This window comes from Strongylocentrotus purpuratus, unplaced genomic scaffold, assembly GCF_000002235.5.
Source record: "Strongylocentrotus purpuratus isolate Spur 01 unplaced genomic scaffold, Spur_5.0 spur5_scaffold_7, whole genome shotgun sequence".
NCBI lineage: Eukaryota > Metazoa > Echinodermata > Echinoidea > Camarodonta > Strongylocentrotidae > Strongylocentrotus > Strongylocentrotus purpuratus.
This window is the reverse complement of record NW_022145613.1, coordinates 24,133,522-24,194,469: the sequence shown is the minus strand read 5'-3', so window position 1 is coordinate 24,194,469 and position 60,948 is coordinate 24,133,522. Positions and strand designations below refer to the sequence as shown.

At 40.2% G+C, this 60,948-nt stretch overlaps 3 protein-coding genes and 2 long non-coding RNA genes across 5 annotated transcripts; 2 read left to right on the top strand and 3 right to left on the bottom strand.

The window, feature by feature from the left end:
- Positions 1-2,337: 2,337 nt before the first annotated feature.
- LOC105437909 lies at positions 2,338-26,050 on the bottom strand. The gene is made up of 5 exons (XM_011665056.2): positions 25,782-26,050; positions 6,007-6,150; positions 5,360-5,495; positions 4,088-4,179; positions 2,338-3,431 (listed from the first exon to the last, which is right to left on the bottom strand). Exons 1-5 carry the CDS (start codon positions 25,899-25,901, stop codon positions 2,376-2,378), a joined length of 1,548 nt encoding a protein of 515 aa, XP_011663358.1. The 5' UTR covers positions 25,902-26,050; the 3' UTR covers positions 2,338-2,375.
- Positions 18,475-20,993, bottom strand: LOC115920063. The gene is made up of 2 exons (XM_030975015.1): positions 18,957-20,993; positions 18,475-18,902 (listed from the first exon to the last, which is right to left on the bottom strand). Exon 1 carries the CDS (start codon positions 20,606-20,608, stop codon positions 18,965-18,967), a length of 1,644 nt encoding a protein of 547 aa, XP_030830875.1. The 5' UTR covers positions 20,609-20,993; the 3' UTR covers positions 18,475-18,902; positions 18,957-18,964.
- A 2,567-nt stretch (positions 26,051-28,617) lies between the features above and the next one.
- Positions 28,618-32,732, top strand: LOC100889425 (cAMP-responsive element-binding protein-like 2). The gene is made up of 3 exons (XM_003729319.3): positions 28,618-28,819; positions 31,578-31,805; positions 32,438-32,732. The coding sequence occupies exons 1-3, from the start codon at positions 28,766-28,768 to the stop codon at positions 32,627-32,629; spliced, it is 474 nt and encodes a 157-aa protein (XP_003729367.2). The 5' UTR covers positions 28,618-28,765; the 3' UTR covers positions 32,630-32,732.
- A 12,010-nt stretch (positions 32,733-44,742) lies between these two features.
- On the top strand, positions 44,743-48,819 carry LOC115919717. Its single transcript, XR_004061971.1, has 3 exons — positions 44,743-45,132; positions 47,351-47,459; positions 48,398-48,819. It is a non-coding gene; the product is annotated as an uncharacterized LOC115919717 (long non-coding RNA).
- Positions 48,820-53,999: 5,180 nt separating this feature from the next.
- Positions 54,000-58,654, bottom strand: LOC115919977. The gene is made up of 4 exons (XR_004062098.1): positions 58,569-58,654; positions 56,300-56,409; positions 55,769-55,899; positions 54,000-54,046 (listed from the first exon to the last, which is right to left on the bottom strand). It is a non-coding gene; the product is annotated as an uncharacterized LOC115919977 (long non-coding RNA).
- Between the last annotated feature and the right edge of the window lie 2,294 nt (positions 58,655-60,948).

Sequence of the window (60,948 nt, the reverse complement as noted above, 5' to 3'; positions counted from 1 at the left end):
CATTCCCTAGGCTTAATACTGGAACTAACCAGTTAAGAGGAAACCTACTATCACATTGCATATATGTTAAAGAAAATAAGTTAGCTGTGGGCTAACTATTTTAACATGATCTGTTCAGACTCTTTACATTTTCAGAAAGAATTTTCAGGGGTTAAGATATTCCTTTTGATTGAATGGTCCTTCTTGTGGAGTACCACATGTTAATAGTGAGGGAAGGTTTTCACCTTCATGTACATAGTGTACATTCTCCTGCCCGCAAGAGGAATGATTATTGATGAATATTTAAGAACATAATATTCTATTTGAGGATAATGTAAGAACTATATTTTCAGTATTTGGCAAATGCAGTTGCTGCGCATTGTAACTGATATGACCTACATCTCTTATTTCACCATTTCAAAACAAATCATCAACCAAGATAGTTGGGCTAATTAACCACAGCCTGTGTTAGTTGTATTGTGTTAGGCTTTAAATCTCTACTCATCATTATAAAAAACTAAGTGTTCAAGGAATAATCCGTAATTCTCTGACACATGCCAGCGGTGATCTAAAGTGAACGGATCATTTCTTCAACGGACTTTGCACGTTGTACGCGATTGCAAGTTTGCATCATATTCCTGATGGCAGTGGCACCAGACATGCAGGTACTGTACAAAACCTGTATGTATCTTCAAGTTTCCAATATAACATCTATCAAAGAGTTACAGATTTTAACAACTTCAACATTGAAAAGTATTTTTCCATTCTAATTGGTCACATTCCATTCCATTCCAAGATCAAAATTTGATTTTCCACGATATTACGTGCCCACAGGTTCTAAGGTCACATATACTCCTGATTACTTATAAATATTGCAGGGATTAGACTGCAGTTTTACACACATAACACACTGTCACATTTTTCTCATAAAAAGACATTTCGTATGCAGCTCATACACTTACATAGCAAAAAACAAAGAATCACAGAACACCACAAAATCATCATTTCACACTTGTGCTACTACTGTAGGCAAAAAATAGTAATTTGCCTTTAACAGTTGTCAATGGCGGGCAAGTCCTAAGTACTCTATCATAAATTTACCTGATAGAAAAAATTATCTGATATGTTTGTGGTTGTAATATATGTACAGCGCCATGAGCTTCAGAGCCTGGTGGATACCGGCACTATATAAATATCCATATTAATATTTATTATTAAGTACGGTATCAATTTGATAGCCTTACTAAAACCGGCATTAGAAGAAATATGAAAAACAATAATGTTTTTTATGTTAAAAATTCCAATATACTAAGCAACAAGACCAAATACTTTGGACTTGCCCTGGTAGCAAATGAAACATCAAAGAATGATTGCACAGCCAGACAAACATGATGTTCATGTCTCAGTTTCCACACACACATGACCAACTCAGGAATTTGGGAAGGGGTCTAGGGCCCCTTTAGTGAATTTGAGCATTATCACATATCTTTAAGCTCAGTAAACCACACAAGATACCTGTTCCCTGTACACTTGACTTGCATGAACCTGGCAAGGTACTTGTCTTGGAAGTTCTTCTGGTATTTGTCTTGGAAGTTCTTCAGGTGCATGTCTCAGAAGTTCTTCTGGTGCGTGTCTTTGAAGTTCTTCTGGTGCATCTCTTAGAAGTTTGTTCTGGTGAATGTCTTGGAAGTTCTTCTGGTACTTGTCTTGAAAGTTCTTCTGGTGCATGTTTATGTCTTGCTCTGCAGGGTTTCCTCAGGGCTGCCAATTCGGTCGACATGAATCATGCATCACAGGGCTCACCGACTGATGACTGTTCATTGCTATCAAGTATCAACCACAAGAAAATGTGTTCATTCATCTTGACATGTTGAAGGTGCATTTTGCTAGAGAAGAATTTGAAGATGGAGGTCATAGTCTGAGAACAAGTCAAGTGCAAATATTTTCTGGATGTGCAAGAACTGAACTGCAAGATGAACTAGTCTCTACTACATGTATATGAGGCCTTCCACAAACAAGAGTTATACAGTATACCACAAATACTGATCAGTTGGTTGTGTCCATTATGTTGAAGCACCGTTGTCCTTTACCACACACTCAGTGTAGTCCTTCGTCAAGAACTACACACAAAATTGTCCATTCATTTTAGCAGATTAATGTGCATTTTGTTACAGCAGAATTTGAAGATGTTGATAAAGTCAAATCCAGAGATTTTCTGGAGCTTATAGATCTGCTCTATGCTGCCAGGATATAGTGAGGATGAAGAGATGAAACTAGTCTCTAGAGGAAAGACTCCCTTCACAAGCAAGAAATTGTTGGTACGGCATGTACCAAAATTACTGCATCACTTGGTTATGTCCATTATGCTGAAGAAAGCACCAAAGCCCTGTTGTCCATTACCAAACATCAAAGTCATCTGGCAGATCTTCTAAATCTTCATCAGCTAATTGAAAAGATTGCCTCGAGAGCATGTGCCTCTGGTCAACGTTGTGGGATATCCCTGCTTCTCTAGCTGAAAGATGAAGCGCGGAATCAGTATTGGTTTGACGTACTTGGGGAACAAGGGGTTTTCTGGATTCACTGGAAGATTTAATTGAATTCTGGATATTGTTAAACATATGACTCTGAGGTCTTCTTGCAATGGGATGACCAACAGGAGGACCGAACCAACCTTTTTCCTCCATTTTCTTATTTTGATGAGAATCTGGATACTTATGAATGTTGTCATTCATGGTACTCAGTCTTAAATTTCTGCTCTCAAGGGGCTGATTTTCATGCAGGTCACCCAAGTGGTTTGTGCCTATACCACTCAATCTCCTGTTACTGATCGACAAATTTGGTTCACTGACATGCTCTTGGGTTGAAAACTCTTCAAATGCGTCACCATTTACATCCTCACAACTTTTCCTTTCAAAACAAATGTCAACGTCAAGTGTTGCCTCTTCTCCAAAGTCATCTCCATCATCATTATCGGAATCAGGTTCTGCAAACACAGCCCACTTGCTGTTTGAAGATACACTTGCTGCAGAGGACTTTTTTGTTTTTTGTTTCTCATTCACTTTGGCAGACTCATAATGTGAAGCAGATGTAATAGTCATATCCTCGCAGTGCTGCTTGTTATCCTTCTTACTGATGTTCAGAGAGACATTAGCACCAGCATTTTGTTGCATACAGAGAGGTCCACGTGCAGTCTCACTAGACTTGGTGGTCACTTGATCAGGAATAAATGTTTCACCATGCTGTTGGGTAATAGAGTCCCTCTCCGGGTTGATCAAGTTTGTTGGTCTGATGTTTGGAGGATAGATATCCTGGTTCCTTTGTCTCACATTGTTCAAAGAGAAGTGTCTGTCCCAGCTGGGCATCTTTACTGTTTCATGAGAAGAGCATCCAGGGTACGGGCCATTCTCCTGGTGGTTAGCCTCTGGCAGTGTTTCCCGATCAGTATTTCTGTCCTGGAAGACAACACATGAAATGGCAGACATTAAATTCCTGTTAGTTTACAAACGAGGTAGTATTTATGACAGTATCATGAAAATAGAAAGAGAAACAAATTTCCTTACCATTTCCAACAAAATGAGTGTCATTAAATTTGTATAAAAAATTATTACCAATAAACATTTAGTCAATGGCCAAACAAATAAATGTTTTTTGTAAATGAAGATCTCTCTTCTTCCATCACGCAAAGCCACGCTTAGTAATTGACATACAGCAAACAAGTGAACATTAGTTATCAGCCTCGTACATAACCATCACAAGGCATGATACAAGGTAATTTATGGAATAAACCTGATTCAACCTACATGTATATATATATATATGCATTTAGGCAAAGAAATTAATATCAAACTTCCCCCACTTTGGCTGGCAGAGTGCACTATGATTATTACGCCATTCTTAATCAAATTGAGCCTTGAGGCAGGGTCACAGGTGCCACTACAGAACATTCGTTAGGAGGGCAGATTGAAAACAATACAATGATATGTGTAGTTTTACAGAGGCCACAAATATGGTGCAGAATGGCATAGCTTGTCCAACTTCAGAGTAGAAAATAGAATGAACACTTCCAGTAGATTTTTAGACTCACAGTACACAACAAGTCTTTCATTACCTGTCTGATGCGCTTGCTCAAGTGACCCGTGTTGAAGCTGTTTCGACTCTTCTTCCTCTTGAATTGGGAGGGTCTTTCAGTAGTTACCAGTTCTGCAAAAGGAAGAGTGAACATATAAAATACAATTCATTGTCCTTGATGCATGCATCTACTTTGGGTGTTACTTCCAAAAACAAGCATCTCATTCACTTTCCTGTTGATTTCTTAACACTTACATGGAAAACCAATTTAGATGGCAACACTACTTCAAATTACCGGTACATTAGGTACTGAAAATCAATTTGTAGATTCATCGACACCTGCACAGTGCGCTCACAGAACAAAGAAATATGATAGAGGTTAACTACAATTTTACATGCAATAAACCCCCTTTTTGGGACAATTTTTTCACAAAGACCAGTAATACAGTCACTACAATTATGTCACCACGCACCACAAAATCACATTGAAGTCACACTGTAACATTGCCCACATTCCAGACATCCATGTACCCACTGTCTGTAAATATGCTTCTATAGAAACAGACTAATGACATTCTGATAGGGGTCTATTCCAACCCATCACTCTACAGGTCTTCTGTAAATACACACTCAAAAAAGGATTTACATCAATGACTTGAACCAACTGTACTCTTATCTCCAATTCATGCTGGAGAATGTATTTAGGCCTGTAAGTTGGGACTTTGATCGGATCGGCAGATCGGAGCGACACCCTCGCACCTTTGATCTGTATTGATTTTTGGGGGGGGCTATCAAATGCTTAAAAAAACATGCATAGCTGGGATTATTTTGTCATTTAGAGCTGTTGTAGACCATGTTTGTTGATATTTAGTGCCTTTCATGACTTTGAAATTGATAATTCTTGTCTAAGAATAGAGGCAAACCATGCAAGCCGCCATCTTGGATTTTAATGACAATGGACAAAAAATGCATGCCAACATTATAATCCAAGATGGCAGCTCGCATGGTTTGCCTCTTCTCTTAGACAATATGATTAATTTCAAGTCATGAAATGGCTCTAAATATCAACAAACATGATCTACAACAACTCCTAATGACAAAATAATCCCAGCTATGCATGCTTTTTTTAGCATTTGATAGCCAAAAACTTGAAAAATTTTGGCTTAAAAAAAAAACGCCGATTACAAATTATTATCCGATTTCACCTGATCGGCCAACAATCCGAAGATCGGTTACAGGGTTAAATGTGTTAAGTCTTAAACAAAATAAGTTGTCTTATCTTGGACATGCACTGACTTAAATATGGACAAACCTGATGGAATTGCAAGTCCTTGGCATCCATCCTCTTCTGAGATGTTGGATTCATCAGGTTCTTCCTCACAGAATCTGTTCCACTTGGATGATGATGATTTTGGGCACTCATCAATGTCTGGTGTGTTTTCATTCGTCTAATAATAAAGCCAAGGACATAAGAATCAAAATCTGTTTGCCTTTAAGAAGAAAAAAAATTGAGGGGGGGGCGTGTAGCCATTGAATTTATTTCAAAAGAAAGTGTACAACAGGGGGCTTTATCATTTATTTGCAAACATGTTCAATTAAGGAATGCTTCTCACTCTAGTCAGGGCTTAAATTAATCCAAGGCCACCAAGGCCATGGTCGTGGATGCCCTTTTGATTGGCCTCAATGCCCCTCTCATTGGCCTTGGAGATTTTTTGTGCCCTTTCCAATTCTTCCTATTTGTGCTGTAATATAGGAATGTGTCCTACAGAAAAATGGCCTTGCCCTAAAAATATTGAAATTTAAGGCCTGGGATGTACTGGAAGCCTTTTGGTGTTAAGCCCTGTAAATGACACCAGACATGAAAGAAATCTTCCTCATCCATTTTAATAAACACATTCATTGAAGAAAATAAATGGTTTGTATTTGTGCACACAGGTAATGACATCTAGGGGTAAATACCTGCAATATTTCTATTTCTTCACCCGGGTGGCCAGAGAAGGTGGGCTGACAATTAGTGGTGTCTTCATCCGCCATCTGGCCTGCAGTCATGTTGAGAGACTGCACCAGCAACCTGCATTCCTTGCCGGATCCTCTTCCATAAACCTGCAATGAGAAAGACAATAATATATTTACACACACACACACACTTGTATGTAAAACATATCAAGCTTGGACGTGTTACTACTCCCCCAATCTCATTTTGTAGACAGATCTGGTTGTTGACCACACAATCCACCTGCATCATCGGCATTGGTGCCAATCTTGATAAAAACATTATACATTATACATACAGTATACATTATAACATGCACATAATGTAGGCCCTATAGGTCTGTTGATACCAATTTCACTTGATGTTACATGTAAGTGAGCTATTTTGCCATATCAATTTGCCTTTGGTGCGGTAATGTATTTTCCAGTTCCATACATGAAATACAACCCAACTCCTTCCCCCACCCCCTTTGTGATCAGGTACTGTACATGCACAATGATTGGATATAATATAAAATTTACCAGGAAAGGGAAGGGGAGGACTTTCATTCAACAGCACAAATTAAAGGATTGTTCACAAATGCTGCAGTTTAACACAGAAGTTTTGTAAAGCCAGTTTAAGCATTGGCCTACTGCTTATAAGCATTGGCCTACTGCTTATAAGTATCGGCTTGCATACTGAGTTTTAAGACTGCGTTTAAATTTTTTATATCAATCTTATAACCCAGAGATAAGTGAGTACGCATGGACTTCTAGGACCTTTGTTGTACGTGTACACACCTACTGTTTTCATCCACAATTGCCATTAACTTACTCGTAGTTAGTACCACCAAAAAAACACTGCAGTTTACTGTCCCACATGTGTGAACAAACTTCTAGATAAAAAACAGGACTCTTACAGACCAAAAAAAGTACAGATAACACTTGGTGCTGGCCTAGTGATGGCTGCTTAGTAATGCTACATGTAATTTATCATCCATCAATTTGTGCCAAGTCTGCTGATGCTTCTTTCTGAATTATCAGCATCAATTCAATCTATTGTTACGAATTTAGATATGTCCGTATCATGTGCTCAGTTCATATTATTTCGCTATAATATTATTGCTTGCTGTGCAAGTCAAACTTGTCCTTCGGTAGATTTACGACGTTGTTTTTCGTCGAGTAATTCTTGCAGTTCGATTGCGTAAGCCCAGGGCCACGCTCGTCTAGAGAATCTGTCCTCGTCTTACGTAACGGCAAGGACAGATACTCAGTCGCGTGCGGCCTCCGACTGACCCCGAGCGGAGGCCAGACTTTGTCCTCAGTTTGAGGACAGACTCTGCCCTTTAGCTCGAGGTCGGGTTGTGTCCTTGCTGCTACAAAACAGCTCCCTATATAAAGCCAGGGATTCTAAAATCTCGAGAGTTCGGACTTCAGACTTCTAGCTTAGACAGAGTTCGGACTGACTTCTTGAGACTTCTCCTCGTACTCCTTTCTGCCGTTTTTCGTAATTCACTGAACCTGACTGTATACCAAGTTGTCATTATTTGAAGTAATAAACATCGAATGGAACTGAAACTCACGAATACTCAATTTCTTCTGTTGAATTTATATTGCATACACGCATGAGCTCGAGTGAGAAAGATATTGAGCGAGAACTGAACGAGAGCAGTCTGAATTAAACACTTGTAATCAAATTTCGTTACACTGGCGGCAGCGGTGGGATTTTGGACTTCAACACGGACATCGATTTGATGATAGCTGGCGAGCATTGACTTTGCAAAGTTACATTGAACAGCATGGCTACCATGAGGAAGAAACTGAGAATCAGAACTCGCATCTTCAAGTATAAGAATTACGTCTCTTTACCGGTATGCTGATAAATGGTGTCGACTACCGACTATACAAGCAGGCGGTGTGACGTGGTGGCTATGGAATGATTGAGCGTGATTGGTTTCTTCGTGGTCGCGACTTCGACTTCGTGTGGATGCAGTCTGCCTCGCTGGTCAATGTTCCTGTGATCATGGCGAACGTCAACTTGTTCTGGGCCTCCGTGACGACGTCGTTGGGTTTGTTATCCCAGCCATGGAGAGTCACTCTCAGGAGAATTTGACGGGGAGTAGCTGAGCATATACAAAGTTCGTCACCGATGTCGGGATTGTTAGTAGTGTAACCGGAGCTGCAAAAGTGCAAGATGACGAGTCGACGATTTCAAAGGGAAGCCGAGTGCCTTTTATTTTTTTTGACGGTTGCTGCATTGGGTGCCAGCCTCAGAAGGGGAGCACAGCAATGGCAACAAGAGGACGCAGTGCATGGCCATTTATTTAGTAGCAATAGTTTCGTATGTGTAGGGCCAATTTATTTTTCGAGAGCATCGGTGCGGGAAACGGAGGCAGAGAGTCATCATTTGGAAAGCGTTAGAGATCTCGACATCGTATTAGTTTTGTTGGCGAATTGTTGTGTATACGTCGGAAAGAATTGTATTTTCAGTAGTGAAAATCATATCTACTAAGTAGCCATACTTACCTATACCATTAATGCTATTCCCTTACTTTACCCGCTATTTACCGGCAAAGGTTTTCTCCTTAGAGAAAAACACAAAAAAGAGTCTGTAAACACAGACTAAGTCTTTTTGTGACGTCATACTCCGTCGGAGTCAGTGCAGGAAACCCCGACCGTCAGTAGTATATAAGGCCCCGCGCCAATAACACTTCCTCTTTCCAAGGCGCCTGTTACGCCATCATCTAACTCAAGGGGAAGGAGGGCGGGTTTGGTATAGGTAAGTATGGCTACTTAGTAGATATGATTTTCACTACTGAAAATACAAATCTACGGCAGACTACGCCATACTTACCTATACCATTAATGCTAGATTACCACATGTTAACTATGGGAGGAAGGGAACACAGATAGATGATGGACCAAAACATAAATAAGTCATCGTGTGAATTCCTTACCCAATTTAAGATCTTGAGCAAGACAGCACTGCCCTTGCAAACTCAGTCTCAGTCTGAAGTACATCGGACAGGTAGCATGCCGTAAAGGTGTTTGAACTTGACCAGTATGCAGCGTTGAGTATGTCCTCCATGGAGGCACCGTTGAAGAGGGCCCATGAGGCAGCAAGGCCCCTTGTGTCATGTGCTCGAATTCTGTCAGAAAAGAGGGCAACCTGGCCCGCTGATTTGATAGCCGACACAATCCAACGAGAGATGGTATCACGAGAGACAGCTTTATGTGGTGGTAGACAACTAACGAAAAGTTGCTCTGATGACCGTAAGTTCTGTGTCCTGTTTATGTACCACTTTAGAGCTCTAACTGGACACCACAGTTTATCTTCAGCGATGGAGGAGAGGGACTGTATGGAAGGAAGAACAATCTCCAGGGGCTGGGATGACTCACGTTGGTTTTTGGCTAAGAAGCGTGCATGTGGGAGGAGCCTTACTTTGTTCTTCTCCCAGCGTATGTGACCTGAGCTGGTGGTAAGTGCATGGACAGAACTGCGACGTTGACCAGAAGCTGTTGTCAGGAGAAAAACTGTCTTGATCGTAAGGTCTTTAAGAGAAGCTTTGTGTAGGGGCTCATATGGGGCCCTACTAAGAGTTTGGAGTACCTTGGGGAGACTCCAGGCAGGAGACAACGTCTTCTTACTGGGTCTAGTAAGAAAAAATGATTTCATTAACCTTGTCAGCATGATAGATGAGGATACAGATTCGCCGTTCGAAAACCCTTTGTGAATAACAGCTATGGCTGACCTATAGCCACGAATAGTGTTAAGTGAAAGACCCTTGTCATAAAGAGAGATAAGGAATTCAGCTAGTTCACCTAAAGATACTTTGGGTGGATCAATCTCTGATTCCCGGCACCATCTGATGTAGTGCAGAAGTCTTGAATCATAGGTGGATCTAGTTGACTCTCGGAGGCACTGTGCTGTAAGATCGGCAGCCCTTTCAGAAAGTCCCGCCGCAAGTGCTGTTGCCCTGTAATTGGCCAGAGTGTTAGTTTCAGTCTCGAAGGGTTCGGGTAGTACTGTGTTGTCCCCGGTTGTCTCAGTATGTCCTTTCTGTCTGGTAGGATTACTGGGTAATCGTTCAGAAGGTTCACCAGAGTTGGAAACCATGGTCGACGGGGCCACCATGGGGCGATTAGGAGGGTGGTGGCATTCTCCTCCCGGACTTTGGTCAGTACCCTTGTGATGATTGCAAAGGGAGGAAAAGCGTAGCTGAGAACGTTGTTCCACGGGATCGAGAACGCATCTGTTGCCAGGGCCTTGGGGTCCCTGTGTTTTGTGCAATATGTTTGTAATTGTCTGTTCAGTTCCGAAGCAAATAGGTCGACAGACGGCTGGCCAAATCGATTGAAGATGTGTCTCGTTATCACGGGGTGGAGCATCCATTCCGTCGGTAGATATCTCCCCCGTGATATGAAATCGGCAATGTAGTTGTCCTTGCCCGGTATGTACGATGCCCGGATGAAGATTGCCTGGTTGATGCACCACTGAAGGATTTCCAATGTTAGGAAGCACAGGGTTCTTGATCTGGTTCCCCCCTGATGGTTGATAAAAGCCACTACAGTCTTGTTGTCTGACTTTATGAGGATTGACTTCCCCTCGATCTCTGTCTGAAAATGTAGGAGGGCCCGTTGGACAGCTACCATTTCCAATTTGTTGATGTGCCAATTTCTTTCCAGAGGGTTCCATGCCCCCCCGGTTTGGTCGAGATCTAGCACTGCTCCCCAACCTTGTTTCGATGAATCCGTTAGGATCGTGAGGGTTGGAGGGGGGAATTGAAAAGGTTTCCCTGCCGTTAGATTGGGGAGGTGCAGCCACCACTGAATTGCTGCTCGAGTCCTGGAATTGTTGGGAACCATTGTCTTGTTTGCCTGTGACGTTGGGCATAGGTATTTTTGTAGGTGGATTTGGAGAATTCTCATGTGTTGTCTGCATCGAGGTACCACATCCACTAGGCTTGCCAGTAAACCCAAGAAGACCTGCCAGTATTTGACCGAGGACTTTGGGGCATGGAGTAGGTTGGAAGCCGTCTCTTGCACCTTTAGGATTCTGTGAGGTGTTGGCGTTGCTTTTTGACTTTGGATATCTATGGATGCCCCCAGAAAAACTGGGTTCCGGGTTGGGGTTAGTTTTGATTTCTCTCTGTTTATGATAAACCCCAGACTGGTGACGAGATCGATTGTGGTCTGAACCTGTCTGTTTAGTGACTGTTGTGAGAGGCCTAGAAGCAGCCAGTCGTCGAGATAGCAGAATATTTTTATCCCTCTCTCTCGTAGTGCGGCTGCGACTGCTCTTACTATGAGAGTGAAGGTGCGAGGGGATGAGCGAAGTCCGAATGGGAGGGCTTGATAGACATATGTTCTTTCCCCTATCGCGAAGCCGAGCAGATTCTGTGACCAGGGGGCTACAGGGACGTGTAGGTAGGCATCCGACAGGTCTATAGTTGCTGCCCACTCGTTGCATTGGATTAGAGGCAAGATTTTGGAGAGACTTTCCATCTTGAACTGTTGATTTGGAACAAAGTGATTTAGTCTCTTTAGGTTGAGGATCATTCTGTATTTTCCAGATTTTTTGGTGACGAGGAATACTGGGGATAAGATGAGACCGTTGCGGGAATTTATGGGACGTATGGCCTTTTTTTGTTCTAGAGTTTGCACTTCTTTTAGCAGAGCTCTGCTGTGTGCGTTGTTCTCGGGGAGGGGGTGATCTGTCGCAACCAGAAAAGGGATTTTCGGTATACTGGGTCTATCTGAATGGTATAACCTTGGTGGATCGTTCTGAGCACAAACTTGTCGGTGGTGATCTGTCGCCAATTTTGTATGAAAGTTTTTAATCTCCCCCCTACTGGTAGGGGATATTGGGGGACCCGCAACGGTCGTGCCAGATAGTCAGAATTGTTGACCCCCCCGGCCGGAGTGGCGCTTGAATTTTTGCTGAAATTTCGATTGTCCTCGAAAGGATGATTGTCCTCGAAAGGGCTTGTTGTCTCCCCATTTCTTTTGTGGCGTTTTGCTCTCAGCTGAAAATCGGGGTGACTGGCCCTGGGTGGATGGCTCCCGGTATCTGGGAGTGTGGTGTCTATCGTTGTGTGAGTGTCGATAGGTTGAGCTCGATGGGGCAGATAACTTGTACACCGTCTTGTCTGCTGTATTTGATGCAGTGATTGAGGATTCCAGGATCTCCTGGAACTTTCCTCCGAAGAGATCTTCACCTTTCACAGGGAGTTTTTGGAGGAGAGCTGCAGCATTTTTCTCTATTTGGAGATGTTCAAGGACAAGCGATCTCCGAAGGCGAGTAACGAGGATGCTTGTTCTAGTCGCCTGTTCAAATTGGAGTTCTGCAATCTGCAGTAGCAGGTCTGAGATAAGCTTACGATCTTCAGGTGAGATATTGAGCTTGTCTGCCTCACGTTGGGCAGTGAGTAAATAAGTTTGATAGGCAGCGAGCCTCATTGAGCCCCGAGCTGCTGAGTCAACCGCGTGTAACTGTGATTCCATCATGTTAAATTTGGGGGAGCGGAGGGGGTTACGCCTCGACGTTGATCTTTTTGCCCTGGCGTCCCCCACTCGGGTAGCAGCGTCTGGTACGGACGGGGCCTTGAAAAAGGCCTTATATTCAGTTTCCCCGAAGGGAAACTTGCGACTTACCTCCTTCCGCAGGGGTTTCAGTCTGGTCCCTCTATCACTCAGGCTGTTCATGCATGATATGAAGGGGGCATCAAGCTTAATGGCACACGATGATGCTTGTTTGTCACCACTTAGATGAGAGTCCAAACAGAAAATTGGTTTAGGAACATTTTGCTGTTGTTCTGCTTGTTCTGCCTTCAGCTGGGGGCAGTATTTAGTGATAATTTCCGCTGGTTGAAGCGGCTTGATATTAACATCATCTGCGTCCTTAGGGGGAGATTCATGAACACTTTCACCCAACAGAGAGGCAGAGTCACTGGCAATGTCATTGTCTGGAACAGAAAAAGTAGTTCGCTTTCTGCTAATGCCAGTAGTATAATCCATGTCAGAGAGTGTCGAGGAAGAGGCAGAGTCCGTCCATTTTCTCTTCCTGGAACCAGCCATAGGTCGATGATAACTTAGTTCAGAGTTAGACTCATCATCGAGTTGAATAGAGGCGGCATATCGTGCTAAGCCAGGTCGAAAAGAACGAGGAGGGGTAGGGCTAGCCTCCCGACTGCGACGTGAGCTTCCCTCTCGTTGTCTTGGCCGCGAACGCCCGGCTGAGTCCCCGGCGGCTACCGGTGGGTCGTCGTGTGAAGAATCGCCCGGCCCGTCGGGCTGGGTTGCCGTCGCCGGTGCGGTGGGTCCTGATTTTGGTACCGAGAAATTCCCAACAATGGGTTGATTTCCGGACTGAAAAGCCGCCTGAAGAGTCTGAAAAAACCAGTTCGCGGCTGCAGATGGATCCATGGACATGATTGGTTGTTTGGGCAATCCTGTTTGTGTATTTCTTTCGGATATATCGACGGATTGCTCATGTAATTCTCCCTCCGTTATTTCGTTTACCGGAAAAAAGTTTGATTGAGTTGGAGTGACAACCTCGTCCCCACTGGGGCTCATAACCTCCGTCCCCAGTGGTAGTCCACTGCTCATTTCATTTTCTTCCGTGGGAGTAGTAACATTTTCCACTCTACTCTCACTCCCCTGGTTTTGTTTAGATATTGATCCCGTGGTAGCACCCGTGTTCTTGGGATTCGATTTTCGTTTCATTGCCTCCGTCCCACGTGGCAGCCCACTAGGTATTTGGGGAGATTTTTCTTTCGTGGGAGGGTTGTTTGGTTTCCCCCGATCAGAGATCGGCTCATGGGATGTAATCGTGGATACCCCCGGGGTAGCACCCGCGTTTTTGGGGTTAGATTTTCGTGTAGTTACCTCCGTCCTCCGTGGTGGTTTTTCTTTCGTGGGAGGAGGGTTTTGTTTCCCCCGATCAACGATCGGCTCATGGGATAAAGTCTTGGACACCCCCGGGGTAGCACCCGCGTGTTTGGGGTTCGACTTGTCTGTTTGTTTCTTGGTTTTCGAAATTGTCTTTTTCGATTTTGATGGTGTTTTGTTCCCCTTTTCATTAGCTGGGATGTCCGATAAGGACCCATCCTTAGCGGTGTTTGTTGACATCGTTTTTATTTGTGAAGAGTTGAAGTCTCGAAGAGCCGGTGAAAGATTGCGAGCGCGCCTGATAACATTGGGTTGTACTATCAACAGGCGCCGGCAAAGGAAAAAGGAAGTGTTATTGGCGCGGGGCCTTATATACTACTGACGGTCGGGGTTTCCTGCACTGACTCCGACGGAGTATGACGTCACAAAAAGACTTAGTCTGTGTTTACAGACTCTTTTTTGTGTTTTTCTCTAAGGAGAAAACCTTTGCCGGTAAATAGCGGGTAAAGTAAGGGAATAGCATTAATGGTATAGGTAAGTATGGCGTAGTCTGCCGTAGATTGGGAAATCATTATATCAGTTTGGAAATCACGGGACAACCTCGAAGATATCGGAGCAACGTCAATCATTCATGTCCATGATATTGCGCCATGTAGAAGTGGAGGACCCGCCGTAGATACTTGATTGTCAATTTGTCATGTGTTGGGAATAATGCGAAGTCGACATGCTGAGTCAATGCTGTTACGTGATCCTTATGGAATATCCTGAAAATATTCTTATTTCTGATTGAGTTATCTGAATTCAGTATAGAGGCGAGTGTACACAGCCCCGAGCTCTTTGGAAGCAGAATTATCATTAAAAATTTCTCGAATATAATGGAATATCAATGTGAAGCGAGGATTCCTACAAAGAGTCACACCCGCTTAAACTTAAATCAGCAGGACAAGTCATCGGTCCTCGTCGACAGATCTGGACATTTATTCTAACATTTCAAGATAAACTGGGACTATTTGATCATAGATCGAGGAGACTTTGATAGAGAACTCTGTTGTCCGACTGAAGACTGCACGATTCTTTTACTGAATTTTGTTTCATTGTTGAAACTGTTGCTTTGAATCTATTTTGTACATGTTATCAATTGTATATTGCATTTGCATTCTATTACCTCTCCTTATTTCTAGCCCTCGGCAACAATATGCCTCCCTTTATACCTCTCGATCCTTATAATTATCTTTCTTGTCTTGCTCCTCTCTCCATCTATTTCCCTATTGCTATGTCTTCTCTATTTTTCTGTTACATATTTCTATGATGTGATTGAGATGTTTTAAACTTTTAATCGATTTTTGTGCATATAGTTGAACCTCAATTCGTTAGCGGCCGCGTAGCCGTTTTCTTGGGAACGTATTTTTGTGTGTTAAGTTAAGCACCTCTCGTTCACTGATATCCTGTTCGGCCTGTCTTGATACCCGAAGCCGTCATATTGCTGCTAGAGGCGTGGTGTTGCGTAATCACAATGATCGCGTTTTTTTCGGATCGCGTGCGGCATTTCTGCTGACCAAGACTGGAAAAAGAAAAAAAAAAGAAATCGGACACGTGGCCGCTGGATTTGCTTCGCTACGAAATTTGGTACTGTTGAAGCGGCTTTCATTCTGCTGTTTCAGCAAGTCTTGACTAGCAAAAGATGTCAGTGTACGAGGCGGTTAATTGTCAATAATTTTACAGCATTTCAGTAGCTAGCTTTTGTTTTTGATATTTGTTGTCTTAAATATCATATATCTTTTTGCAACCTGAACGATTATGTAAATAGTTAAGTCTGCTTTGACGTTGTTTGTTTAAACATTATATTAGTTCTCCTCAACTTTTCGAAAGTTCCTTGCGTTGTATTATAGTAGCTTGTAAGGAATACTTTTAATGTCATACGTAGATTTTCGTTTTACTTTAGGAGGTCGTGACTTCATGACCCCGAATTATATGTCAAACTCACCAGAACTTTTGAAAACTAAGTTACGCTGTACCAAGCAATTAAGGCTGTACTGGTTTCTAACACAATGTTACGTATGGGTAGACAATGCCGTTTTGAGACTTACACATGTCGTATGTCAAAGAGCTAAGGCCACTTCTGCAACGTCATTTTATTTTAACCAAGTTTTCAAATTCAGACTTGATGTTTACTATCCCTCATTCGCTTCATTTACTTGATATGTCAGTTGTTTTTTTTAAAAATTCATTATGTATATTATGGTACAATCTTTTGGTTTAACATGACTGTAATTCTATTCTTTTTATCGGTCACTGAGGACAGTGACTTTTTAAGGAGAGGGGGAATAGTGTTACGAATTTAGATATGTCCGTATCATGTGCTCAGTTCATATTATTTCGCTATAATATTATTGCTTGCTGTGCAAGTCAAACTTGTCCTTCGGTAGATTTACGACGTTGTTTTTCGTCCTCGAGTAATTCTTGCAGTTCGATTGCGTAAGCCCAGGGCCACGCTCGTCTAGAGAATCTGTCCTCGTCTTACGTAACGGCAAGGACAGATACTCAGTCGCGTGCGGCCTCCGACTGACCCCGAGCGGAGGCCAGACTTTGTCCTCAGTTTGAGGACAGACTCTGCCCTTTAGCTCGAGGTCGGGTTGTGTCCTTGCTGCTACAAAACAGCTCCCTATATAAAGCCAGGGATTCTAAAATCTCGAGAGTTCGGACTTCAGACTTCTAGCTTAGACAGAGTTCGGACTTCAGACTTCTAGCTTAGACAGAGTTCGGACTGACTTCTTGAGACTTCTCCTCGTACTCCTTTCTGCCGTTTTTCGTAATTCACTGAACCTGACTGTATACCAAGTTGTCATTATTTGAAGTAATAAACATCGAATGGAACTGAAACTCACGAATACTCAATTTCTTCTGTTGAATTTATATTGCATACACGCATGAGCTCGAGTGAGAGAGATATTGAGCGAGAACTGAACGAGAGCAGTCTGATGTAGTGACGGAGCGGAATATAACTTACTGGGCCTAAATCTTAACTATAATTACATGAAAGACTATAATAAGGATTTATCCTACCATAGGCTGTATACTATACTGCTTGAAGTCTGTCTCAAGAAGCGCTTGAAGTGTTGCTCGTTGAGTGGAGCTCCACCGTCGCTAGTAGTAGTAGACCGAAGAGACAGAAGAGACGGGCAATCAACAGTGTTTGTCGCGTGCAGTCTCAGGTTCAATCTAACGTTCCCAGTGATAAGCACGCCCGCGGAAACTACCGCGGGTGTCGCCTAATGCGGGACTTACGCGCATATGCCGCCAGAGCCGTAGTGGCTCAGGCTGAATCACTACATTATTCCCCACTTAATGAGTTTGAAGCCTACTTCTAACTAAAACTAAACTAAAACTAACTTAAAACTACTCCCGTACCGCAGTGCGGGGTCACGCCGTTCCCGCTGGTGGATGGGTCAAGGACCCTCCTTGCCAGCACCAGTGAAGTCTTGGTCTTTCCAGGGGGCGGGCGCCTTTATCATACCTTACAACGTACTGTATTCCAAACTTTGGTACGGGAAATATTATTTAAAGTACAGGTAAAATGCACTGTAAAATGTAAAATGCACTGTATTCCACAATTTGGTATATTTAAGTACTAAATAGGATTCAAGTCCCGGAAATGTCCCAGGGATCAAGAACAGAAAGAAACAGAAATATACCAGTTAACCCTTACCGTGCCGGTGTCACGTGTAAATGACAAAGAATAGCAGTCCTGGCACGGGCGTAAGGGATTAACCGGGGCATTACAGGCATAAAGAAACAGAAATATACCAGTTAACCCTTACCGTGCCGGTTATACATATTACATAATGACAAATTGCAAAACGTCCTGGCACAGGCATAAGGGATTAACCGGGGCATTACATTAAATTCCCAAGGTGACCGAGCATGAAAGTGTGAGTGATCAACATAAACGATGAATGGCAATAAGTGTGCAGAAAAGGGGAAGAGCCCAATGGCTCCCCATTCCCCAAGTGCAGTTTGGATGGTATAATGTCCAGAAACTGGGCAATCACACATGAGAGCCAAACGGCTCCCTACAGGCAGTCCAAACGGTGCATACAAGAAGTATTAGAATGATAAAAGCAGATCACTGAAATCAGATGGAAAATGATATAGAAGGTGAAAACACTTCAACAAAATAAGATTACATTTTCTGGGCCACTCGGCACCCGGGGGCACAATAGCCACTACCGGCAAGTTCCTGATATCATTCAGGGCACCCAGGCCCACAACACCATCAAGCAAATCCAAAAGGCTCTTATTGATCCAGAGGAATTACTCCAAAGGAATTACTCCCCCAAAACATGATCATATTCTGACTTATTATTGGAACCACGTAGTGTCACTTGGGAGATATCAAAAGCCGGCCGTTTTATGGCCTCGAACACACATGGGTGCTCTGTCTCCCTGTGAAAAGAATGTTTCCTAGTCAGCTCTTAAAGCGGAGCAGCTAATTCAGCATAGATAACTCTGCTAACCGAAGCAGAAACTTAAAATTAAACAGTGTAAACAAAAGTGAACTAAAATATATATATTTAAGACAAACATGTTATTTCCCAGGAACAGGAACCGGCACCATGTCCTCGCGGACGAGCTGTTGTGAATGGCTTTGATAATGAACCATAATATATATACTTAACATGTTATTTCCCCCGATCAAACACGATCCGAGGAATCCAAAATGGGAGCCTGTGGGTGGGCTGGAAAAGGGAAAGGTCCTTACTCTGGAGCCCTGGACTCCCAACAACCTTACATCCTACCCGCTTCCCACTAGAAGGAGGCACCACGGCCGTCCTAGCGACTACCTGGACAAAGGGACCGACCGAAGAGTCAGGCGGGTCACTAACATTATTTACCTTGACAAAGGGACCGACCGAAGAGTCAGGCGGGTCACTAACATTAACTACCTTGTCCAAGGGACCGACCGAAGAGTCAGGCGGGTCACTAACATTAACTACCTTGTCCAAGGGACCGACCGAAGAGTCCGGCGGGTCACTAACTACATTAACTACCCCAGTATTTACCGATTGTAGGCCTCTCGGTTTCCAGATCGGAGATCGGCCTCGCTCTCCGATCCCTCCAGGTTTTCCGGAACACCAGTAGCCACGGGAGATAGAGGGCGGGCATTGGAAAGCATAGAAAACTCCAAAGACTTAACAGTCTTCAGTATTTCTTCTAGCATACAATCGGTATTGTACGCATGCGTCTTAAGACTGGCGACTTCCTCTTTTAAATAGCCAATGTCATTCCTGGCCTGAACTTCAAAAGGCGTTGTGACCTTCCCCCGGTCCTCCACGGGAGCCGGACGGGGAACATCTTGACCTTTGGAAACTGTTGGGGAACGATTTAGGGGATGGGGTTGCCTATGATGATAAATTACCGTATCATACCTGTCCACCTCCTGATCGTACATGCAAGTCTGCTGCACCTGCTGCCGAGAAGCCGAATACGTACGGCGAGCCTCGCTCCCATAAACAACACGTTGGGTATGTTGCGCCCACCTGATGGCTTCCAGGGCCTCCTCGACGGACTTCGGGCGCGTATTGAGAGCTGTTAAACCCGCCGCCTTATCCGTACAACCCTGGCATAACTGCAATACCATTTGAGTGCTGTCACCCCGTTGGTCCCACCCAAAAGCTTCAAAGGACAAAGCTTGGAGCCGATCGGACCACCCAAGAAGAGACTCCTCCGGGAGTTGGCGAGCCGTTCGAAATTCGGCTATGGCCTCCTCCGGAAATCGGGTAGCCCCAAACCGACGCCCCATCGCTGTTAACATATGGTAATAAGAATTAGTGCCCATATCCCTAAGGTTCGAAAAACAATCTGAGGCCGACCCCTCCAAACACCAGCCTAGCGCATCCAAACACTCGCTTGGACTCCACTGACACGATACAGCATAACTGGTGAACTTCCTGAGAAAGGAATGCCAACTTGTTCGCCCATCGTAATTAAGTGACCTCGGCAGACGGGGGGGCCAATCCCGGCGCCCCTGCGACCGGTACTCTCCCTGACCCCCAGGTGAGGATTCCCTGGGAGGATACTGAATGTCAGGTCGGGATTCCCCAGAAGGGGGATATACATAATCCCTACGTGGGGGTTCCCTGGAAGGCGGACCACAATTACTAGAAGGGGATTCTCTAGACGGGGGATAATAATAATCCCTACGGGGGGGTTCCCTGGAAGATGGACCATGATTATTAGGAGGGAAATCCCTAGGAGAGGGATAATCCCTACGTGGGGGTTCCCTGGAGGGTACACTGCTATCATCCCTAAGCCGATAGTCGGCGGAGGGCCTGGCTGGGGAGGGCGCAGACCCGGATATAGGCCCAGCTGGGCCTTCACCCGAAAATGGGGGGTACACTGTATGCCCATAAGGAACGGGACCCGGACTCTGGACAGACTGGGTTTGTGCAGTCAAGGTTTGCCCAGTCCCCTCCCCCACCCCCTGTGCCTGCTCAGCCTGATCCACCCGATAAGGCTCAAAATCAAATAAATGTACCAGCTCCTTGGCTTCATGGAGACGGGGACACTGCAAAAATAACTCCTCAGTTAAACTCCCACATTGCTCCCTCCAACTAAAAATCTTGTGGGACTTAGTTCTATCCACAACGGCCAGTAAAGTCTCCTCAGTCCCATAATTCACTTTAACCCTCTCCGAGGTCATAACCGGCTTCAAATCAGCAACGATTATATAACCAAACGATAAAATTAAATACACATACAATCTTTCCTTCTTGCTTACTTAATAATACCCTACTTAGTTTCCTAATAGCTTACTAAGTGCCTGACAGGTAAATACTGAAACCCTAAACCTCACCGAAAAAACACCGCGGAATTATCTCCACGGTGAACAGCTTCAGCGAGCGGGCCAAAACTAAACCCTACTGAGTAACACTAAAGGACTACACTTAAACCGGCAATATACCTCACCGAAAAACACCGTGGAACTATCTCCACGGTATAATGCTCGGCGAGATGGCCGTACAATATTAGTAATGATGAAATGAAGGTGAAATTAAATACCACCCACGATTTAACCCAAAATCCACAGATATACAAAACAATACTGACAGTCAAAAATCCCACTTAGGTACCTACCCAATCCTTCTTTCTTGCTTACTTACTAACGTACGAAGTTCCTTCAAGGAAAATACTTCTTGCTTAAACTACTTAGTTTCTTAAAGGAAATACTTGCTCACTTACTTAGTTTCTTACTTAGTTTCTTACAGGAAAGACCTATTGCCTACTTAAAAAGTAAGAACTTACTTAATTTCTTTCCAAAATCTTACTTAGTTTCTTTCATAATCTTACTTAGTTTCGTACTAAAAAATTCCTACTTAAACAACCCTATACCCATAGTATACCTCACCGAAAAAACACCGCGGAATTATCTCCACGGTAATAATACTTCGGCGAGAGGGTTGAAACTAATTTAATTATACTCCTACTCACTAATTCTACTCCTACTTAAACAACCCTATACCCATAGTATACCTCACCGAAAAAACACCGTGGAATTATCTCCACGGTAATAATACTTCGGCAAGAGGGTTGAAACTAGTCTAAATAGAGCCTACCCCTACTTACTAAGTTCTACTTAACCGACCCTATACCTCACCGAAAAAGAACACCGTGGAATTATCTCCACAGTATAAAACTCTGGCGAGAGGATCAAAACTACGAGCACGACAAAAAACGGCTGTACAACTAGTCTAGTGAGTAGAAAAAAAACGAGCAAATTTAAGTACAAAAACTGACCGAAACCGATGTCAAAATCGAAATACGGCCGTAAAAATACCAACGAGTCCCTAAAAAACTATCCTACAACCCTAAGTAGACAAAAAATGAAAAAATATGAGCAATATAAGGCCCTACGAAAAAAGTTCCAAAAATAAAAAATCCCTTCAACACACGAGTCAACGTATCCAAGATGGCGGCTCGGACATGTGTGCGACCACAAAAAATTATCCCCAAAACACCGAAATGAGTACCCAAAAATCGGAATACAGCACTGAAAATACTCTACGAGTCCCTAAAATACTAATCTACAGCACTAATCAACTACCAATAGGGAATAAACAAGCTTACAAGGCCCTACGAATGAAATTACAAAAATAGAAAATCCCTTCAACACACGAGTGAATACCGACAAAGATGGCGGCTCAAAAACGTGCGCGATAAAAAAAACTAGCCCGAACAGGTTCGGATAAAAAATTAGCGATTACGCCATTGTAGTGACGGAGCGGAATATAACTTACTGGGCCTAAATCTTAACTATAATTACATGAAAGACTATAATAAGGATTTATCCTACCATAGGCTGTATACTATACTGCTTGAAGTCTGTCTCAAGAAGCGCTTGAAGTGTTGCTCGTTGAGTGGAGCTCCACCGTCGCTAGTAGTAGTAGACCGAAGAGACAGAAGAGACGGGCAATCAACAGTGTTTGTCGCGTGCAGTCTCAGGTTCAATCTAACGTTCCCAGTGATAAGCACGCCCGCGGAAACTACCGCGGGTGTCGCCTAATGCGGGACTTACGCGCATATGCCGCCAGAGCCGTAGTGGCTCAGGCTGAATCACTACACTGAATTAAACACTTGTAATCAAATTTCGTTACACTATCAATAGGCCTGTATTCACCTGTATTCAGTGAATACAGGCCAAGTGATTTATTCACCTGTCTTTTCGGGCTCCTTAGTAAGACAATGTCTTGTTATGTCTTTATCAGCTCGAGTCTGCCAAATAACCCGCTGTTTTCAGAATCAGGATAATATCCCGAAGCTCGAAATTGCGTCTTCATCAGACCGATACGTGCATCACATTACACTATTTCCCAAATAGCAGGATATTTTGGAAACAAGATGATCTAACATTTCTCAGGATATTTTCTCAACCAAATATCCCGCTTATTGCAACTGCGGGCTGATGAAGACACAAATTTTGTTTTTGTTTAGGCCTAGATCTAGGGCCTACATCCATTTATTCAGGGCTGTCAACTTTGGGGAACTACTTTGAGGGAAGTTGTAAGGAAAATGTTTGTTTTGCTCAACGGCAGTGGTGTAGGTCTAGGCCTACACAGGATTTGTTTAAAATTTTAAAATCATGCTGAAAATTTCGCAGCGACTCAGCCAGCCGCTGAATAAATGGGGGGGGGGGGGGGTAAGGGCACAGCATCAGGAGCATGATGTCTCCAAATGCCTCTGTTCAGCGCCTGTTCTTTTTTTATTTTAATTTTAATTTTACTTTAGAGTCTAGGCCTACTACTACTAGACCTACTACTAGTAGGGTGTCTGAACGATTTTTCAAATTTCAATTTGGGATCGTTTTTCACCATTTTTGTTTGATATTTGAATAAAAAATGTTATCAGAATAATACATTTCAAATTTCAAGTCTCACCGATGTTTCTATCAAAAGTTACAGCCCCTCCAACACGCTGGTATATTCATATCATTTTGGTCAAAATCGTCGAAAAAGACGTCCACGCAGAGTGATGTTGTTTTGCTAAATTTAGCCAAACAGCTGTATCGCGCGATATGCAAGCGTATGCATATCGTACGCATGCTGCTAAGCCAATCCGCGACTTGCAGCTTGAGCTACGCTGTCTCCGCGACATGTGCGATTGACTAGTATGGTTGGCAATCGTCGCACAATAAACCCGGAAGTGAATGCACGTTATAGTCAATGGCAATATCGCGGAGACAACGCACGTTGTCTCCGCGATATTGCCATTGACTATAACGTGTATTCACTTCCGGGTTTATCGAGGGAATTTCCAACCATAATTTCAGTCACTATAATGTGTAATTGAATTTGGGGTTTCGTTCGTGCGCGGAGATGTTACGCGATGTAACCAGGGAGGTGAGACTATGGAGATTGCGTCTCGAAAGAATTTCCCGAGGGAAAGATATTCAAGATTAACTTGGCTTAACAACAAGTAATGTAACCCTCTTCAGCCATCAAATCCATCAACAGCCGCCCTTATCAGACCACAGATGCCCTCTGGCGATCCAAATGTTACGAAGTGTTACGCAACGCGGCCTGCTTCCCTAAGCTCTCCAAACACTTGGTCGTAAAAAAAAGGCTTTGAAGCCATGCGAGTCACCGAGAAAATGACGTCATACTCATTGAAGATGTATATAGCTATAACAGACAAAAATACAAAATCGACAACTTATGGCACAAGGCAACCTGCTATTGGTTATCAAATGCTTTCGCTGTGCTCGGATAACTCTTCTGAAGACGTAGCCATCTGAACCAGCGAAATCGACCAAGGAAATCGTGAGTTAGAGTGAATGCAAGTTTCTCATCATCATCACGTTCTCTTCTAATTATTGACATTTTCCGAAAGTTTCCGAAATTTTTACATAGCTAGGAAGGTAGTCCATAAGTTTATCTCTTAAAATAACTAAATGAAACTGTGTTGTATAATTGCGCATTTGGTTTAATGAGGGTTAGAAGTTGTCAATTCATCACCACTTTTCACCCCGAGTACGGGCCGGCGCCGGCGACGCGAAAGCCGCCGTGCTCGCTGGGCTGTACATGCTGGATGTTGTTGGTGGAAACACACATAGCTGCATTTCTACCCTGGCCGTGTATTGAAAGTTGTGCTATTGATTCTCAACATTTCAAACACCACTGTACAAAACTCAACTGATTTCATTCAAAGGCAGTACTATAGTGATGATTGATGACACCTAAAGAGCATTAAAATACAATTTGTTCAACTTTCTGATGTTAGAAAGAATAAGTTAAAAATTAAAATTGTGAGTCTACTGTCAAACTTGCCGATCAACCGCATCGGGATGATTATGTGCATTTGTACTGTATGTTGTGAGTGTATTGACTATTCATGTATTCAAATGCTGCCTATTTACATGGAGCGGCCTACGCATTCACGATGAAACCATTTAACCGTACATTCTGGTTCGCTGCAACGAATAAGATTTTCCGTTGATGGAATTTCACACGTGCATAACTTGTATTGGTCTCCAACTTCCCATACACCAGGCTCAAGAAAATCTTCCTCAAAATCAGTCAGAAAGTCTAAATCGTCGCCTACCAAATACTCTTCCCTACTGTACGCCGCCATTTTTGTCGATAGCAGCCGATGTGTATTTCCAACAATGCATTTCGCGAGCCCTATGTCACTCAGTTTCGGGAGTGAGATTTACGAGCTGTGCGGTCCGGGTGGGGGATTAACGGGATTATGATAGGGGGAAAAAAGACCCTCGGTGCAACGGACTGCTTCAAAGGGCCCTCTTAGATGCGGAATCCATTTATTACAAGCCCTGATGTAACCATGGTTTGGACTGAGCGGAGCGCACGCCCCCTAATTAGCTGATCCACCAAATAGCGAGAAGGGTATTTTTAAACTGTTATCAGTTGTGATCCCTGGGGGCTAGCGAAAATATAATCACATAGAATTGTTCCTTAGGACTGGGACTACTTATCGATCGGGGCGTCATATCTCAAAAGTGACAAACCTCAGAGTTAGCCAGGACACAATGTTTAAATTGCTGTTTTGACCAAGATATTTTTAGAATTTCGGGGGCTACGCCCCTTTGGAAATATTGGAATTCACCTGCTCTTTCATATGATACCTCATTCATTGATTATCACCTTCAGGATCACAACTGATAAAGGTTTGAATCTCGATTTGAAAAAAAAAAATTGACTTTTTTTGCATGGTCGCGCAATGCACGTAGGCTGCATAGGGATGCGTGTAATCTCTATGGGAAGAATTTTAGCACACAACATCGGGTGCGCGATCAGACACCCTACTACTAGAGTCTAGAGTCTAGACCCTAGATTGTGTTAGTTAAATTGTAGTTTATTTACCTTTCTCACAGACTGCTTTTCTCCACACATCTTGCATTGCCATTTTGGCTTCTTCCCCACTTGATGGACTTGAAATACTAGACATGCGAAACATCGTATAACATGAAATTCTTGAGGCATTTTTCAAGAAGTGGTCGTCGTCGCGTCGATTGGAAAAGCGTCACCGTATGTGCATGTGCACATTTTAGCTGTGCGCTGTCAATGCTGTTTCATGCTGAACCAGCATAATCATCAGGTAGCGCAGCCGCATGGGAGATATGCATTCAAAGTACCCGGTACCTGGATGCATGGCTTCACTTCAGCGCGCGCCTATATAAAGGTAGTCTTAATTTCCGGTTGTCAAAATATCAATGTGTTTAAAAATATCTAAACATTCAAAATATTAGGTTATTATTCATAATCGAATATATTTTACTTATTTTTTCGACTCAAAAAATAATATCTGTATGCAACGAATCATATCATTCATGTGAAAACTTAAATGTGTGGATTCATTTTTACATTGAATCGTATTTATATATTATTCAGGACTGCATTAAAAGACTATGCATATTTACATATGTATAGAACGCCGCATGCGCTGAACTTTAATGAAGTTTTCATTTTAGTTGAAACAAATTGGGGGAGAATATCGGCCGCCCCCACCCCTCCCTTTGGAACTTAATTCAACTTAGACCTCACCGAGTGCTTTGAACAGTGGCGGATCCAAGGGGGCCAGGGGGCCCACCCCCCCCCCCTGGGGAAAAAACGTGTGAAAACACATTAATTTTAACTTTTGGGGGGAGATGGGACCCCCCCCCACCCCCTGACGCTCAAGGGGGGTGCGATTTTTCGAATTGTCGAGGCCCCCCCCCCCCCCCCACAAAAAAAAAATAGTGCTCAATTTAAAAATTCAATGTACAACACAATAAACAATCAAAATATGAATGACTGAAACGTACGACCATAAATCATGAATAATGAAACAAAATGAAAATCAAATATTACATCAAAATCTAAATATTAACATCAAATTCTGTTCTGTAATGGGCGAAAATGAATTCAGACAAGGAGTAATAATCTATTGAAACGTCAAAGCTTCCGCGCTTCGCACGGGAGGGGCGAAATTTTGGATTAAGAGTCGAGAACGGTACAACGGGTCGTCTTCTTTCTCTAATAATTTAATGAAGTGTCAAAGCTTCCGTGCTTCACGCGGGAGGGGAAAAACTGAAAAATAACTTAGTTCCTGGCCCCGGGTTTATAGGGTTAAATTTGTAGACATTGGGACATATGTGTCGTTAATTGGTGGCTAGTTTGTAGGTAATCGGTGGCCTCTCATACCCCCTCCCCCCACTGAAAAAGGTATAGCGACGCCCCTGATAACAACATTACACTTGAGATAATTTTTGCAAGTACTACTGGTGAAATACCGGACCACCGTCTTTGTGCATTGTGCAACAACGAAGCATGTAATTACAACCACGTCTCACGACATGACATATCACTAATTCTCTAACTTCTAACCAATCAGAAAGCCTCGTTTTTTTTTCCACTATCTGGATCGGGACATACTTTTTCCATGTTTTCTTATGTTACCCTACTTGTTATCGTCAGTCTCGTTGGCTTTCGGTCTACTGGGATAACCCCATGCCACAAGTTCACCGATGCGCTTGAATCGTCGGGGGGGGGGGGGGGGGGGGGGGGGCGGTTAGGAGGAATCACAGCTTTAAGGCAATTATTTTGACCGTTTTACTTCTTTAAGCGTTCTTGGAAAGGACTGGGGATAGCACCCCCCCCCCCCCGCTCCCCGACACAAACACATTTCCAACCAAGCAAAGAATAGTGTGTTTCCGTTTAAGTTTGGATTTTATGAATATTTATCCAAATATTTTCTGCTCGGCTGCAAATATAATGCGGCCACTTATAGCAGTTATGAAACCAAACTTTAAAAATAAAGAGAAGGGGCAATGGGGTTCTATCACGTATATTGAATTCAATGTGAAATGTACCAAACCATAAATCAGTAGATGATGATATGCTTAATTTTTAAATTGAATATGTCACTGTTAGTTCAACATGGAATGTAGCCCCGAAATGTTGGTCAGTCGCTGAGGCTGTAGCGTATGACACGTTCATAATGAACAAAATAATTTGATATCAACATGAAAACAACAATATTTCCAAAGAAAGGAAAACCTGCCATCGTTCATTCAGTATAGACATAAAGTGAACGTCTTGTAATCGCGGGTCCAGGAGGGTGATCGGCCTCCCCCTTTGCCGCCCGGCACCCCGGACCCACGCCCCCCCCCACACACACACACACAAAGAGAGGGGGAGAGCGACGGAAGAAAAAAAGGAGAAGAAGGTAAAAGATCAAAAGATAGGAAAGTAAGAGAAGAGAAATTAAAATACCCCCCCCCCCCGAGTCCATGAATTGCTGATCGGGGGGGGGGGGAGGGGCGGTTACTGATCGAGAGCCTCTCAAGGCGAGAAGATTAGCCATGCATTGAAATTATACAACTGATTCATGCTCAAGAGATTTGGTGGTGAGAGGGAAGGGGGAGGGGTAGGCGCCCCTATTCGCAGCCTGGTAAAATTGTCAAATTTAGATTTTTAATAACGAAAGTGCACACGTTTAAGTAGGATTACGCTTATATGCCTGTTCTAGAGACCCTCCTTCAAAATAATGGAATAGAATTACAGGCCTATAATGTTTCCCCTTGTAATTGTGAGAAAATGAAAAAGGGCTGTAGCTATGTGTAATGTTTGATAATACACGTGTATGAATTAAGTCGCACAATCGGCATTCCATAGTTGTTACAAAGAATCACGTCACAAGTTGTTTACAAACAACCGAGCTACATGTTTCGTCTGTTGAACCACTCCAGCAGAGCATAGAGAGTCAATGCTAATGCGTGTTTAACCACGGTCGACATCTAGGTCTACCTCACTTTTTACATATAGAAGACAACTTAGACATTTAGAATAGTATACAATTAGAAATCATGACAAAACCAGACTTCGGTGAACCTGATAACATGGAAGAAAGTAATGATATGGTATGTACGCAACTACTCTTACTCTTAATTATATAATATAATCGGTCGCGGTCCCATACACTTTACGTGGTGTATGTACATGTAGTGACACAACTCCGAGGCTAGCAGAAATTGCATAGACATATGATATATTAGTACAGACCCTAATGCCAGCCGTGTAAAGAAGCGGGTCTGATCACATCAGCTAAGACTAGAAGTGGTCAATGGTCATAAGGTATAGACCCCCTACGCAAACCACATCGTGAACCACATGTCAGACCAGGCTGAGCAGTGCATGCAGTGAAGGGTTAAGGAAAGACGATAACGTTTTAATTAGGGTAGCGCGCCCGGTATTCGGTCAATTCCCAGTATTCGGTCAGACAGCTGTTTCAACAGTTGTAACAATTTAAAAAATAATTTATGAGCCACAAAACTTGCACAAATCAGAAAGCTGAACAACTTCTCTTAAGGTTATCCTATACTTTAGTGTGTTTTATTATTTTGGGTTTCTAACTTCAGTTTAACCCTAACCCTAACCCTATGATATGCACGTAGAGCTGTTAACTGAAGTTAGAAACCCAAAATAATAAAACACACTAAAGTATAGGATTGCCTCTCTTAACTCTCAAGATTAAATAAGGTAGAGTAGAGTCTCCGGTTTGCGGCATCGCCCGGTTTGCGGCCAGGGGTATTTGTTTCAAAAATAAAATGAATATGACTCGATAATAATCATTGAAACCTACCGTGGATTCCACGGTAAGTTCTGCTTTGCCGAAAATGTCCGTAGCAGGTGCTCCTATCGGTACGGAGTATCCGTCAGCGATGTCGGAAATCTACGGCACCAGTCGCCGATGAAAATTCCAGCAGGTGCTAACTTTTAAGTTAAGAGATCGAGGCATGACTAGATCAATATTGTAGCTCTATTTGTCCGATATTTGTCCGATTGGAGGTGAAATTTGATGTTTTTGTGGAAGTATGATGGCTGTGGTCTGTCTCCTATCACAGATATTTTGATTGTGCCACCGCATGGCTAGTTGCATGGGGTGACCGCAAACCGGCACGTAATTACGTGTTTTTCTGGTTTGCGGCGGGGGGTGTTAATACACACATAACATGCGGGATCGTGTATGATGGTACGTGTGCTGATGTGTGTACCCCCTATGACCCGATAGTTTCTAGTAGTACGTACCCCCGTATGGGATGATCCATTCGAGGAAAAGGTGAAATTGTTTAAAACTTCACAAATTTACCGTAGCAACAGATAAACATGAGAATTTGGGTTACCCGTAGTAATTTGGTACATGCTTTCATCGTGACGTAGCGCATAAAGCTTTGTGACGTACGCGTGCCGCAAACCGGTACTGCGTGCCCGCAAACCGGGGAACTCGAAGCATTTCGAAACATGGTCAATGCTGACCACGCTGTGGGTCAGTTTGGTTATTTGTGACTTCTATTTAATAAGTAAGTATATGGACTCTTTATTGAGGGTATTGAAGTATTCTGTGAGTATTCCAATAAAAATAGAATCGGCAGTTCCCGCCGATCGGCCGCAGACCGGAGCCACTACTCTATAGGGCCCCGGAAAGATCTCCAACTTGACTCAAAATTGGTCAGTGTTGCACAACTTTCTGCACTTCCAGGCTCTGTTAGCACATGCGCTAACATGCATAGCCATATGTAGAAATCTATTGCGAAACACACATGTGTGCTGTCGCAATGAATTTAGTATGTGTGTGAAGAGGAGCTCTTCCGTGTTCGCTCCATCGCAGCGAAATTGCAAATGACGCCCTTGCCGATGTGCAAGAGGTATTTATTGTATTCGGTAGACCAGTATTCGGTCAACGCATTGACATTCAGTGCTTTGTCGCGCAAATGTGTGAAAATAATGCGCAAATACGCTTCGCTCCCTGACAACGGAGATACCACGCACAAATCGTGTGACCGAATTCTATTCGGCGCGACCAAATTCTGGGCAGAAAAATGTTCTTCAGAATTATTTTGCTTATCATCATTCTATATTTTAAGTGACTATGAAATCCTGTTAGAGGAATAATTTTCTTTTCTTTTGATGGTTAGATTGCCAAATAAAAGAGGTAAGAATTCAAAATATTAGCGATTTCCCCTTAAGTGACCGAATACCCGGCGCGCTACCCTACTCATTTCTCAATCATATGTTAGAACTAGTTTTGAGTGGGGCCGGGGAAGACAATGAAGGATCGTTCGCATTTTTGCCAACGATTCTGATTTCCAATTTCCAATTATTTTCTTGATGCATTTTACATTGACTTCGTACAGAAACTTTCACATTATGAGCAATAAATCCTCGGAAGACAGACAACCCATGAATGTAGACTGTGAACTGGGGGTATTTTATTACGCGGAATCCGTTTTTTGCATCGCCAGCTCGTGGAATCGGGAACCTGAAACCTGCAGAGCAAAAATGCGGACGATACTTATTTTTTAGGGCGCATTTTATCCGCGTATACAAGGATATCCTCATGATATCCTAGCCATTTTTTTAACCCTGCCAACTTCTTACAGTAAAAGATTCAATATGATGGTACTGTGGCATTGTGGCGTGCAAGCATTTCATATTTTTTCTATATTTTATTTACTCTTGTGGGGAATATCACTTCGTGTATTGGCATAGAAAAAAACTGGGAATTAATCAGTGACCATTTTAGTTTAACAAGTATAGATCAACTCCAACTAGACTAGAGAAAATTCACAACACATCTATTCTGTAAAATCCTTTGTTTGGATATTTTATGACATGCAGGCAAGTTCGAAACCAGGAAGGAGTAGTAGCAGACTTAGGAGAGTGCAATCCAGTGGGGGAAAGAGAGGAAGGAGGCCCTCTAGAGTTGATCGTGATGCCAAGTTAGAGAGGAGTAGACAAAGTGCCAGAGAATGTCGTGCAAGGAAGAAGCAGAAGTACCAGTTGCTAGAAGAGACAGTTGCAGAGAAGGAGAAAAAGATTGTAGTGCTTAGGGAAAAACTTGAAAAGGTATTAACATGCTCTTATTGAGGTTCATACGTTGCTAGTACTTCACTATTTGTTCAATAAATGTAATTTGATTATTGTTCTTGACTTTCTGACATTTAAAGGGCAAATTGACTATGGCAAATATAATTTCCAGGGGAGATAAATGATTACTTGTAAATCTTCTGGATTTGAATTTTCCTTTAAAACTTATTGATTGCCTATGTAATTCTGAAGGAAACATTTTCGTCCTGTGGGTAGCTTAGTCCCCTATATTCTTATGCTGTAACTAATATCCAATAAGATTAAACTCTGCATGTCAGGTTTTTATTTCATTACTTATTTGAAATTTTTTTAAATTTGTATTTAGTCATCGAATTATGAAATCATATTGTTAAGTAATGTTACTTCAACAGCAAAAACATTCCAAAAAAATATATATATAAACAAACATTTGTACATTCATTATGGAAAACTTGTCTGACAAAATTTCTATGTGTGATATATGATAATAAGCTTTGTAAGACAGTTAGAACTTAAACTACTCTTTGATAAGAAACAGTTATTTTAGGAGCTTTCATCTATTCCCCTGTACTTTTTCCTGCAGAATTCCTTATATTAATTTACACATCATTATTCTGCCGTCATTATTTCAGTACAAGAACTTTTGTCAGCTGATGGACAATGGAGAGATTCCAGTAGATATTCATCGGAGCCTGCAGGCAGATGAAGCTCTAGCTGTCAAGGAAGCAGAGGCAGCGATGCGACCGAGCACATCCAAGAGCACTCGCCCCCAGCCAGTGTTAGCGACCGGGGTAGATTCCAGCAGTGAGGAAGATTCAGACTGATATTCTTTAAAGGCATCGTCTAACAATGTAAATCTGAGATGCATGGCCCTACGTGTTATCAGTGTCTGTGATATGGTGTAATATTGAAGCCCTAAAAAGAAAAAATCGCATTTCAAAATGATGTGAAGTGCCTCAAGAAAGTAAAAAATCTTTGATGGACCGATTTTACCATACTCGTTTTCCCCAATAGACTGTAGTGTTATGAAAACGCAAAATTTGGTTTTGGTTTTCAATCATAAATATCTTGATAATCAGACAGGTGATTGGCTTGTAAAAGTCATGGGGTTCCTGACTGACCTACAGGTTTTTAATTATCATTGCAGCATGGCCTAAATCCAGGATTTTGTTTCAGAATCTGAGACAAAGTTACCGGATCCCTTTAATGAAGCCTTGTATTTCTTTCTCTTGTACCCTAATAGGGTGCTTGCTTGATATTGTTGCAAATGCCTGAAAACAAGTCATGCAGAGTCAACTTGGCTGATTTTCATACAAGAAGCCAAGAAGGATTTTCAAGTGATGCTAAAAATTGTCAGAAATGGTGATCTGAATGCGACCATCAAAGAAAATACAGATCGACATGTGAGAATAAGGGGGGGGGGGGGGTGAGTATATATATATATATATATTTTTTTTTTACATATATACAGTTAACTAAATTATTAATACCACTTGTAAATTTGATGTTTTTTGTGTTTTGTGTAACTCAAGAATGAAAGGCGGACTGGTTGAATAAGGGCTTTGTTGAATACTTTTAGATAATAAACTTTTAGATGCTGCTTATAAGTATCGGCTTGCATGGTGATGTAGATATACAGTAGGCTTGCGGGTACATTTATTCTCCCGGTATTTTTCCCTGCAAAATTCCACACATTAAATTACACATCATTATTCTGCCATCATCCTCTCCAACCGGCGCTATAGTTCTCCTTAGAATAAGCTAAGAAAGATAACTAACAATCTTTTTCAAGACTACACCAACAGTCCTTTTCAGGACTACACACACTCAAGAAAGATTACCGAGAGTCCTTTTCAGGACTCTCCAATCCTCCCTCTCTCTCTCACATGGTGCAACCGCAAGCCTACTGTACAAAAAAACTTTTAATATGTCATATTCTCAAGAAACTTATTGCAACAAATCAATTTCTCACCTACTTAAAATATTGCAAAAATAACTACCGGTATAATATATATGTATATGTAGATGGATGGCATGAATTCTTCCAGACAAGATAATACGCCAACGGTGGTCTGTACTATACTGGAAGAAGAAGGAGAAGAAATATTATTACTTCAATAAGTGCAACAGGAAATCTTTTGATAGCATAAATCTCAAGGAATTGTGAATAACTCTCAAGGATATTCAGTTCTACATTAAAATCGAGCATTACTAGCTGTAATCAAAATGATCTTAGGTTCTGATGTTTGTAGAATTTTTGGGCTACTCTAGATTAGGCATTTAAAAAAAAAAAAGTTGTATTGCCCTTTGTGACGGACCCAATAATCTTAAAATCTACAGTCTGCTGTTATATGTTTAAATGGGATAAATGTATAAAATCATCAAATTATTCCCAAATTCTCACTCGTCTTCTGACCTAGTTTCAAAATCCTGCTAGCGTAAACAAGTAGACCCGGCCTTGTGTACATATATATACAATGCACTGCACCAGCTAGAAAACAGCAAGATTTGGGCAACGTACTCGGCTTTGATTTATTAGGGCGAAGGACGCTGCTTTGAGGGGCAGACAAAAAAAGAAAAAAGAAATATAACCAACCAACCAAGGTTCTAGCACTTAAAGGGCAAAACATCTTTTTTTTTGCGTCTAGGGCTGTATTAGGCAGGTTTCTTAGGCCAATGTTTTGTTTTAGTTATGGAGACATACCGGTAGTGGTGAAAAGCAACAAATATTCTACAGGTAGTTGTCAGGCCCAGAGCTTCATTTTTCTCCACAGAACCCATTAATTTGTATCATGTCATCATGGTTATTTAATCTAATTTATTCCAAAAAAAATCTGCATAATGCAGGGAAAAATTGAACATCCACAGGACATACTAAATCAAAGGTATTCTGCATGATTAATTTTGCATCTTTATAGATATATTGGGGCTATGTTCTCAAGAGCATGACTGCTCTTGTCAACACAGCTGATAATATGGAAAGCTGTCATCCCCAAATTTATTGCTGCTTCAAGCATATCTATGACTGCAAAAGTAGTCAATTTTTAGAATGACATTGTGTTACAAAAATAGTAGTAGAATAAAATGCCTCACCGAAACTTAATGATCTTGGTGCCACTTCATTTTGAAAAGAATATCCTACACCAATGGTAAACCAATGATATGGTCTCAATGATATATCAGAAATTTGCAATTGTAGGCCTCGCCCTCATTTATAAACTTGCAAAATTAACCATGCAGAATAGCTTTGATTTAGTATGTTCTGTGCAGAAAATGTACATATAGTCAAAGTATGATTGGATGCATAACAAATGTATTTTTTTAGAGATTGCAATACCAATGTAGGCCCTAGTTTCAGCTAATTTCATAACACTCCGTATAATCAACCATGAAGACAATTTGTTTTTATGAGTTTTGTGGAGGAGAATATAACTACATGTTGCTGCATTTTTAAGAGTTAAATTTCGAATGCAAATGCAATATGTACCATAAAAATGTGTAAAGTTTGCATGAATTAGCCTTTTTGGGGTGCTTCACTGCTATTTATCAATTTTCATGCCACCCATCTGAAAATTCATGCTTTTGATAAATGTGGCTCACGTGCAAAATTCTGCGCTTTTGTAAATTCTGTTCCCCCAATTAGTTTAGCAGACCTGGCTCCTCATTATTTCTCATGGTTTCTCATTCTTTGTTTTCATTGTTGAACAAGAATGACTAACAGATTTGCATGTTCATTAACATTTGAATGGCTAGTTGCTCCAATTTTTTTTGCAATTTTGTTAATTAGACCTTAAAAAGTTAAGTGAATGTGCCTATTCAAGCTTGAAATGTCACAACTTGATCTCAGTTAATTGATGTTGGTAAATAATATTTTTTTTCTTTAATTTGATATAGTTTTGTTATGTTTTATTTGTTGGTTTCAACAATAGAGTGGCCACTTTTTTTTGCCGAGTGCACACCTGTATATTGGTTGAAATACATGTGCAGGTATTGTCTTTTGCATTGTAGAACTATATAAAAACCTATACAAACTTTAGAGTAGTAAAACATATTATCATTATCGAAAGATTGCTTGTGATAAAATACTGCATACAGGGGGAGATATATATATATATTGGCTGGTCCAGTACATTTTAAAAATTCATAAATGTTTAGTGTTTGCTTGATGGGATGAAATACAGAGGTTCATAATTAAAGATAAAGGTGAGTTCTGGTCTTCCGATTGCATTGTTAAAGAAATGTGTTGAATGGATCAGAAAAAGTTGATCATGTGGCATGTAAGTATTGGTGTGTACTGCAAAGTTCTGGAGTCATCAAAATCATAATAAATTTGGCCTAGTCTTGGTAAAGTAACAAGCGCTGTACACAGAAAGGTGTATATGGGACTACACAAATGGTGTCTGGGCTACTAACCTTGATTTCCTTATCTTTCTATGCTCATTAATCAGCCAGTATACATTTTCTACGAAAATTGTTTGGCAATTGACATTTATTTGTAATCTTGAACATTCAGTGTAAGTTTCGTTTGAGTCTGTGAGAATTCTTATTTTTTTAACCACAACTCACCTTTATCTTTAAGTTGGTACTCTAGATTTTCATCTATAAAATATACTTTTGTTTTCAAGATTTTATGAGTCCCCCTTGTTTTTCTACATGTGTAGAATTCAGATGTATTTCCTCCAAGGAAAGTAATATGATACTGCTAAAATAACATTTCTAGTATATGAGATTCCATGTTTGTTGTGCACTTGAATACATGTACCGTATATGGTGTACGGTAGTGAGAATACAATAAATGTACACACTTTGAAAATATTCTCCAAAATTATTATGTCAAGATATCTGCATAATTTTTTTTTGTTATGAAATAGTAGGTGAGAATCGATAATTATTTTGAACCATCAGTTGATCTTTGACCTTTAGTACATTACAGTTGTGCACCCCTACCTTCTCCACACACACCCTCACTCACTCAAGTGTGCACACATACCCACATAACATTGGCAGATTATTGTCTTTTCAGCACTACATTTCCATTCTTTAGAATTTTGAGGAAATGTAATGCTTGAGAGAATGTGTGTGTGTGTGTGTGTGTGGCAGAAGGTAGGGGTGCACAACTGTGATGTATTAAAGGTCAAAGATCAGCTATTGGTTCAAATTAATTATTGATAATTAACAGAGCAATTGCAATTGATGCCTGATTTGTGCTTTGTTCCAATTCGAGACTGGAATATTTATGCACTAACCTGTTTTCATGAGGGTTTTTTTTAATTAACCAGTGCATGCTTAAAAATAAAGACCAGTTATGGTCATGCGATTGCATTTTGAAAGAAACGTTGTGGAATCGATCAGAAAAGGTTGGTCATCTAGCATATACACTGTTGGTCATAATGGTGGAATATTTATTTTTACCCCAGTTTAGGGAAGGATTTTTAAAAATTATTTATTTCTAATAGATCTAGATAATGGCATAGATTCTCAGATTTTATTGAATATTAATTTGCGAATGTTTGTTTTGCGTGACTGCTTAATCATATCTGTGCTACTATGCTAATCAGCTAAGGGACCTACGTCCTTAAGTCATAATTGACAGTAATGAGGATTAATGCCTCACAAAAGGGCACTAATATATAGCTGATCCACACGATTTTTATCCTGAGGCTTCACAGTAACAAGGCCATTGCTTAGCCCCTGAATCATGACTGTACGTAGTGTTTGCTAGGGTACGTGGCCCCTTCCACAAATCCCCCAAAACGAAGAAAATGCAATAAATTGTCAAAAGTTCATTGCTTTTTCCCCCGGCCCCCAACAGGAAAAATTCGTCTGTAGGGCCATGCATTATGGTTCAAGGCATGGCCATACAGAGGAATTTTTCCTGTTGGGGGCCGGGGGAAATGCATTGAATTTTTGAAAATTTATTGCATTTTCTTCGTTTTGGGGGATTTGTGGAAGGGGCCACGTACCCTAGCAAACACTGCGTACAGTCATGATTCAGGGGCTAAGCAATGGCCTTGTTACTGTGAAGCCCCAGGATAAAAATCGTGTCGATCAGCTATATATTAGTGCCCTTTTGTGAGGCATTAATCCTCATTACTGTCAATTATGACTTAAGGACGTAGGTTCCCTAGCTGATTAGCATAGTAGCACACATATGATTTAGCAGTCACGCAAAACAAACACTCGCAAATTAATATTCAATAAAATATGAGAATGTATGCCATTATCTAGATCTATTAGAAATAAATAACTTTTTTAAATCCTTCCCTAAACTGGGGTAAAAATAATTATTCCACCATTATGACCAACAGTGTAAGTATTGGTGTGTACTTCAAGGTTCTGGAATCATCAAAATGATAAGAAATTTTGCCCAGTCTTGGTAAAGTTACAAGCACTGTACACAGAAAGATGTATATGGGACTACGCGTCACGTGCGCGATATCTATCAGGTCCAAATAGATATAATAATTTACCAAATATATCAATTAGTAGGCGGTTTCTCGGCAAAATTTGTATCATCACGTTTTAGTCAAAACATATTCTTTCACATGATTGGTAATAAGAGCTTCCATTTCATTTTTTGAGAGAGGGGCATTTCCAAAACTGGTCTTTACCTTTAAGCATAAAGCTCTTTCTGCAACCCATAGAAGTACAATGTTTCCTTTTAGTGATATTTTGCTTTATCATTTAATCCAGAATGCTAGGAGTGACACATTATACATAAGCATAAAGTGCAAAATTGCAGAAAATTATGAGTGTAATTCGAATGCGGTATGTTGTGCCCTTCTGGAATAGGAGCAAGTTAATTGTAAATAATCATTAAAGTCTCTTAATTGGCAAAAATATAAAATCACTATACTTTTGTTCACAAATTGGCAATTTTTCGGGTGATATTGCAATTTTCGCTCAAATTGGTTCAATTAATGAACGTTCTAATTTTGTTAAAACTTTGAAGGAGTGGAAAATAAGATTACTTGTTGCTAATTGGAGGAGGGAAAACTTATTACTCTAAAAATTTAAACAACTCTAAACTGCTATGGGTTAAGAGTTCTTCTGTGCATCTGCATTCTAACATCTTTCTGTGCCATGGTTGGGTTTAAAAAAAAAGCAAAACTTTAATGTTGTCTTGTCAAGGTATGTAACCATTTGATATGAAAGGGTACACAGGCTGGTTGTACCGTGCCCCTGTACATGTACTTAACCATGCAACGCAGACCAATAATTAGCCCCGCTCCCCCCCCCCCCATTTCCTTAAGTTATAGGAAAAGTTAATGGCATGTCTAAAATGATCTTATTTTGGAAGTCTCAGTATAAAAGACATACATGATACAAACATGAGATCTGATAAACATGTAACAACAAAAGGGAATGGGTAAAAAAAAAAGGATAAGAATAACGTAAAAAGGAGGGATGCCTTGTATCAATTAAAAAATAAATGTTGATAAACCTGGTATGGGTAGTAATGTCTAAGCACCATGAGTGAGCGATATGTATACATAAAAGTGGATTTTTCTTTTATTATTGTGTGTTTTTCTGTGTGTGCAAAGCATAAGTTGCTATAATTTTTTATCAGTGGCAAGGGGGGCATGGGGAACGGTGTATCGAGTATAAAAATAAAACAAGAAAATGCCACCCTCCCTCCCCTCCATACACTGTGTCCCTGGTAGCAATAAATCCCCCCCCCCCCCGCCCATAATAAAGAGAATAAATGATTTAATGATTATGATAACTATATGCTTTGATTTGTTCTGTGTTTTGTTATATTGTGTGTTTGTCAGTGAATGTTCAGAGTCATGTGCCCTTTCCCACCGATTCCCTCCCCCCCCCCCCACCTCAAGAGGGTCCTGGATATGCCACTGCCTTTTTGACCAATCGTCATCCAGTGCAGCAGGAAGCTGTGACGCCTTGCTTTTACAAAGTGAACGATTACGTACAAACTATAAATGCAAATCTAGATCGGAGCTCATGGCTGCTACCAGAATAAACATCGTTTTTTGTTATCAACTAATATTTTATTCAAAATATATATACATGTAGGATCAAAATACCACAATTAAACGAAATGCATACAATGAATGTAAATGTCATTATAATTTTATTTAAAAAAATACTCGACCATGGAATTTACCTTTTTATACATAACTATACATATATAAATGTGCATCTCAACCAAAATAAAAATATATAAACATAAAGGATATATACGGAAGCGTTAAAGTGCCATTCTACTTGACGACATGACGAGATATTTCATCTTGTCAAGTCGACTTAATATCCATATCATGTCGACATGTAAAGATATTTAACCTACCATGTCGACTTATCAACTTTTATTAGTCGACATGGCGAAATAAATTATCTTGCCAAGTCGACTTCAGAAAAATACATGTCGTCATGGCAAAATAAATTATCTTGCCAAGTCGACTTCACAAAAAGTTCATGTCGTCATGGCGACATGTATTATCTTGCCAAGTCGACTTCACAAAAAAGTTCATCTCGTAATAGCGACATAAATTATTTCACCAAGTCGACTTCCCAAAAAGTATATGTCGTCATGGCTAGATATGTAGTGTGACGACTATTTCATGCAGCGCGCGTATGACGGGCGGATCGTGCCATAAAGATGACTTACTATACAACTATACATCCATCGAATGGATGTAAGGTTTTAACCAATCAGAACGCAGGAAACTGTACAACTATACAACTATACAACTATGCAACCATACAGCTATAGAACGCATGTACGGTTGTTACGTTTGCGGGCCGAAATGCCATAATTGCGAACAACCATACATCCATTCAGCTCTATGGCTGTACGGATTTAACCAATCACAATGCAGGAAACTATACAGCCATGGCGGCGAGAATGTCTGTATAGTTTTATGGATGTACGGTCTTAACCAATCACAATGCAGGAAACTATACAGCCATGGCGGCGAGAATGTCTGTATAGTTTTATGGCTGTACGGTCTTAACCAATCACAATGCAGGAAACTATACAGCCATGGCGGCGAGAATGTCTGTATAGTTTTATGGCTGTACGGTTTTAACCAACCATAATGCAGGAAACTATACAGCCATGGCGGCGAGAATGTCTGAATTTAGCCGACACTTATGCCTCTAAAGCCATTGAATGCTGAACATAGCAATGCAATGATGGAATAAATAAAAATAAAAATTGATCTTATAGGCCTACTAGTACTAAATAATATTGGATCTCCCGTCATAGTCGTATAGTTGTATAGTTGTATAGTTGTACAGTTTCCTGCGTTCTGATTAGTTAAAACCTTACATCCATTCGATGGATGTGTAGTTGTATAGTTGTCATCTATATGGCACGATCCGCCCGTCATACGCGCGCTGCATGAAATAGTCGTCACACTACATATCTCGCCATGACAACATATACTTTTTGGGAAGTCGACTTGGTGAAATAATTTATGTCGCTATTACGAGACGAACTTTTTTGTGAAGTCGACTTGGCAAGATAATACATGTCGCCATGACGACATGAACTTTTTGTGAAGTCGACTTGGCAAGATAATTTATTTCGCCATGTCGACATTACTTTTTTGGTAGTCGACTTGGTAAGATAATATATGTCGCCATGACGACATGTATTTTTTTAGAAGTCGACTTGGTAAGATAACTTATGTCGCCATGACAACATGAACTTTTTCTGAAGTCGACTTGGCAAGATAATTTATTTCGCCATGTCGACTAATAAAAGTTGATAAGTCGACATGGTAAGTTAAATATTTTTACATGTCGACATGATATGAATATTAAGTCAACTTGACAAGATGGAATATCTCGTCATGTCGTCAAGTAGAATGGCACTTTAACGCTTCCGTAGATATATAATAACGATGAAGAATACAATGATAACATTCATATTTAATTGAAATTACTCCTATATATTTCTTACCTCCCCCCCCCCCCCCCCCCCCCCCCCCCCCCCCCCCAAGCATACACTTATACCTTCAAAACTCACAAACTGAATGTCGCAGACATAAGCATCACACAAACCGAAAAAGAGAAGGAGAAAGGAAAGGTAGAGGGGAAGCTAGAGGCTCCAGAAGTGGTTCGTTCATTTTGAGACGAGATTTTTCTTTCCTTCTTTCTTCCGGGAGAGGGGGGGGGGGGGGGGGGGGGGGGGGTGGGACTGCACCTCCCGGAAATTTAGTTACTACCAAGTCTTTGGTCAGCGACGGAATGACCTCCCTATCATCCATCCTTGCTCTTGATTTTATTTGAATTGATTTATTTTATTTTGTTTGATTTTCTTTTTCTTTTGCAATTTTACAAATATGTAACAAACAAAACATTGCAAATTTTTACAAAATCATAACAAAAGAATATAATGTAGAATAAAGTAAGACTGGCTGTAACTCATCGCAAACATCAAACAGGAGGGTTGACAAATTAAGCAAAACTTGACTTAAAAGCATGACTACCAGGGGCGTAAATCCTGGGGGGATGGGGGGATGCAGAAGATATTTATGTATGTATAACTGTATAGCCTACACGTATACAGTATGTCACGATCATTAAGAGTAGTTGCGCGACGTGCGCGAACAAGCACTTCATAAACTTCAAAATAATTTTTCGTTATTTTGCAAGGTATTATTATAGCCCAGACGTAAAGTGCGGAACACTGCTAAATGTACCACCCCCCCCCCCCAATTTCAGGTGAGCTCTAGTCGATCGAGGGGGGGGGGGCTGGGGGCCAATGTTTTTACTTTTCAAAATGAAATAATCCTGAATGAGCTTTCAAAGCTAGCAGGAATTTCAGGAATTTGATCCCGGGATTTGATCAATTTTTCTATGATATTCAAGATATTTTATAACCTCCTTTTTACATTTCTCAGGAGTCTAAAGAGAGAGAGAAAAACCCCACCCCCTTTTTAAAAAAATTAAGAGTCGAGAACGGTGCAACGAATCTTCTTCTTTCTCTAATGATTTAATGAAACGGAAAAGCTTAGGCGCTTCGCGCGGGAGGGGGAAGGGAAAAACTGAATTCAGATAAGGATTAAAAGTCGAGAACGGTACAACGAATCGTCTTCTTTCTCTAACGATTTAATAAAAACGTAAAAGCCTCAGCGCTTCGTGCGGGAGGGGGGGGGGGAGGGAAAACTGAATTCAGATGAGGATGAAAAGTCGAGGACGGTATAACGAATAGTCTTCTTTCTCTAATGATTTAATAAAAACGTAAAAGCTTCAGTGCTTCGTGCGGGAGGGGGGGGGGGAGGGGAAAACTGAATTCAGATGAGGATGAAAAGTCGAGGACGGTACAACGAATCGTCTTCTTTCTCTAATGATTTAATGAAACGTAAAAACTTCCGCGCTTCGCGCGGGAGGGGAGGGGGGAACTGAATTCAGACGAGGATTAAGAGTCGAGAACGGTACAATGAATCGTCTTCTCTCTCTAATGATTTTATGAAACGTAAAAGATTCCGCGCTTGGCGCGGGAGGGGGGGGGGGGGACTAAATTCAGACGAGGATTAAGAGTCGAGAACGGTACAATGAATCGTCTTCTCTCTCTAATGATTTTATGAAACGTAAAAGATTCCGCGCTTGGCGCGGGGGGGGGGGGGACTAAATTCAGACGAGGAATATGTTCGAGAACGGTACAACGAATCGTCTTCTTTCTCAAATAATTTAATGAAACTTCAAAGCTTCGGCGCTTTGCGGAGGAGGAAGGGGGAAATCGCCCCTCCCTGCCCCCCCCCCCCCCCCCCATTACGCCAATGCTGGTCACCATTACGTACCAATATTTGGCTCGCATAATTTCAAATTTGGGCCCCCCCCCCCCCTAAGAAATCTTGGATCTGCGCCTGTCCTTGGCTTTCCAGAAAGAACTCAGAATTGTCTATTTGGTCATAGATAAATGTTTTTTTAAGTTAGTTCTCCTTTAAGAGAAAACAAGGAATAGGACTTACAATGCGCTTCCTCCCCCAATGAAACATTTGTGTTGATGTTCCTGTGGTAGTACCATTATACATCATTTTCCAAGTGATGGGACTCAAAATAAAGAGTTCGCATCTTCCTGACGAAATACTCAATCTTTATGTTACTTCTTGAAAGTGTGTCGTCTTATTTCGGAGTTCATTATAATAAAACACTACAGTTTGCAGCTGTCAGTATTTCGAAATATGTCCAATTCTATGAGGCGCCGTTTGTAAAACAATTATATAGACAAATTATATGTTATATAATCATTATTTAACAAATAATAACCATTATTTACATATAATGCAAGAAAATGTACATTTTTATTTGTATATAATTCTTAACACATTTTTATTATTTATAAATAATTAAAATTCATACTTCATTATTTATAAATAATGACAAAGTACGTTTCATTATTTATAAATAATTACAATTCACACTTTCATTATTTATATATAATGAAAAGCGTATTTCCATTATTCATATATAATTGCCATTATTTATAAATAATTACAATTCACACTTTCATTATTTATATATAATGAAAAGCGTATTTCCATTATATAATATATAATGAAAAGCCATTTCCATTATATAATATATAATGAAAAGTGTATTTCCATTATATAATATATAATGAAAAGCACATTTCCATTATATAATATATAATGAAAAGCCATTTCAATTATATAATATATAATGAAAAGCGTATTTCCATTATATAATATATAATGAAAAGCCCATTTCCATTATATAATATATAATGAAAAGCGTATTTCCATTATATAATATATAATGAAAAGCACATTTCAATTATATAATATATAATGAAAGGCGTATTTCCATTATATAATATATAATGAAAGGCGTATTTCAATTATATAATATATAATGAAAGGCGTATTTCCATTATATAATATATAATGAAAAGTACATTTCCATTATATAATATATAATGAAAAGCGCATTTCCATAGCGCATTTCCATTATATATTAAATAATGATTGTGTATGCAAATGTCAATGGTTGGTAACGCCCATAATATGAATATTCATGAGCTTGACTGCCCATATTATCCTCTATTCCAGGCACCTTTCCATTTTGTGTTCTTTGTGTATTCTTATCAGAAATCCTACGTGCGGTAAATAAGTCTCTGTATCACTATTCTCCTTCTTATTTGAATGCAAATTTGGGTATAATGATCGATAACTGTAATCATCCTCATTATTTTAATAAGAAATTTTCTATCTGTGATGAAAGTTTTTATGTACGATTGCCTGATCTGAAGAAAAGACTTTCGCTGCATGCATATTTAATGTATGACGTCACCCACACAGAGTGAGAGTTCGAGGTTTTCTTTGAAAGTTTGATGGTGAGTACAGCTGTAATTACGTTCAAATCTCGTAAATTGAATCATATTTATAAACATATCTAACGATAATATGAATCTGCAGATTTGACTGTACATTATGAAGTGGTTTAAAATGGTTATATCTGATGAATTTAGGAGTAATCTACACTCGAACTTTTGATTTGTTATTTATCGTCGTGAGAAATATTTCAGCTCGATTGCCAGTCACTCCTTGATCCTTGGGCCAAACTTTCGGGCGAGACCCTCTCTGAAAATTAGATACGCGAGTATAGGTTCTACAGGCAGCTGGCAGATCACTTCACTGCATGGTGCTAGCTGCATCAATGATCCAAGCTTTTTGTTACTTTTAGGTCCAACTGTTGAATTACTACTTTCATAGTTGGGTCAGAAGAAAGTTAATAGCTAACACTAAAAAGCATGGTCACAGTTGACATGCATGAGACGAGTTGTGAACAAGCGCCAAAATTTGAACCAGATATACCGAGATAGACCTCTAGACGAGTACGAAAGTAGAAAATTTGAGGCCTAGGCCTACAGACCAGTAAATAATTGGAATACCTGTGAACAGGCGCGGATCCAGGATTTCTTAGGGGGGGGGCCCAAATTTGAAATTATGCAAACCAAATATTGGTACGTGATAGTGACACCGGCTGGCGAAATGAGCTAAAACGGGGGGGGGGGGGGGGGGTAGACATAAAAATCTGCACCACCCCACTCTTACATGCAGGCCCCGCTAAACGTTTCTCTAAGTAGGTGGGGGGGGGGGGGAGGTATTTATGATCAGGTAGAGCGTTGTGAAATAGGCGTGGTGTCTAAGGGCGAAGAACCTGCAGGGGTCAAGGGTGGAACCCCCAGAAGCTCAGGGGTATAGGCATTTAATTACGGTCAGATGAGCATATAAAGGCAACGACCTTTGCCACGACCCCCCCCCCCCCCCCCCCCCCCCCCCGAACTACAACTTGTTGGCGGGAAAATTGCAACTGATATCCCCCTTCTTTTCTTCTTCCTCTTTTTTCCTTCCCTTTATCCCCTCTTAATTTTTTTCTTTCCCTTTCCTTCCTTCTCTTTTATTTTTTGATGGGGGGAGGGGGAGAGTTTACAGCTCTTTTTTTCTTTTTTTTGCGGGTGGGGGGGGGGGGGAGGGCCAAGGCCTGCTCGGCCACCCTGAGATCCGTGCCTGCCTCAAAGACTGGGGCGAGATGTCCCGACATGATTCATCGATTGAGAGATACCATGCTCATTGTGACTTAATACTGCCATTTCCAACCACAATCTGTAATGGAATTGTGTTAAATGATACTATTGAAGACAATCTTTAACTTCTCTTAATAGGTAAAATGACAAAAAAATGGCATTTCGGACAATTTACTCGATGTATTATCACATGTTTATTATTGTTCATATTATCACATGTTTGTCTTTGTTTATATTATCTTATTATGTTTATCAATTTTCATGTTATCACATGTTTATCATTGTTATACTATTGTTATATTGATACTATGTTGTAAATATGTTTGTACTCTCATACCCCGAGAGGGGGTCGATAGAGTCAATAAAATCTTACAATCTTACTCAAAAACACTGCTCAAATTTCAGTGGTCCGTGTCGATACAACGCACATTTAATGTACGTGCGGCAATGTGAATTGCGAGCTGTGAGTAAATTGTTGGAAATGGCATTATTAAGTCACAATGAGCACAATTGCATTGCATTGGTATCTCTCGATCGATGAATCATGTCGGGACATCTCGCCCCAGTCTTTGAGGCAGGGGCGAGATGTCCCGTGGGGCGAGTTAGCCCGACTCCACTGGTGCCTTGTGTTTCTTAAACTCTTTGTTGGCTTAGACTAATTTGCCTCTACTCTAGGCTCTATCTTTGAATTTTTGTTTGCTGTAAACACGATTAAGTTTTCTCTGTCATATATAGATCTAGGTCCATATCTATTTTGGTTTTTTTTAATTTGATAGAATGAACAGTTACGAGACATGGATCTAGATCATCTAGAGACTGTAGATCAACTAGATCTGGATCAAGAAATTGAATATAAATTTCAATGTTAGATAATGAAGGAGGGCTTTTTTGGTAAAGAGAAAATCCAAATTAAAATAGAACAGTTAATTCTGCAAATGCTCATCAATGTTTAAATGATCATGCTCATTTCCTTTTATTCTAAGAATTAAATTCCCTCCCCCCCCCCCCCCCCTCTCTTTTACAGGAGAATGTACAGAGACTTGTCGCAGTTAATGCAGTACCAAATGCTTGCTTTCTTGGAGTATGTGTTGAAACAAGAATGTCCTGGAGAAAACAGACCACCACAAGAGAAGGTAAACATATTTACTTTTGATCTAACTTGATCTGTTTAGTTTTTTCAAGCAAAACAACATTTTGAAATGAGTGAGGTCAAGGCCAAGCTGGAGGGGATGCGAAGGGCTGGTTTGAGCAGTATGTATTAATGGCCGGGATGGCTATGTATGATTCCACATGAGAAAATTTGAGGCCTAGGCCCATGCCATGGGTGTCGATCCCGGGGGGAATAATTCACGAGAAAAATTGATGATAACGGTAGAGCCCGATGAGAGTAGTCAACGGTTATTACTCGCAAGATGACCATCAATATACACATTTTGCTATCTCATTTTCATAATACATACATAATATAAATAGAAAAGGAAGTAAATGAGACAACCGTATATGAGACAAGAATAAATTGAATTCTGGTTAACCCAGATTTTCCCCATGTGTTACCCATATGGGCATATTCATATTCTACCCAAGAACTACAATACTAAATTTAAATTTGTAGATATTGGGACATTTAATTTTGTCGTTAATTGGTGGATAGTTTTGTCGGTAATCGTTGGCCTCACACCCCCCCCCCCCCCACCCACTGAAAAAAGTCTAGCGACGCCCCTGGGTAGGCCTACACTGCAGGCAAGAGTCAGGACTAACATTCAGCATGTTATTAATTTTATTACCACTCTTATATTCTCTGAAATGTTATCTTTATTGAGGGTGAATTGAAAAAGTTAATAACTTGGAAGGGAGGGGGTGCAACCTCCCACACGCTTCTACCTCTTGGGTGCTTTGATCCATTGCCGAAAATATTTTGGCACCTATCATCCCCCCAATAACGGATACAAATCGACACCCCTGCCTAGGCCTACAATGTACATGCAAGACATTTTTTATGTTACAACAGAGATACATGTATGATGTAGGTATCAATGTTTTACTTTCATTCTCTTCTCTTTTCATTCAACAGACATACATGTACAGTATGGACTATGAAGTTCTACTTAGCCTCTTCAATGAACTGCTGGAGCTGCGACTGGGTATCAAAACCTTGGTATTATAAACCTCATAACAAGTGGCGGAGATATGTTGTTAGCCAGGGGGGAGGGGTCAGTGCCCCCCCCCCCCTCCCCCACTTTTTCAAGTACCCCCTAAATGCCTCTTTTATGTTCGTTTCACATAGGTAAAGTGCCATATTACTTTGACAAGTTCCCCTATTAATTTGTAAAAGTGCCCCTTCCCCATCTCACCTCCGATAAGTGCCCCTTATCCTTCGACAAGTTCACATTATTCTTTGCAATAAGTGTTCATTTTCCATTCTCATAAGTGCCCTTTTCAATCTCTAGTAAGTGCCCCTTTTCAACTACGTGAAATGCCCCTTTTCACTTTTGATAAGTGCCCCCTTCATCTCCGATATTCGCCCCTATTCAAATCTGAGAGATACTCATTTTACTTTGATAAGTGCCCCTCCCTTTCCTGATCAGTGCTCTTTTCATCTCTGATGAGTGTCCCATTTTGTCTCTAATAACTGCCACTTTTATTTGACACGTCCCCTTTTCCTTCCTAATAAATGCTCTTTTTTCTGATTATAAGTGCCCCTTACCCTTCTCATAATTACCCCCTTTCATCTCTGATGAGTGCCTTGTTTACTTTAACATGTGCCTCTTTTTTTTTTTTAATAAGAGCCACTTCCTCATTCTCATAATAGCCCCCTTTCACCTCCAATAAATGCCCCTATTAAAATCTGATCTGCACCTCCCTTTTTGTCTCGCCTACGAGCAAAAAGCGAGACATAGGCGCCGCTTTTCCGGTGACGGTGGCGGCGACGGCGTCAACATCAAAAACTTAACCTAAGGTTAAGTTTTTGAATTTTTGATATAATTTTCAAAGTTTAAGTTTTTGTCTCGCCTGCGTAGCAAAAAGCGAGACATAGGCGCCGCTTTTCCGGTGACGGCGGCAACGGCGGCGTCAACATCAAAAACTTAACCTAAGGTTAAGTTTTTGAATTTTTGATATAATTTTTAAAGTATAGGTTCTTAGTCAATGAAACTTTGACTATTGAGTAATCAAGTATCCCCAATCATGTGAGTAGAATTTCAGATCACAAAGTCAAGATCGAAGGTCATTTCAGGTCAACAGACTTGGACTATGTTGTAGCATCATCATCGAAAACTTAACCTAAGGTTAAGTTTTTGAATTTTGGATATAATTTTGAAAGTATAAGTTCTTAGTCAATGAAACATGGACTTTAGGGTTATCAAGTCTCCCCAAACATGTGAGTAGAATTTCAGGTCACTAAGTTAAGGTCAAAGGTCATTTAAGGTCAACAAACTTAGACTTTGTTGTGGCATCAACATCAAGAGTTTCAAAATGCTTCTACGTTATTTTTCAACCGATTTTGTTTCTGATTGTTTCATATGATAGGGCTAGGAGGGAGATTTAAAACTTCTACACAGAATCGTGAAATTCATAATCTATAATTTATGCTAATTTATTCGAAATCACAAAAAATGCTTCTTCTCCTTCATTTCTTGACCGATTTTGATTTGGTTTGCTTTATCTGGTAGAGCTAACTTTGGTACACTAAACACCGAATTTTGAAATTATTCTCCATTAATTAATTATGGTAATTTATGCAAATTTATTCCAAAAATAACAAAAATTGCTTCTTCTCCCTCATTTCTCGACCGATTTTGATTTGGTTTGCTTTATATCGTGGAGCTAACTTTGGTACACTAAACTTCTACACAGAATTTTGAGATTTTGCTCCATTAATTATTTCTGGTACTTTATGCAAATGAAATGAAATCATGTTCCTTCCAGGGCATCAAATTTTTATTTTTTGACTAGTTCAAAAGTATACCAAATAAAATTTACAAATTTGTTGTTGCGAGATGCGGATGAGCGCTACGTCATTTACGTTCTGGTTTATCATTTCGAATTGCATAATGCAGGCGAGACCGCCGAGAGCGTTTCCCTTGTTTTAAAACTATTGCACTTTTTCCTTTTTTTTAAGTGCCCCTTTTCATATCTATTATCTGGTCAGTGCCCCTTTTCAGGCGCAATAAGACTAGTAGCTCTTTTCACCTTTTGATAAATTCCCTTTTAACAATGATACATGCCTCTTTTCCTTTCCAATACCAAAGGGACCTATCCCCTTTTCATAAATGCCCCTATCAAAATCTGATGGGTGCCCCTATTCCGTTGAAAAATGCCATTTCCCATTCTCATAAGTGCCTTGTTTCATTCCTGGTGAGTGCATCTTTCTGTCGGTCCAAGAAGTGCCCCATTTTCACCTCTGATAATTACCCTTTTTACATGACACATGCTCTTTTTCCTCTTATCCCTTTAGTATCCCCATTTCCTCTCATCATTAAACGCGCCCCTAATTTCAAGCGACTAAGAGTAACTTCCCCCAAAGCTCGCTCGCATTTATAGATGACATAATAACGTTACTTATCAAAGGTCTTTTCAGTCTTCCATTGTGAGAATGTGCTTATAATCCCATCAGGATTGGGTTTTTCCCTCTTAATAAGATGCAATTTTTTGTACTGCGACCTCACAAAACTTAAAATTGCCCTCGCTCGCAAATCAATTTTCAGACCATCACATCGAACTGATACTTAAGCAATATCTTGTATGGTGTATAAAGAGAAACAAATGTTGAAATCGTCCCTGATAATGTAATCACAATGTAGGGGTATATACCATTGTCTAAAAAAATGGATATTTTCGCTTTGAGATTCCCTTTGTAGGTACCCTTTTTTTCCAGAAATTGCCTATTTTGTTGGTCCCCCCCCCACACTTTGGAAGACGCTCCGCCACTCCTGGGGGGACACATCAGTCAATTGCGCGCACGGGGGGGGGGGGGGGGGGGGGGGGGGGGGGGGGGGGGGGGGTGAGGGGTAATGTGCCCCCCAAAGCTGAAATTTTTTAAACTGGATTTGGTCAAACTCCCAATAGATAAATATTCACAATTCTCTTCAAGCAGTACGTGTAACTTCACCTAGCAAGCAGTATGTTTAATTTTGTAATCACCTTGTATATTAGGCCCTGTATTTAAGCTTAAATTGTTTAGTGATTGTGGACAGGCGAAGCAGGAAAATAGAAAATTTGGCCTTCATACACACAACCACACCAGTGACACCATGAAACAGAAACACTATTACAATGATTACCGGTACTGAAACATAGTTTTCAAACTACCAAGGAGAGGTAACCAGGAACCAAGGTATAATACAATGATGCAATTTTACCCATGTTGTAGTAGTACATGGTAGTAGTATGGATATCCCGCCTCTTCTTTTATGCACATCCTTTCCACTGCTATCGCAAGCTTTAAAAAAAGTGCCTAATGTCTGCATAACTAGCAAGGTAGGAGTTCATTAAAAACATGATGTAAAACATTAAGTATATCACACCAAAGCATCTCAATCTGACAGCACGATGTGGAGAAAAGTTAATGGTGCAGATAAATACACAAGAAATATGTTCATCGGCAGTCTAAGTCAAGCAATCATTTATAAAACTGAGGCTTTGCCAAGGCATCCATTTTAAGTATGCGTGTATAGGGCAAATAAGATGTAGTCAAGTACTCAAGTTACCACCTGTCAGCCAAGATCAAACTTTTGGAATATAAAAGTTTTGGGGAGGGGTCATCTTTTATCAATTTCTGTTTATTGATAATAATTATAACATTTGGGAATGGGCCTATGAGTATGATTTATATATTGTATAAAACAAGCAACTGTTCATAAAAGGTCTAATATACCTTGGTGCTTGTGTGGACCACGGAGCAACCATCACACTAAAGGATGTTGTATACTATCGTACAGTATTATTGTTTCTCTGGAAAAAATTGTAATCATTGAGTCATAGGTAATTTTTTTTTTTTTAAAGAAATCAGCATGTTGTTATAATGTGTTTTATAATAAAAAATAGTGCTCAGATTTAGCATAAGTATGCTTTGTTGATTTTTTTAAAGAATAAAGTAATCTACAAATGGAAGTAGCAGATGAGGTCATTTGTGTTTAATATTTGACCGTCAATGTTATAATCTGTAAACATATTAGTTTGTTGTAAGAAAATGAATAAATTAAACATGTTTATTATCTTATATACAGTATTCCCTTCATTTCTTTTCTTTTTAGTGTGCATATATGGTTGGATAAATGGAATCATATGTGGAAAAAATCTGGAAACAGAACGCGAGAGTTCAGAGAGAGAGAGAGAGAGAGCAAAAGAAAAAGGAAAGGAAATGAGAGAACTGTTTAATGGTGAGAGATGTTGATGTCGGCGTGAAAATGAGAAATTTATAATGCAGTGAGATAGCGAGAGAGAGAAAAAAAAGAAAATCCATCTTATAAATGCGTTAATTGCCTCGCCGCAATGCGGCTCGTGGGCGATGCTCTGCATCGTCATAGGGTCAACGCCCCCCCCCCCCCCATTAGCAAAAAGCTAGATCCGCCCCCTGATAGGCCCTGACAATGAAATCTGGAGAACATACAGACTCACGAGGGCTGGACTACTCGGTCTCGTGGATCAAATAATAATAATGGAAGTTATTATAAAAGTATGTTTTTCTCTCTTGTTATGATAATTTGAAGAAAAAAACCTGTTAATTAGATTATATTAGTTTTAGCTTCAACTGCTTGATATTAATATGCATGTGAGCACAAATAGCAGCAACTGCGGTAAGTGATATCTACGGTACTCCTTGAGCTGCGGTAAATGATCTTATTGTATATGCCACCTACTGGTTTTCCATAGACCTGTGCACAAATGCTGTCTAAAAAAAATTCAATGGGATGGTGTACAAATTGAATATATTATGCCATTCTTTTCACTTAACTTCACGTTATTCAATATCCGTGTCATTCAAACAATACAGGCAAACATTCCCTGATGTCATTAAGTTTACATCAATCTATCTTGCTTCTCTCCTTATAAACAAGCCATCTTCATTGGAATTCACATCCTGAATTCCAATGAAGATAGACACCTCTCTTGCATTGTACATGAAATATCCATCCACTGATCTCCGCACAAAGTACCCTCAATTTTACGCACAGAAAGCTCACACTAACCCCTTACCCAAACCACCCTGAAATGATGACAATATTTAAAAGATCAATTCATTTGTAATCAAGTGTGGATTTTAATTCATTTGATCCCTTGATAGTCTGGGTACGGTATACCGAAACAGGGGAGGGAGCAGCTTGTGGCGTGGAACCATAGGGACCAATGAGGTTCTTTTGGGACATAGTTAATATAAAATTACCAAGCTGAAACCTACCCTAATACCAGTCACATAAATCAATGCTTAACCAAGTATTTGTTGCGTTTTTCTCAATCATGACTTGTTGAGTTTTGTGCAGAAGTGCTACAATCCATTGATTGAGAATGTATATAGCGAGTAGTCCAAATCAGGAGGGTCGCAAACTCCTTCTCAACCTCCATTGTTACATCTTGATTCCTGAAGAGCCTTGTGATTTGAGATGAACTTGGGAGAAGTTCCCACATTGTTTTGGAGGCACACACTCCTTATGCTGACTGCTCCTCTTCAGCAACTATACAGACAAGTCCACTTGCATCTTTGTAACCAATTCCAATAAGCCAGCTGTTCATGAATAAAATGTTAATTGAAAGAAGAAAAAAAAATCAATATTGTTACAAGCACTTTAAGATCTAAAGCTCACATCACAAGTATATTTCTTTTTCTTCTTCTTGTTGTTTTTCTTCTTCTAGTAATCTTCAAAGGGCTATTAGTTTTTATATAAATTCACTGTTTGCTCGACAGGAGTATATTCCTTATTTTCCGTGCCAACAAGAGATCCCAGATTTAAATATTACTTCTCATTATGGTCTGAAATGAAATACCATATTGCCAAACATGTATTTTAATACTAATATACTACATGTCTGAGTAAAAGATCTAATCAAATATTCCGACCATTGTTTTGAAGACCGTCAATACTACTGGGCCAGAAGGGATTAGACCACCAGCCAGGTCACTGACAGGTGGCTATCTCATCAACTCAGCTCTCAACTAACATAAGAAAGAGAGGATCATGGGGACCAACAGGCACCAATTGGGGAAGTTTTCTATATAGAGAGAGCAAGTAGCTACAAGTAGGACAGTGGGGCTTTAAGAATAGCAAGTAGCATTCATAGAAATGTCATAGAATTTACATCCTTAAACTTTAAGCTGTGAAAACCTCATTTTGATTTGAGTGTAACTTTTGAGTTATTAACAACCAAAAGTTTCCAGTGATTTGTTTTTGTTTCACTTTTAGTACACAAACATATTTTTGTTCATCACACTTGCAGGTTCTGGGATATCTACCCCCAGGACAACAGGATATAGTCATATAAGATAATTAGATCTTGTACTGCTAGGCTGCCCCCCCCCCCTCCCCCTCTATTATACGAGTGTGAAAAAAAAATACAATTATTTGTAGCCTTTCTTAATCACTAATCAAAATTTTGAACTTCAGTTAATGTTGTTTAAAGAATATATTGTGAAACTGAGATGGATTGCAGGTGGCAAGGGTGTATTGGTTGAGAGTTGCAGGTAATAATTCATGCTCTACTATGAGCCAACTTACTTCACACACTATCATCTTGCAGCAGGGTAAGGTTTTTACAGAAATTTTAGAACTTGCAATGGGATGTACCGGTACTTAAATATCAACTTTATACAATAGCAGTATGTAGAAAGGAATTTAGGATAACCTGACTTTGGGTCTGCCAATGCTTAGCACAAGCTTTATTTCGTCACGATATATGGTTATTGCTCAAGTTGTGATAGGGTTTTAGATTAGCTTTTAGGGTTAATATTACGTTTAGCTATGGATCCAGGATTAAGATTAAGAATTCATTTCGTGTTACAACATAACCACTAAACAATAGAGCATGTCGTAAAAATCAGGTACACGTTTCGCAAACTGGGGGTCAGCATATTTTAGTTTACTAATACAAAGGAAGTTTTTTAAACTGCCAATGATGAGTATCAATACATACAGCTCCAACAGCACCTGGAAAATCTGATTGTACGACACTTGTTCCTCAAGACATTTGCTCAACATCAATTTCCTACACTATTATCCAAATACTTAACTTCATCCCTGGATCCAATACTAGACCTAACCTTAACCTCAATCCCAATTGCAACCCTCGGCCTAACCCTACACATTTGACAAATAAAGCCTTGAGCAGTCGTTGCAGGAGCAAATGTTGGGTCACTCGAAATGCCATGACACTGGACAGGCTCACTTGCTATGAATTTCTCTGTTTCTTTACCAGATTAAAAAAAAACATTGTAATATTCATTATGAATTACCAGTCCATTGTGCTTTGCTCCTAATATGTCAGGCACAAGAGGCCATCGCTTTGAGGTAAGGGGCAGAACATCAAGACTGGAACCTCAAGGCACCCCATGATCTCTCAACAGGAAGCCCTCCTTTTCAATCCCTGGAACAGAATTATAAACAATGCAATATATTAACCAAATTTGAAAAAATAAATAGCACTATTTAATATTTCAGTTGTCTTCAACGTTTAGTTTTTCAGCAAAATTTGAAGGTCAATTTTTTATTTTGTTTCGCTTGTCGTTCCTTTTCATGTATTGGACCCCCCCCCCCTTCCCCCTGCACATGAGCTTAAAATGTTAATCCTGAAAAGAGAAACACTTCAGCAACGTGTTAGTAGACATGTGGATTCATACATAGCCATCCCATGAATACATACTTCTCAAACCAGCCCTTTGCATCACCTTCAGCTTGACCTTGACCTTGACCTCACCTATTTCAAAATTTCGTTTTACTTGAAAAAACTAAACAGATCAAGTTAGATCAAAAGTAAATATGTTTACCTTCTCTTGTGGTGGTCTGTTTTCTCCAGGACATTCTTGTTTCAAGCACATACTCCAAGAAAGCAAGCATTTGGTACTGCATTAACTGCGACAAGTCTCTGTACATTCTCCTGTAAAAGAGGGGGGGGGGGGGATTTAATTCTTAGAATAAAAGGAAATGAGCATGATCATTTAAACATTGATGAGCATTTGCAGAATTAACTGTTTTATTTTAATTTGGATTTTCTCTTTACCAAAAAAGCCCTCCTTCATTATCTAACATTGAAATTTATATTCAATTTCTTGATCCAGATCTAGTTGATCTACAGTCTCTAGATGATCTAGATCCATGTCTCGTAACTGTTCATTCTATCAAATTAAAAAAACGCAAAATAGATATGGACCTAGAATTATATATGACAGAGCAAACTTAATCGTGTTTACAGCAAACAAAAATTCAAAGATAGAGCCTAGAGTAGAGGCAAATTAGGCTAAGCCAACAAAGAGTTTAAGAAAAACACACAGGCACCAGTGGAGTCGGGCTAACTCGCCCCACGGGACATCTCGCCCCTGCCTCAAAGACTGGGGCGAGATGTCCCGACATGATTCATCGATCGAGAGATACCAATGCAATGCAATTGTGCTCATTGTGACTTAATAATGCCATTTCCAACAATTTACTCACAGCTCGCAATTCACATTGCCGCACGTACATTAAATGTGTGTTGTATCGACACGAACCACTGAAATTTGAGCAGTGTTTTGAGTAAATTGTCCGAAATGCCATTTTTTTGTCATTTTACCTAAAGAGAAGTTAAAGATTGTCTTCAATAGTATCATTTAACACAATTCCATTACAGATTGTGGTTGGAAATGGCAGTATTAAGTCACAATGAGCATGGTATGTCTCAATCGATGAATCATGTCGGGACATCTCGCCCCAGTTTTTGAGGCTGGGGCGAGATGTCCCGTGGGGCGAGTTAGCCCGGAATCGCACCACTATACGTACCCCTGTATACGATGTAGTCTAGACTGAATAATTTGGGGGGATCGTGTTTTAATTTGTTAGATAGCTATAAGACTCTGTACGACTACGAGTATCACATTCACAGGCAGGCACGGATCTCAGGGGGGCCGAGCGGGCCTTGCCCTCCCCCCCCCCCCCCCCCCCCCCCCCCCCCCCCCCCCGCAAAAAAAAGAAAAAAAGAGCTGAGCTGTAACCTCTCCCCCTCCCCCATCAAAAAATAAAAGAGAAGGAAGGAAAGGGAAAGAAAAAAATTAAGAGGGGATAAAGGGAAGGAAAAAAGAGGAAGAAGAAAAGAAGGGGGATATCAGTTGCAATTTTCCCGCCAACAAGTTGTAGTTCGGGGGGGGGGGGGGGGGTCGTGGCAAAGGTCGTTGCCTTTATATGCTCATCTGACCGTAATTAAATGCCTATACCCCTGAGCTTCTGGGGGTTCCACCCCTTGACCCCCGCAGGTTCTTCGCCCTTAGACACCACGCCTATTTCACAACGCTCTACCTGATCATAAATACCTCCCCCCCCCCCCCCACCTACTTAGAGAAACGTTTAGCGGGGCCTGCATGTAAGAGTGGGGTGGTGCAGATTTTTATGTCTACCCCCCCCGTTTTAGCTCATTTCGCCAGCCGGTGTCACTATCACGTACCAATATTTGGTTTGCATAATTTCAAATTTGGGCCCCCCCCCTAAGAAATCCTGGATCCGCGCCTGTTCACAGGTATTCCAATTATTTACTGGTCTGTAGGCCTAGGCCTCAAATTTTTACTTTCGTACTCGTCTAGAGGTCTATCTCGGTATATCTGGTTCAAATTTGGCGCTTGTTCACAACTCGTCTCATGTCAACTGTGACCATGCTTTTTAGTGTTAGCTATTAACTTTCTTCTGATCCAACTATGAAAGTAGTAATTCAACAGTTGGACCTAAAAGTAACAAAAAGCTTGGATCATTGATGCAGCTAGCACCATGCAGTGAAGTGATCTGCCAGCTGCCTGTAGAACCTATACTCGCGTATCTAATTTTCAGAGAGGGTCTCGCCCGAAAGTTTGGCCCAAGGATCAAGGAGTGACTGGCAATCGAGCTGAAATATTTCTCACGACGATAAAAACAAATCAAAAGTTCGAGTGTAGATTACTCCTAAATTCATCAGATATAACCATTTTAAACCACTTCATAATGTACAGTCAAATCTGCAGATTCATATTATCGTTAGATATGTTTATAAATATGATTCAATTTACGAGATTTGAACGTAATTACAGCTGTACTCACCATCAAACTTTCAAAGAAAACCTCGAACTCTCACTCTGTGTGGGTGACGTCATACATTAAATATGCATGCAGCGAAAGTCTTTTCTTCAGATCAGGCAATCGTACATAAAAAACTTTCATCACAGATAGAAAATTTCTTATTAAAATAATGAGGAAAAAAAATTGAGGATGATTACAGTTATCAATCATTATACCCAAATTTGCATTCAAATAAGAAGGAGAATAGTGATACAGAGACTTATTTACCGCACGTAGGATTTCTGATAAGAATACACAAAGAACACAAATGGAAAGGTGCCTGGAATAGAGGATAATATGGGCAGTCAAGCTCATGAATATTCATATTATGGGCGTTACCAACCATTGACATTTGCATACACAATCATTATTTAATATATAATGGAAATGCGCTTTTCATTATATATTAAATAATGGAAATGCGCTTTTCATTATATATTATATAATGGAAATGTACTTTTCATTATATATTATATAATGGAAATACGCCTTTCATTATATATTATATAATTGAAATACGCCTTTCATTATATATTATATAATGGAAATACGCCTTTCATTATATATTATATAATTGAAATGTGCTTTTCATTATATATTATATAATGGAAATACGCTTTTCATTATATATTATATAATGGAAATGGGCTTTTCATTATATATTATATAATGGAAATACGCTTTTCATTATATATTATATAATTGAAATGGCTTTTCATTATATATTATATAATGGAAATGTGCTTTTCATTATATATTATATAATGGAAATACACTTTTCATTATATATTAATAATGAAAGTGTGAATTGTAATTATTTATAAATAATGGCAATTATATATAAATAATGGAAATACGCTTTTCATTATATATAAATAATGAAAGTGTGAATTGTAATTATTTATAAATAATGAAACGTACTTTGTCATTATTTATAAATAATGAAGTATGAATTTTAATTATTTATAAATAATAAAAATGTGTTAAGAATTATATACAAATAAAAATGTACATTTTCTTGCATTATATGTAAATAATGGTTATTATTTGTTAAATAATGATTATATAACATATAATTTGTCTATATAATTGTTTTACAAACGGCGCCTCATACAATTCTTTTACTTTATGGTTGTCAAATTTGGCATGTGCGTGCATGTATGTGTGCGTGTGTGCGCGTGTGGGTGTGTGTGTGGGTGTGTGTGCGTGTGTGTGTGTGTGCGTGGGTGGTGTGCGTGCGCGCGCGTGTGTGTGCATGCGTTTTTGTGTGGGCGTGTGCGAATGTGTGTTTGAGATGCCAGCATAATCGGGTTTTTTTTTTTTAATATAAAAAAAAAAGGTTATACCAAGCAATATTTATATTTTACTTGACCTTATTTTCACTTACAGGGATAGATGAGTTTTGTTGCAGAGGGCGCTACACAAGATAATGTTGTGTGAGATAATGAAAAACTGAGTGAATATACAATTTAAATGACAAAATCATCTTTGTTTGATCAAAATCGGTTCAGAGACGACTGAAATATCCATAAATATAACCATTTCTAATATTTGTGGTGCCACACAAATATTTGGTAATTTTGAACCACTGAGCCGTTGAAAAATGAAATGTCATAAATAAGAATAAGAGCAATAACCGTGCACTTTAAAGGCATTTGCGGTCTTGAACAAGAACTCATTTATTATTATCCGTTTAATTGAATTTTTCCATTTACTTGAAAGCCATTACATTTTATTGTGCAAAAGTTCAGGAACCAATTCCAGAGACTGGGTAATAAGAAATTCATTGGAACAAGTTACGGCTGTTTTCATGTCCCATAGAAATAAGAGCTCTCCTCTTTTGAAACGTCGTTTCATGTCAGTGACAAATTCAGCACTAGATGGAGCCAGCAAATGTTGCACGCCCCTTGTTTTGCACTTTATGGATCAAAATGAAACAACGTTTCAAAAGAGGAGAGCTCTTATTTGGGAACATGAATTTGAAAACAGTCGTAACTTGTTCCAATGATAGTAATTGTTATGGAAACGGTAACACCCCCATTGATATGATATACATAGGCTATGTGTTTTTCATTATCACGAATAGCGCGATATATTGTCTATTTTCCTTTTTTTTATGACGCTCTAGCCTGTTAGCCTCTCTGTCATATACACAGAAAGTGGGATGAGTGAAGCTGAGTTGCGCACTATGGCAATAATTTGGTGGCCAAAACATTTCAAATCTCAGATATGCTGATACCACATTACTTATTGAATTGTTAGGAAGACCAAACTGCTGGTAATACCTCAGATACCGTTTGTAGCATCCAGATCGATTACACTTGATTTGATTTATCAAGTCAAGTTTAATGCCAGTGACGAA

What these genes read in the sequence shown, in the direction of transcription:
- LOC100889425 (XM_003729319.3), top strand. Translation starts at nt 28,766, where the DNA reads ATGACAAAACCAGACTTCGGTGAACCTGATAACATGGAAGAAAGTAAT. An exon ending in TGGAAGAAAGTAATGATATG is followed by an intron (nt 28,820 to 31,577) that starts GTATGTACGCAA and finishes TATGACATGCAG; the next exon opens with GCAAGTTCGAAACCAGGAAG. An exon ending in TTAGGGAAAAACTTGAAAAG is followed by an intron (nt 31,806 to 32,437) that starts GTATTAACATGC and finishes TCATTATTTCAG; the next exon opens with TACAAGAACTTTTGTCAGCT.
- LOC115920063 (XM_030975015.1), bottom strand. Translation starts at nt 20,608, where the DNA reads ATGACCTCGGAGAGGGTTAAAGTGAATTATGGGACTGAGGAGACTTTA.
- LOC105437909 (XM_011665056.2), bottom strand. Translation starts at nt 25,901, where the DNA reads ATGCCTCAAGAATTTCATGTTATACGATGTTTCGCATGTCTAGTATTT. An exon ending in AAGAAATAGAAATATTGCAG is followed by an intron (nt 5,496 to 6,006) that starts GTATTTACCCCT and finishes CTTTATTATTAG; the next exon opens with ACGAATGAAAACACACCAGA. An exon ending in TGAGCAAGCGCATCAGACAG is followed by an intron (nt 3,432 to 4,087) that starts GTAATGAAAGAC and finishes GTTGTCTTCCAG; the next exon opens with GACAGAAATACTGATCGGGA.